Below are 72089 nucleotides of genomic sequence, written 5' to 3'. Positions count from 1 at the left end.
TTTTTTTACTTTCCTTACTCTCACTCCTCAATCTGTTAAGAATTCCATAAAGGTAAAACCATCTATTGTTTTTTTACTGTATTTTAATAACTACTGAACAATACATGAATATATTATGTAAATATCAGTAAATTTTTATTGCCTGATCAATTTACTGAGTTCTTATCCTCCTTAAAATCATTGCAATGAATTATTTACTTCTAAATCACCTCTCTTCTACTAACTTGTTATTTAGACTCATCAGTTACTCACTTTCATAGGCCATGAAGGTTTTGGGATTTAAGGAATATTCTTTGCCCAGAATTTCAATTCTATTCTATTTGTCTATGTACCCCTTTGTATTCCAGTACCATGTTGCTTAATTACTATGAACTTTTTAATACAACTTGAAGACAAGGTGCATTATTCTTTTATTTTTGTTGTGTTTTCTAGATTTTAATATAATTTTTATTTTAATCATAGTGACCTACATATCATTGACAATAATATTTTAGGTACATATTAACATAAAATCAGGGAAATTCACATCACCAAATTGTTCTTCATCCACCTCCGTTCTCGTCCTACCTTCCATATCCTCCTCCCTCACCCCCCGGGGCTGCCAGAATAAGTGGTCCCCTCTGCCTAGCTAACTACTTAGTGGTCCTACACCTGTTTGGTCTTGGTACCTCCCTTATTTCCCGCTCTAGTTGGGAGGCGAGACTAGATAGTTCAAGGTATGTGAATTTGTTTGAAGAAGAGAAAAGTAATAAACTGGGAAAAAAATCAAATACGCTGAAAGTGGGCGGAGTCCTTCTGGAAGCTCTCATCCTAGTTTTGAGATATATACTTTTCCCCCTTTGGATATCCGACTATCCCTTCACCCCTCAATACCAACCAGATTTTCCACCTCATTAAAACTCTTCACCCTCAGTTCTTAACCCATTAGGCATCAAGACTGACCTCCTACCCCAACGAAACAGTACCCAGTCAAACCCACACCTCGTCCCCTGCAAGAAAAGGCAACCAACTTCCCTGCTGACTCATGCTGTGTGGTCTTCCTTACCAACCCTTCCTAACGTGGACTGTTACTTAAAACAGGACTTAGCTATAAAAGTATCCCCAATACAAGAACTCTTCCCAGGACCTCCCTGCCGCAAATCTTTTGCCATTCTCAGAAGGGTAAAGTTGTGTGATGAAATGGCTCCCGGGAACCCACACACCACAAGAAAATCTCAAAAGACAATAGGGAAACCTATACTTCCATCATAAGTATAAGATCTGTATTACACCACCTCTTTACCTGCTTTTCCCGAAAAGTAAGGTAGTCTCTTGCATCACTCTGTTCCTTTAATCACTTTTTTTATTTTATTTTTTAAAATCTTTTTTCTTTATATATAATATATATTTATATATGAGCACATATATTTTTATTTCTATTTTTATCTTTTTTGGGTGTGTGACTTATTTCTGTTTTCTTCTCTTTCCACCCTCAAATGCACTGGCAATATAATATAACACCATTTCTCCCTGCAAAGGCATACTAAAAAATGAGGAAATCTTATGTATAAAAATGAGCTCTTATCTACTAGAGATAAGAACTCATAATTCTTTACAATACAGGGGCATCTCCCACCTAGAAAATATGTCACGTGGACCCAACTTAGACCTCAGATGATTAGACACCAACCGTCCAGCCTTGAACACTGGAACCCAGACATAGAAATGACACAGTTCTTCACAACAGCCACAGGAAACAAATCCCATCTGGGACATCTTTAATACTGCTCTGACATCAATAAGTGTCAGCTCTAATATGATATCTTGACAACAAGGAAACTGATAATAACTTGACCTAAGATCAGGGTATCCTACCTCACCAGCTAATGATAAGACAAAATCAGAAGTCTAGTCACCCTTTGGTCTGTCCAAATGCCAAGATTGTTATTTACAGATGACTGGCTAATAGAACCATGACTGGACTGTATGTATCCTGGGACCAATAAAAAAGCCCTAGTCTAGGGTTTCAATTATGACCTATACAACAACCATGACCTCTAGTTCCAGAGGTCTGTCTGAGACAAGTGCAATAGAATGGGTCTTCTGGAAACATAACGAAAGACTCTATCCCAGGCCCTGTCCTAGAATCAGCGCAAAGACCAAGGTCACCAACCACAGAAAATGGATTAAAATGACAAGGAGGGAACAGAACTTCTAGAACCACAAAGAAAGACTTCATCATAAGTTCCACTCCCTGACCTGTGCAGATACTGAGATCTCTAGATACAGAGATCTGATTTTATCACCCAGGATGGAGCAGAAATCTTCCATAACCACAAAAGCACCAAGGGGAGAGTAAATGAACCTGAAAGGAGTCTATAGTTAATCCCATGACAAAATACTTCAAGGGTGGAGAAACCCTGTTTCTCTTAGACCAAGGGAATTCCTTTTCGAATGACCCCAATATTTACTGTGCCTGTGCAGGAGGGAAGAAAAAAAAGGGAAAAAAAGGCACACATTTTTTTAAATTTATTTATCTAGTTTTTGCCGATTTATTTGTTTTGGTGTGGTTATTGAAGTTGTTGTCTCCATTCATATTTTTTTTCTTTTCTTTTCTTCCTTTATGTTCTCTGCCATGTTTTTTTATCTCAAGACCATGGCCTTTCTGTGTTGCTTATCTTTATTGTTGGAGTGTTCACTGGATGTTTTATTTGACACTTCTTTTTGTACTGTTGTGATGTTCCACCTCCTTCCATATAACAACAATTAAATCAATTAAAAAGAAAAATAGAAATAAAAAAAGAAAGTAGTGATAAGAGAGGACAAAAGAACATGGGAATGCTAGTTTGCTTGACTGTGTTTGATGAGTAGGGCCTGTAGTATAAGTCTGTAGGTCACAGCCGCTGCTTCGGTGGTCTGGCTGGTCACATGTTTCAGGCCCTAAAAGAAGGTATAACCTAGAGATAAAGGGTATGTTAAAGGGTTTTATCAGGAAATTCTAATAGTGCAAGCTGGGTATGGTATCTCGTGTGAGTGAGCCCCGAGATGCCATCTTAGTTTGTCCACCCTTTGCATCCGAGAACGCCTGTGGACAGGAAAGCTGAGAGGTTATTTTAAATATAGTAAGATTAAGGCATTAAAACAAATTGTTATGAAATGCTTCCATTGGAGTCAGTTATTTCCCATGGTATTCTATACCTGTAATCCTGTATAAGATCCCTAAAGGTTTATTATGGGCCTTTGTAGTAGAAGGCTGATTACATACCCATTCTCTCTATGCTGCTATTTCTGCTGTTGCTGGTTTCTTTGTGGTATAATGTGTAGTCAAGAGTTTGTGTTGTACATCTTTCATGTGTTTTGGGCACTTCTCTCCGGTATATGTTGACTGTTACAGAGTTTGGAGTTTCTACCCTGTTAAAATATTATTTGATTGTTGAGTATTAGTTGTGTATAAAGTGTATGTTCTAGGTGCTTCAGAATAGTGCTATCATTCTGTGTTTGTCTTTCATCTTCTGGCTTACTTCGTTTAACATAATATATTCTAGGTCCATCGATGTTGCCACAAAGTCTGTGATTGTATCATTTATGACTGCCATGTAGTATTCCATTGTGTATAGATACCACATCTTAATGATCCATTCATCTGTTATTGGACATCGAAGTTGGTTCCAAGAATTGGCTATTATACTGAGTGCTATGATAAATAGTGGGGTGCACACATACTTTGGAATGAATGTCCTTCCAAATTGGGGGTAGACACCCAGGAGAGCAATTTCTGGGTCAAATGGCAGCTCAATTCTGAGATCTTTGAGCACTCTCCAGACTGTTCTCCATAGGTGTTGGTCTAGGGGGCATTCCCATCAGCAGTGGATGAGAGTGCCTTTCATACCACAACCCCACCAACAAAGATTGTTCCCATTATTTTTGATGTGAGCCTTCCTCACTGGTGTAAGGTGGTAACTCATTGTTGTCTTGATTTGGATTTCCTTAATGATGAGTGAAGGTGAGCATGTTTTTATGTGTGTGTTGGCCATCTTTTGGTCTTCCTCAGAGAAGTGTCTTTTCATTTCATCTCCCCATTTTTCTATAGCTTTATTTGGTTTTGGGGGGCTCAGCTTTCTGAGTGCCTTGCATATTCTGGATATCAGCCCTTTATCATGACATGTTGAGTACAAAATTTTTTCCCATTCAGTTAACTGTCTTTTTGTGGTAAGTAGGGTTTTGTTTTATTTGTTTTTTGTTTTTTGTTTTTTGTTTGTTTTTTTTTTTTGCCATGCAGAAGCTTTTTAATTTGGTGTAGTCCCATTTGTTTATTTTTGATGCTAAAGTTCTTGCCATTGGCATTTTATCATCAAAGACTTTTTTAATATTTAGGTCTTCGAGTGTTCTGCCTATTTTATTCTCAATAAACATTCTAGATTCAGCTCTGATTTCAAGGTCTTTAATTCATTTTGAGTTGACTTTTGTACATGGGGTGAGGTATGGGTCAATTTTCAATTTCTTACAAATGGTTTTCCAGTTGTACCAACATCATTTGTTGAAAAGGCTTTATTTGTCTTATTTCAAGTTCTTGGCTCTTTTGTCAAATATTAGTTGACTGTATATCTGAGGGCTTATGTCTGGAAATTCTGTTCTAACCACTGGTCTGAGGCTCTGTCCTTGTACCAGTACCATGCTGTTTAGATCACTATAGCTTTATAGTATAGCTTCAGGTAAGGTAAAGACATGCCACCCAGCTTCCTGTTTTTTAGTATGTGTTTGGCTATCCTGGGTCTTTTGTGGTTCCAGATAAATTTTATGATTGATTGTTCTAAGTCTTTAAAGAATGATGTTTGAATTTGGATGGGTATTGCATTAAATCTATATAGGAGTTTGGGTAGGATAGTCATTTTGATTATGTTGATTCTACCTACCCATGAGCATGGGATGTTCTTCCATTTCTCTAGATCCTCTTCAATTTCTTTCTGAAGTGTTTTGAAGTTTCCCTGGTATAGGTCTTTCACTTCCCTTGTAAGGTTGATTTCTAGATACTTGGTGTTTTTTGATACTATTTTAAATGGAATTGTATTCTTAATCTCTCTTCTACTTTGTTATTTGTATAGAGAAATGCTACTGTCTTTTGTGTATTGACTTTGTAACCAGACACTTTGCTGTATTGGTTTATTGTTTCTAGGAGTTTTACTGTGGACTCTTTAGGGTTTTCCATGTATATCATCATGTCAACTGCAAAAAGATATTTTGAATTCCTCTTTGTCTATTTGAATTCCTTTGATTCCTTTCTCTTGTCTGATTGCTATTGCTAGGACTTCTAAGACTCTGCTGAATAAGAGTGGAGTGAGTGGACATCCTTGCCTAGTTCCTGACCTTAGTGGGAATGCTTTCAGTTTTTCACCATTAAGGATAATGTTAGCTGTGGGCTTTTCATAGATAGCTGTAACTATCTTGAGAAAGGTTCTTTCCAGACCTATTTTGCTTCGTGTTTTCAACATAAATGTGTGTTGGATTTTGTCAAATGCCTTCTCTGCATCGATTGATATGATCATGTGGTTTTTGTCTTTATATTATTGATGTGGTGTATGATGTTGATTGATTTGCATATGTTGAACCAGTCTTGCATCCCTGAAATGAAACCCACTAGGTCATGGTGTATAATCTTTTTGATGTAGTCCTGGATTCGGTTCGCTAAGATTTTGTTGAGTAATTTTGCGTCTATGTTCATTAGTGAGATTGGTCTGTAGTTTTCTTTCTTGGTGGTATCTTTGCCCTCTTAGGGAATCAGAGTGATATTAGCCTCATAAAAGGAATTGGGGAGGATTCCTGTCTTTTTAATGGTTTGGAAGAGCCTGTGGATCAGTGGAAGTAATTCTTCTTGGAATATTTGATAGAATTCACCGGTAAAACCATCAAGGCCTGGACTTTTGTTCTTGGGGAGTTTCTTAATTACTGTTTCAATTTCCTCCATGGTGATTGGCCTGTTTAGGCTTTCTAAATTCTCCTTTTCTAGTCTTGGAAGCTGGTATTTTTCCAAGACTCTATCATTTTCTTCTGGGATCTCTAATTGTTCATAATATGTCCTCATGATGTGTTGGATTTCTTGGGGTTCTGTTGTAATTTCTGCCCTTTCATTTGTGATCTTGCTTATTTGGGTGTTTTCCCTCTTTTTATTTTTTATTTATTTATTTTTTTTTGGTGAGTCTTGCCAGTGGTTTGTCTATCTAGTTTATTCTTTCAAAAAACCAGCACCTGGTCTCATTGATTTTCTGTATTGTTTTCTTAGTTTCTATGTTGTTTATTTCTGTTCTGGTTTTTATTATTTCATGTCTTCTGGTTGTGTTTGGGTTTCTTTGTTGCTGTTGTTCCAGCTTCTTAAGATGGTCCTTTAAGCTGCTAATTTTGTCTTTTTTCTCTTTCCTGACATAGGATTGTATTGATATGAGTTTCCCCCTGATTATTGCTTTTGCTGTGTCCCACAAGTTTTGACAAGTTGTTTCTTCATTGTCGTTTGTCTCCAGGAATCTTTTTATTTCTTCCTTGAGTACCTCTTTGATCTAGCTGTTTTTGAGCGGCATGTTGTTTAATCTCCAGGTGTTGGATTTTCTCCATTGTTTCTTTTTACAGTCAATTTTGACCTCTGTTGCATAGTGATCTGACAGGGTGCTTCTAATGATCCTTACCTTTGTGATTTTATGCAGGTTAGATTTGTATCCTAAGGCATGGTCTATTCTGGAGAAGGTTCCATGTGGACTTGAGAAGAATATGTATTCTGCTTTCTGGGGGTGGAGAGCCCTATATAAGTCTATTAGCCCTAGTTCTTCTAATTTTTCATTTAGGGCTCTTATTTTTTTGTTAGTTTTCTGTCTGGTGGATCTGTCCAGTGGTGATAGTGGAATATTAAGATCTCCTACTACTATCACATTTCCTTTCATGTGTTTCTCTAGTTTTGCAAGCAATTGCTGTACATATTTTGCTGGCTAAGCATTAGGTGCGTAGATATTAACCAGTTTTAGCACTTCTTGGTCTAGTGTTCCCTTGATCAGTAAGTAGTGACCCTCTTTGTCTCTCATCACTTTCTTGAGTCTGAATGCAATTTGGTCTAATATAAGAATGGCCGTTCCTGCTTTTTTTATTTCCCTTGGCCTGGATAATTGATTTCCATCTTTTTATTCTAAGCCTGTACCTATCTTTTACTTGTAGGTATGTTTCTTGTAGGCAGCAAAAATCAGATTTATGTTTTCTAATCCAGATCTCTATTATGTGTCTTTTAATGGGAGAGTTTAGTCCATTAACATTTAAGGAGATTATTGACAGAGAGGACTGTTGTGAAGTTGTGTTGTTTAGGGTGGTTGTTATAATTGAGGGTTTGGATTGTGTAATTTGTCTCTGAGTAGGTCATTTAGAGTCGGTTTTGTGTGCATAAATAGTGCAAGCTCATTTTTGTTTGAGAATGATTTTAGTCTTCCCTCCCATATGAATGAAAACTTTGCTGGATAGTGGACTCTAGGTTGAAATTTTTTTTCATTCAGTTGTTTAAATATGTCATTCCACTGTCTTCTTGCTTAAAGTATTTCATATGGGAGATCTGGTTTGATTCTAATGTTCCTTCCTTTGTATGTGAGGGTTTTTTTCTCCCTTATTGCTTTAAGTAAGTCGCCTTTCTCTTTGTTTCTTACCATTTGAATTACTATGTGTCTTGGAGTTGGTTTGTTAGGGTCTATTTTGTTGGGGACTCTTTTCACCTCCTGGATTTGCTCAGGTGCAAATGTTTAGCTATTATCTCCCTGACTAATTGTTCCTCCCCTTTCCCTGTTTCCTCCCCTTCTGGTATACCTACAATTCTTAGATTGTTTCTTTTGTCTTTGTTCATTAAATATTGGACTTTTACTTTCAGTTCTTTACCTTCTATTTCTTTGTTGGCTTCTTTGTTGTCTTTTGTTTGCAGTTTATCTTTGAGTTGTTCTATGTGATTCTCAAGCTGTGCGATTCTGCTTTTTTGGCTTTCTACGGTTTTACAAATTTCTATTAATTCTGTTTGTATGGAGTCTTTCATATTTTGTAGGAATTCCTGTTTAAATTGGTTCATTTGTTCATCTATTGATTTATTGTAATCTCTGGCCAGTGTGTCTTTCATTTCTTCTAGCACGGCTTGGAATTCTATTCTCATGCCTGCTTTTAGGTCTTCCTCTCTTGGGTCTGTGCGTTTTGGTGGACTTGGAATCTTGTTCTGATTTCTCTCCATCTTCCCTGTTGTTAAAGTTTTCCTTGGTTCACCCATCTTTCTTTGCATTTATTGGCTTGGCTTGAAGTGCACTGCCTTCAGGTTTCAGCCCACTTTTGCCACCTGTGGTGTGAGGATGGGTCCCTTCTCATGGTGTGGCTCTATTTGAATATGTTGGGTGATGTCACTGAGTTTTGGACCTTCCCTCATCCTCCAGTCAAGTCTAGTCAATCACCACCCCCTTCTCTGGCCTGTCCCAGGAACTCAAGTTTCCCTTGAATGGCTGCCTTCTGCTCTCTCCAGTCAGGGGCCTCCTGCCTGCACTCTGGCCAGTCCCAGGAGCTCCTTTATTGCTTTTTCTATTTGGTTCTGGAAATTAAAAGCACATTTCATGATACTTTTGTTCTATTTTTCTAAGAATTCTGTTGGAATTTTGATAGGAGTTTGTAGAATGCTTCCTATATGATCATTTTAACAGTGTTAATTCTTTAAGTCCATGTGCATAACATTTACATAATTTAAATTTTTAGCTATAAAAATAAATGAGAGACTGGAAAAAACACATGAGTTAGACTGTTTGCCTTGCATGCAGCTGAACCAAGTTCAATCCTCAGCATCCTGTATGATCCCCCAAGCTCACCAGATATAATCCTTAAAAGTAAATCCACAAGTAACCCCTGAACACTGATGATGTGGTCCAAAACCAAAACAAACAAAAATGACTTGATTTAATTTATTTACATGTACCACATTGTTGCAAGTCAGCCCCTGAAAAGGTTGACTGATGGAGGGATGAAGGATGAGGTCTTTTCCCTCCAGCTCAGAGCACGCATCTGCCACCCTGTTCAGCCGACGGTTCTGAGGTGAAACGGCAGGTAAACAGCTCACAGACAGTCAGACTTGTGGAAATATTAGCTTTATTTGGTGGACAAGACTGAAGTCCAAAGTCTCAGCCTCAGTTCCAGCCAAAAAGCTCTTCACCTTCCACAGACCCTTGTTTGTATCCCCCAGAATCAGGTACCACCCAATGGTGGGACCAGATACCACCCAATGGTGGAAGCAGAGTCAGGTACCACCCTAGGGTGGGGGCAGAATGCCAGGTCACACCCTAGGGTTTGGCGCAATCACCGATCAGGGTAGGGTCAGTAACATAATAATCCCATAAAATGTTTACATACACAACACCACATTACAATGAATTTGACACAGTATCACACTAAAACAGCAAATATCTAAAGATTATCCGGGGAAATAAAATGATAAATGATATTAATTAAATACTTTCTTGTGAATAGTGTAATATGCTAGGCACTTTATATATTATGTGCTTCATATTACATTGGCTTAGGAAAATGGAAAATGAAAAAAATATATCATGTAAGTAAAGCTGGAAGTTGAGCTCCCAATCGATCCGGCTATACCACTTCTAGGGATATATCCTAGGAACACAAAAATACAATACAAAAATCCCTTTCTCACACACATTGCAGCATTGTTTGCAATAGCCAGACTCTGGAAACAGCCTAGATGCCCCTCAATAGATGAATGGTTAAAGAAAGTATGGTACATATACACAATGGAATATTATACAGCCATCAGAAGAGATGAAGTCATGAAATTTTCTTATACATGAATGTATATGGAATCTATTATGCTGAGTGAAATAAGTCAGAGGGAGAGAGATAAACACAGAATGGTCTTGCTCATCTATGGGTTTTGAGAAAAATGAAAACATTTGTGTAATGATTCTCAGAGACAAAATAGAGGAGGACTGGAGGGTCCAGCTCCTGACATGAAGCTCGCCACAGGGATAATTTAATGCAGTCACAGAAAAAATTACACTGAGAACTATCATAACAAAATGTGACTGAATGAGGGCAGTAGAAAGCCTGTCTAGAATACAGGCCAGTGTGGGGTGGGGCAGAAGGACACTTGGGATATTGGTCATGGGAATGTTGCACTGGTGAAGGATTTATATATTTTATATATATAATATATATATTTAAAAAATTAAAAAAAAAAGAAAAGTCCTCCCAATTCTTATCACAGGCTGTGTTCTTTACACTGACTGTATAAAAGTGGAGGTACAGTAAAGGCACCCCATATCTACCTCAACCCATGCCCTTTGTCTGGTCTTTATTGTGAATTGGGGGACAAAAACATGAAAAAAGGGAAAAAGGAAAAATAAAAAATAATAAAAGGAAAATTAAGATTTATTTTTAATTTCTTTACTTATAATAGTGTCTTTGTTTAAGCACCATGATTATAAACATGTCTGTAGTTGGGTTTCAGTTAAAAAAAAAAAGACAAGTACTATATGATCTCACTATATATAGAATCTAACAAGAAAAATTCAACACATAAAAAAATAAGAGAATAAAATGGTGGTAGCATGGAATGTAGGTATAAAATAAGATAAATTTTTAACTTTAAATGAGTGATATAGGAGCAAAAATGGTTGATTAATCATACCTAATGAATTTGGACAATATTGTACTACAATTATTCAGTATGATAAATATAGCTAAAAGGAAATCATAATGTAATATATAAATATATTAAAGAAATACACTGTATACCTTACTTTTTTACTATAGTGTGTGCCAAATATAATCCATTTTTTAAAATATAGTTTGTAGTGTTGTGATATTATTGATTGATTGATTGATTTTGTTTATTTTTGAGCCACACCCAGAGGCGCTCAAGGGTTACTCCTGGCTTTGTACTCAATAATTGCTCTTGGACTTTTTGGACTATATGGGATCCAGAGATCAAACCCGGGTCTGTCTTGTGTCAGCTTCATGCAAGTCAAGCTCCCTACAGATGTTTTATCACTCAGGCTCCTTGTGACATAATTTATTGATAGCAAGTCTGCCTGCCATTTGAGAGGTTCAAGCCTGAGACCACAAAAAAATCAAAGTTCAATCTATGTGTTTCTCCTTCAACAAAGAATTCAAGCAATGGACATAATTAAACTGGTATGTCTTTATATTCTAAACTCCATGACCGTGGGGGTTATTTGTGGCTGAGAAAAACTTCCTCACTTGAAAATTTAGGGGAAAAATGGTATGAGAACACTTTGAAGGCAGCCAAATTTGGGGAGTTTGGGAAAATAAGAAAAATCTTTTTCCTCAGGTAAAATTGTAAAAGACAAGTTTTCAGTGTCCTTTTTAATCTATCACACCTATATGTCTTACAGAGCCTCTATAAAGAGCTTAGAGCAGCATCTTTCAACCACTGTGCCACACACAGTGTGCTGTGAGATATTGTCTGGTGTGCAGTGGAAAAATTCCAATTCCATCCGTAACATGGGCTTTGGCATGATTGGCCTATTTGTGAGTCGAAGCACATGTTATGGACTATAAAAACAAAAGACAGAGACTAAGAGCTGTTAACGAAGAGCTACGTGTGTATCTTTCTTCAATTCCTGCCAGAGTACAGCTTTATGTTCAGCCAAGCAGGCCCAGGATTCCCACTAAGTGAACAGAAATATGAACAATTATAAAATACTTTATTATTTCATAATAAAGTAATTATAAAATAATTTCTTTGTGTTTTTTTGATTCCTATTCAAGAGAATTACTTTATATATAGTCAATATAGGCTGAGTTAAATTATTTTTAACTTTTTCTAATGGTGGTGTGCCCCGTGATTTTTTTTTTCCATGAAAAAAGTGTGTCTTTGCACAAAAAGGTTGAAAAACACTGGCTTAGGGAAAGACTGGACCTTAGGGTTTATAAGAGCAGGAACTGTTTTCTCACTATTATATTTCCCATAACTTAAATGATGTTGATGTCTAATAACATTGTGAAGTTTTTTGTTTGTTTGTTTTGGGGTCAAACCCGGTGACGTTCAGGGGTTACTCCTGCTATAAGCTGAGAAATTGCTCCTGGCTTGGGGGACCATTTGGGATCGAACCGAGGTCTGTTCTGGGTCAGCTGTGTGCAAGGTAAATACCTTCCCGCTGAGCTATCGCTCAGGCCCCACATAGTGAACTTATTTTAATACAGGAAAAGGCAACTGCCAGCAGCATTCACTGGAATAGAAGGCAATATAAAATTTATAAACTGCAGGTGAAAATTTATGTGTTCATTATGGTTAAAAGTTAAAGGTTGCCACAATTGCCACTCTAACACTTTCTTTGCTGTGCTCCTTTGACCCATCCTTAATGAAATAATTTATTATGATCAACTGTGTCAACAATACAATAGCCTTTAATGTTAAAGGAGTTACATAAATGTTGTGGCTTTAGATTGCTTTGTGTACTGCTAAGAAATGTTATAAAGTACTACAATCTGGGGACTTGAGGGAAAAAGTAATTGTGCATGGGTTTTGTTTTATTTTTTAAATGATTTTTGCCTGAAAATGAGAGTTCTGTTTATGGGTGATTGTCTTCCTACTGTAACTTCACCTTGTCTTTTCTCTTTGCATCTTTGCCTTCATAAAATTAAAAAAATTAAAATTTAAAAATTTACCTTCCTGGGAGCCGGGAGTCTAGCAGGAGGAGGTTTGGCAGGCCCCTGCCATGCCGGAGGCCTGCTTGACCAGGCCTAGTGGGGTGCGGGACTTGGGTAACCCCAGCACCCCTCTACCGCCTTGCTCCAGATCTCCAGGGCTTCCCCGGGCCACATGCCTGGGCAAGCCGGTGAGTTGGGTCCCTTGGTGGAGCTTGAAGGTACCCTAGGCCTTCGCCCACTATCCATGCAGCTCCTTAGGGAGGGTTTGGGTGGGGCTCTGAACTTCTGGTCTCCCAGCTTCTTGAAGGATCTCTCCTTCCTGGGAGCCGGGAGTCTAGCAGGAGGAGGTTTGGCTGGCACTGGTAATCTTTGTCTACATTTGATCGAACGATAACTTGCCTGCGGCCTAGAGCTGGTCTTATGCCAGGAAACTTCAGGTGTAGGATCTCTTTGTATTTAGGCCAAGGTTATTCCTTTCCATGCCTCTCATATTTTGGTGGGCCTATGCAAACAACAATTGCCACTCTAACACCGTTTTTACTGTGCTCCTTTGACTCTAATCCTTAAAACGCACCCACTTAAAATTTGAGGTTAACTTAAGCTAATATGCATGTACATGGAAATGTAAAAAATACTATGCCTCTAATGTTTAAGGAGTTATGTAAGTTTGATGGCTTTAGATTGCCTTGTGTACTGTTAAGAAATATTATAATGTGCTACAATCTGGGAACTTGAGGGACAAAGTAATTGCACATGGATTCTGTTTTATTTATCTTGACTTTCTTTGGTGAAAGTTCAAAGTTAAGATATCAGGAAGGGGACTTCTTCTGAGAATTATGTTATGGGTGATTGTCCTTCCACTGTAACTTTACCTTATCCTCCTTCTTTGCATCTTTTGTTCTCATAATTCAAAATAAAAAAATTATAAAAAAAATTTAAAAATTTAAAAAAAGTTAAAGGTATGCGTAAATGTATGTGTATATTTTCCCAAATTATCCACAACAGAATTTCTTTCTTTCTCTTCTCTATATTCTGGGGCTTGGGGTATTCTTGTAAATTTCCATTTAAGCATTTCTTCATGCTGTTATTCTAATTAACATCTATACGTAACATCATCTTGCATTTATCCTTCCTCTTCTGATTTACGCATTTAACAGAAGCTTAGAGAATCTTAAAGAAATTCTAGAACTGGTTAACTTACTTGAAAAATAGACAAATCTGACCATGTTGTATTTTTGTTTTATAAAAGTTTTGTGTATAAAATGCGGTAGAACATTTTTAAATTGAAAATTAGATAACAAATTTATAAAGATAAAGATTGATTCCAGAAAAGAAATTGAAATTAAAAAAGTGGTCAATCATATTAAAGGGAAAAATTGGCATGATTCTTATAAGAAAAAGTGAGTCCAGTGGTAGTATTTTGAGATATAAAAATATGATTTTATGGGTGGTGTAGTGTACCTGAGACCCTGGATCTGAATGTAGCTACCTGAGACCCACCCATTTCTGGGAAGGGTCTTGGGAACTGAATATTAGGTGTTACCTTACCTGCAAGACCCCGCCCATTCCTGGGAGGGGTCTTGGAAAAGTTAGATAAGCCTTGGACGAAGGGGATTCGGGCCCCTTTCTGCGCTGCTGGGCGCTTCTGGCTTTTGGGCCTCTGTGTTCTGGTCTTTGACCAGCATGGAGCCCAAAGGGAAGATGGCTAACAGGAGATAAGATGCAGGGCTAGCAAAGTATTGCTGTGCTTGAAAGGTTATGAGTAGGCCACACACATGTGGTGGATAGGGCATGAATAAAGCTGATGCTACCTAATGCCTGCCTGTGAGTGAGTCTTCATTACGCCAATCACCTGGGCCTGGACCCGCCGGCTGGATGGGGTTGTGGAACCACGTGGCCTGGAATGCCATCCACCACCATCCAGCCCCATCGTTAATTATTTGATACAACAGGGTGGTGGGGGCAAAATATGATTTTATTACAATAACTGTACCACCTGTATTATAGAACTGAGAAAGTTATAGAATTGATATTGAAAACATTTATTTCTAATATCAAGTTATACAAAGGTTACATGTTAACCTTATTAGGAATTGGTATGTAGAAAACAGTCTGTACATTTCTCAAAATATCCAAAACATATACTACATGATTCTATTTATTCTCTCCTACTAACCTATCCAAAGAAAAAAAATATTTTATCAAAAGTAAATATTGAAAAAAATGAAGCTGGGGCCGGCGCAGTGGTGCTAGAGGTAAGGTGTCTGCCTTGCAAGCGCTAGCCAAGGAAGAACCACAGTTCAATCCCCTGGCGTCCCACATGGTCCCCCCAAGCCATGGGCAATTTCTGAGCACTTAGCCAGGAGTAACCCCTGAGCATCAAAAGGGTGTGGCCCGAAAAAAACAAAAAAAAATGAAGCTATATGTACCTCTATATTCATTGTTGCATTAGTTATAGTTCAAGATATAAGAAAATCTGTCCAACATCATGAAAAAGATAATATATGTATATATTTATATAGTCAAAATGGACTCAGTTAAAAATGAGAAAATATTCCCACTTGTAACAAAATAAACTGAACTGGAGGAGACTGTAAAATTAAAAGGTAAAATACTGGATGCTGATACTCATTTTTAGGTAATAAAAACAGCAATGGAATAAGACAACCGGAGGACGAACTTTACAGTAGAGAGAAGTCAGTGGATAGGAGGGCAGAGGGGTTTCAAGAGTTGCAAAGGAGAGATACTAATACTTTGATGCTGTAAATGATATGATGAGGAGCAAATTTATGGAGTTACACAATTGCCGAATTTATAGGCAGTTCCCAGAACATAGTGCATGTGCAACCCAAATTAGGTCTCGTCTTTGAAAACTGATAAGTTTTGAGATTTGGCCCACATTTTTTAAGTCTAGAAGAATCTGGGAAGATAGTTATTGAAAGATTTTTTATTCTTTTCTATATTTCCTTTCTTCATTATTTATTTATTTACTTATTTATTTATTTGTTATTTTGGTTTTGGGCCATACCCAGCAATGCTTAGAGTTTACTCTTGGCTCTGAGCTCAGGAACAACTCCTGGAGGGGCTTGAAGCACCACATAGACTGATAGAAATTCAACCCAGATAGGTGTCATATAATATAAGTGCCCAACACTCTACACTATTGCTCTAGTCTTTGACATGCATTTCTTTTTCTTTCTTCATAAAAATTGTAATTGAATCATGGTGTTGTTCATGATTGAGTTTCAAACAATGTCCAACATCCATCCCTTCACTAGTGCACAATCCTCCTATATCTTAATGTAAAGCTTTCAACAGAAAAATAATCCCAAATAATGCCATTATTTTTCATTAATTCTTTTTGTTTTTCATTTTGTTTTGTTTCGTTTGTTTGTTGTTTTTGTCCACACCCAGTGACGCTCAAAGGTTACTTCTGGCTCTGCACTCAGAAAACGCTCCTGCCTTGGGGGACTATATGGAAAGCCTGGGGATCGAACCTTGGTCCCTCCTGTGTCAGCGGCGTGCAAGGCGAATGCCCTACCACTGAGCCACAGCTCCAGCCTCATCTTTCATTAATTTTTTTTTTTTTTTTTTTTTTTGGTTTTTGGGTCAGGGATAACTCCTGGCTCCATGCTCAGAAATTGTTCCTGGCAGGCTCGGGGGACCATATGGGATGCAGGGATTCGAACCAATGACCTTCTGCATGAAAGGCAAACACCTTACCTCCATGGTCTCTCAGGCCCCAATGTGTTTCCCTATTTTTTTGTTTGTTTTTAGGTCACACCTGGCAGCACTCAGAGATTACTACTGGCTCTATTATCAAAAATCGTTCCTGGCAGGCTCGGGAGACCATTTGGGATGCCGGGATTCGAACCATCGTCCTTCTGCGTCTAAGGCAAATGCCTTACTGCTGTGCTATCTCTCCAGCCCCCTCTTTTATTAATTCTTTTTTTCTTTATTTAAACATCTTCATTACATATATGATTGTGATTAGGTTTCAGTCATGTAAAGAACACCCCCTTCACCAATCCAACATTCCCACCACCAATGTCCCAAATCTCCCTCCATCCCACCCCACTCCCACCTGTACTCCAGACAGGCTTTCCAGTTCCCTCATTCATTCACATGATTATGGTAGTTTCTGTGTAGTTATTTCTATTAATTCTTAAGAGGAAAAAATGGCTGGTTTTTCTTGAATCACACAATATAAATAAAAATTAAGTAAAATAAATCCAAATTAATGTATTGTGTTTTTGTATAAAAGGATAAACAGAGCTTTTTTTTTTATTAACACTTTGCTTTTGTGGCAACAAAACGGCGATCTACATTTTTCATTAGACTCGACAGAAGCTATGGTCACATGATATCACTTTGAGACACAAAGCAAAAGGTATTTTTATTTTTGAAAGGTCAAGAATGGATTGCATTTTTAAACAAACTGTGTTTTATATTGGCAGTAGCAGGACCTCCAGTCATTAGCACAATACAATAAACAGATCAAATATCCAGAATAGACTATTAAATACACCGATAATATTCTGAGTTGAATTGGGAAGTGCATAATCATTTAGTACATTATAAAGAGGTCTGATGTTTTTCTTTTGTCAAAGAAAAAAAAATCATTCCAACCACCCAAACAAGCTACCACGAGCAAAATGAAGATAATATACAGACAGTAAGTTGTATGCATTGCACTTATTGCTTGGTACACAAATGTTGCAATTCCTGTTAAGTTATATTAAGAAATGACAAGCAAAATGCCTCTGCCCATCTAAAATTCTATGACTCTATGAAAGTAGAAATTGCAGTCCCCTGACCCACCATTAGGTGTATGCTTTATTTGGTTGGTTTGTGTGTGTATAGGTATATGAGGTGTTACTATGTTTCTGTGTATGAATATGTGTAAGATATACATATATATAATTTTAATATAATTTATTGTCCTATATATTTAAGACAAATATCTTATAAATGGGACTTTAAATAATAAAATTTTCTACTTACAATAAATCTATTACATTTATATTTTTTATATTATATATAGCTCTGTGGCACAAGTTTCATATAGTATTTATTCATAAAGGAAGAAGTATATCTAAATCATTTCTATTTCTTTTGTTGTTAATATTGCATTTAAGGGCTATATCTCCATAGTAAATTTATCATTAGATTCTTTAAAGTGTATGTATCTCTTTTTCTAATGCAAGTTACAACCAGTACAAAGTTGTAATAAAAAATACATAGAATCTATTAGTATTTTGTATTTTTTGCAAAAAAATTATATGAGATGCTATATGAAAAGTCAAATTTTACTGAAAAGTGAAATGTCTCATACTGTTAGGTAAGTGAATGGAAGAACATGAAGCATACCCCTCACTTTACAAATTCTCTTTCACTGATGTAAGAATATGTGTCCAAGCATTTCATATAAAACACTGCAAGATATCTTTCTTGAAAAACCAACAAAATATTCCACACTATGTGAGAACATTAACTATTTAGATGCCTTGCTAGATGCAAGCCCACAACATTTTTGCTGATTGAGATATGTATCTCAACCTCATGATTTACATCCAATAGATGTATTCACCACCCAATGCCACTAACATGACAACTTTTTAGAATAGATCTTTGCATAATATCTTGCAATACAGTATAACAAATATATAAGTGCATTTTGTAGTATCAAGTAGCTTTGGCTTCCTAACCTTTATAGGATGGAATGAGCCAACTCTTTTAGTTGTGCTTTGTTAAATGGTAGTGAAGTTTAGCACATATGAAACCAATGAGTAACTACTTGCTTCTACAGTTTCATCAGTCAGCCTTTAAATCACAAATGCAAGAAGAGGTGACCTGAATGGAAAGGATGACATCACACAAAGTCTACAGATTGCACTTGATGGTAACTTCATGGGATTGATTGAATTTCATTTTTACAGCAAGACTTGCCTGGTTGATATATTCACATTTACACCACTTGTTTAGTGTGCAATCACAATTAATTTAATCACAAACACCAAAATTTAATCCAGCAATTTAGCTTTGTTATGAATAATCATCTTGGTCCTTATAGGCATATGAGTCTTGAACTTCTTCTTGTACAAATTCCTCTTTCTTTTCCCAACCATTAGGCCAACCTCCATTGGCTTGTGTTGTGGCACCATAAGATTTTGCGGTACCATAATTTATATAATTTTGAGTAATGTCCCCTGTTTCTTCATCAAGTTCATCTTCGTGTATAAATCCACATTTTTCTTCACTTGTTTCCTCAGGATCTGCCCAGGGTTGTTTTTCTCCTGAGGCAAATATTCCATAAAATATAACTCCACCATAGTGCACAAGGGCAGCAATCAGGAAGACATATTGCCATTCTTCACGTGACTGTGGTGACAAGAAGGGGCCCAATAAGTGCAAATATCCTCTGATTGAAAAGACTAACACTTCTGAATGTTGCATCATCAAGCTTTTCATAGAACACTGTTTTCAGAAGAAACCTCTTTACGTTAATAATATTACAAAAATACCTAAAACACTGCAGCATTACTTAAAATAAATTTTCTTTGGAGTCACATCTGGCAGTGATCAGGGCTTACACCTAACTGTACTCTGAGATCATTTTTGGTGTAGCTAAGGGAATCACATTGTGCTCTGGAGATTGTACTTGGTTCTGCTAAATGCAGTGCAAGCTCCCTACTTCCTGTGCAATTCTCTGGCATTAGACATTTTACAAACATAAATATCTGCAAAATAAAAACTTTAACCATATTTTAATGTGTAATATTTTAAAATACTAACAAATTCTCCTTTTAATTTTCATTGATTTACTTATTTTTCTTTCACTTATTTTTATCTTTTAATTCTGGTACATTATTCTTTAGGACAAATAGCTGACCATAATATTGTTGCACTGAAAATTAGAGTCTGAATTGAGGTTTACAAATAAAGGACAAACTACTTCTGCCTGCCCATCCTAATAATTTAGGTACAAGGTGTTTCTTTTGTTAACTAAATAAGAATCATCAAAATTATTTAATGTTTGAAAAGCATATTGCTTATTAGATGGGAAGGATACTTCTTGGGGATTCCTATTTTGTTATGAAATTAAATTATTTCTATTATTCAGAGTTATTGTAACTGAACCAGAAAAATAAGAATGCCAAAGAAAGTATAGTAACTCACTTCCCAATCTAAGTATGAATCTTATATTACTAAAAGCTTTATTTTTTCTTACCTTATTCTTTGTCATTGCACCAACAATTATAGGACAGACCATTCCTGATAATGTTCCAACACCATTCGAAATGCCCATTAATATACTAGCATATCTTGGGGCAATGTCCAAGTGATTAACATTGAAACCTGAAATGTATATACAAGTTTTTATTTGGCAATTACAAATCTCTTTTAAAAAGTGCCTATAAAATATAGTGCTCTGTCATACTCACCATATCCTTCATAGTAAGCATATTAATGTTTCCTAAGTAATTTCTGAAAATTTAGATCAAAGATATATAGGGGATAGAATAACCATTTTTATTTACAATATTTACTATGTAATTATCATTCTATAGATAAGTTAATTTAACATATTCTCTTAAAATGAAAGAAAGATTAGACCAAAAGAAAGAAAAAAAGAAAAACAAAGAAAAGAAAGAAAGAAACAAAGAAAGAAAAGAAGAAAGAAAGAAAGAAGAAAGAAAGAAGAGAGAAAAGAAAGAAAAAGAAAGAACGATAAAAAGAAAGGAAGAAAGAAGAAAGAAAGAAAGAAAGAAAGAAGAGAGAAAAGAAAGAAAAAGAAAGAACAATAAAAAGAAAGGAAGAAAAGAAGAAAGAAAAAAGAAAGAAAGAAAGAAAGAAAGAAAGAAAGAAAGAAAGAAAGAAAGAAAGAAAGAAAGAAAGAAAGAAAGAAAGAAAGAAAGAAAGAAAGAAAGAGAAAAGAAAGAAAAAGAAAGAACGATAGAAAGAAAGGAAGAAAGAAGAAAGAAAGAGAAAAAAGGAAGGAAGGAAGGAAGGAAGGAAGGAAGGAAGGAAGGAAGGAAGGAAGGAAGGAAGGAAGGAAGGAAGGAAGGAAGGAAGGAAGGAAGGAAGGAAGGAAGAAAAGGGGTTAGGGCCATTTGCGGCCCTCCATACAACATTTTGTGGCCCTGCCCTAGAGGAATCTTTTTTTGTTTTGTTTTGTTTTAGTTGTTTGGGTCACACTCCCCAATATTCAAGGCTTACTACTGACTTTGCACTCAAGGATCACCCCGACTTTGCCTCCTGCGGCCCCCAGGTAAAATTGAGTTTAAGATCCCTGGTAGGAATACATGGCCACGATTTGGTGTGGTGAAGCAAATGAGGCATGAAGGAAGCAGGCAAGCAAGAAGAGAAGGAAGGGAGAGAAGGAAGGAAGGAAGGAAGGAAGGAAGGAAGGAAGGAAGGAAGGAAGGAAGGAAGGAAGGAAGGGAGGGAGGGAGGGAGGGAGGGAGGGAGGGAGGGAGGGAGGGAGGGAGGGAGGGAGGGAGGGAGGGAGGGAGGGAGGAAGGGAGGAAGGGAGGAAGGGAGGAAGGGAGGGAGGGAGGGAGGGAGGAAGGGAGGAAGGGAGGGAGGGAGGGAGGAAGGAAGGAAGGGAGGAAAGGGAGGGAGGAAGGAAGCAGAAGGGAAGGAAGCAGAAGGGAAGGAAGGAGAGGTGGAAAAAGGAAGGAAGGATAAGTAAATAGGAAACTTGAAGAATAACTAATCCAAAAATGATTTTTTCATTTTATATATTTTTTCAGTATAAACATGATCAAGTCAAATTTTAAGACAAATATTAAAAATATATAATATATTTTATCACCAGCTTCTCAGAATAAGACAAGTACAAATAAATGTATAATATATAGTTATCTTACCAGATATAGCAAATCCACTGAATCCCACTGCAAGTACCAAGAATGAGATCGCTACACCTCTAGTATGAGAATAGCCAACAACAAGCAGCAGTGTTGCTTCCATACCAAATCCTTAAGAAAGAAAATGAGGAAATATTACAAAAATTTTGTATAAAATTTCTAGTCAGCCATTTTAAAAAAACGCTAACAGTTAATGGACTTTGGGGGTTATTCTAGAAATTTTAACATAAAATATAACACAGGATGGGAATTATATAGCTCAGTGGAAGAGCTCATGTGAAACAGAATACCAGAATTTGAAAGCCAGCAGCATTTATTACCCTCTACCCTACTATTGGGTATAGCCTTGGCTGCTCAGGTCATTAATCCTCTAGCCTGCACTGATAGACCAAAATTTTTTATTATTCCCAGCCCTGCTCCACCTTGTTAAGTGACCTCTGCAAAAGTAGCAATATAATAATAATAGTAATTCATGTGCAAATATTGCTTAATCATTGCTTATTTTTTCAAATAAAAATGATCAGGGCCAATACATGCAGGTATTTAAAGTTATAAGTTATTAAAATATAAAGATAAGAACATGATTATAGATGTATAAGGAAGGCATAGCTTTAGCTGAATATTTTTATTGATAAGCATATAGTTTCTTAGTTTAAAATTTCTGAATTAAAAAAATACTTAAAATATATAACTTGGGTCTGGAGAGATAGCACAGGGGCGTTTGCCTTGCAAAAAGCTGACCCAGGACCTAAGGTGGTTGGTTCGAATCCCGGTGTCCCATATGGTCCCCCGTGCCTGCCAGGAGCTATTTCTGAGCAGATAGCCAGGAGTAACCCCTGAGCACCGCCGGGTGTGCCCCCCCCAAAATATATATATATAACTTACCACCGCAATTCATGATCTTTCTTACTGTAGTAGTTGAAAGAATTTGCTTGCTTCTTAGAAAATCTGCAATCTGCCCTCCGATAGGCACAATAATTGTCATTACCAAGTGTGGCACAGCAGAAAGCATGCCAACCTAGTGAGGAACCAAAAAAGAATAAAGATATATGTGGCCAATTTAGTGGTCATTGTTTTCAAATTCTATTTCAAATTCTCTTGATGGTCAAAGACAGAAAATAATACTAGCTCTAAATGATCAAATACCCATTTCTAGAATAAGCAATACAGTTCCACTGAATAAATGAGATAAACAAATTTTTTTATCTTCTAGAAAAGGATACTTCTATTATTTGTCACATGTCAGTAAAATTCGAGTTTATCTATAAATTATATTCGATATTATTGCAAAAATTTTTATTTGTATGTTCATCATATATCCTTTTTAATTTTTATGCTGCACTCAGCAGTGCTCAGAGATTACTTATGGTGGGCTACATTTACATTATAAAGAAATAGATAAAACCTTATCAACAACTTGAGTCAAGAGACAACCAAAATGAAAAAAACAAGATTAGAGAAGAGAAACATATTAAATCATGCATAAGGCTATATATTTAAAAGCATTTTTATTTTAGAAGACTAAATATTGGGTTTTTTTTAAATATGTGTATTTAATTTTTAAATTTATAGATAAGGTCCCCATAGACTTTAGATAAATTATTCAATTTTAATAATTCTATGTCAAATATCAGTATCCTTTCCCAATGTTATATAGATGGTTTCTATAACAATTTTATACTAATATGCCAAAAGCTTAACTTTTCTATTCCATATACATTTTGAACAGTAATTATGTTCAATGCCTTGTTCTCAAGGCTTTATGAAAGTGAGAAGTGTGAATAAAATGCATTATGATTATATATTATCATATATACATCTAATGAAATGCAGGTACTGGATGAATGATTATTTGTTTATATCTTTTCAATAAAAACATAGAAAAAAATATTCCACCCACTTTATTTTTCAGTAGTATAAAGTGCTGTCACCAAGAACCTGATTTGTTGTAAAGTGAACAGAGATAGTAGATGACAATCTCAAGCTTAAAATAACTTCATGTACAACTTATTTATTTTCCTATCACTTCCATGGAAGTTTTCCACATTAGTATTCCCATTAAATCCACAAAGAAATTGTAGTTTAGAAAGATTAAGTGATCCATGTTAAAGTCAATTTTGAGGCTAAAACTCAGTCTTTAGGAATTAGGTTTATATAAACAAGCAAGTATGTAAATATTTTTAGCTCAGAATATGGTATTTAGCAGAGCCTCAATAAATAACTGAATACAGGTATATAAAAACTGTTAAGAAGGCAAATAGTACTACTTTTTCAGAATAGAATTTAACAAAAATAGATTGATTCCTCAATCTTAACTGGATTAAATATAATTAAAGCATTTAACATGTGAACAAAAATTATTCTGAAACTTACCTTAGTAGAATTATATTGAATTACATACTATGCATTTGATATTAAGAGTCAAAGTAAATGTCTAAGAGCAAACTGAGTTTCCTAAATCTACTTAGTTGGCCTAAATTTAAGCCCAGTATTAGGACTTTGGTGAAGTTCTTAAATTGACATGCTTTGCTATCTACTATCTATTTACACATTTAAATTACTTTGAATAAACCAAGAATAAAGCTATTTTCATAATTAAGCCATTCTTCTTTTGACAAGTGTGTGTTCAAAACGCTATGAAAAAATGCAATGATTTAACAATATATGACTTCATGAAATAGAAGCTTTGAAATATTTAAAAATATTTTAGCATCAGCATTTGAGTTAAATGAATCTCTTTTTATTGGGCAATATATATGTATTCTGTATGTGACCTCTAGAGAGAAACATAAATGTTTTATAACTTTATAGGAGATATTCAATAATAATTTGAGTTTTGAGAGAGGTATCAAAATAACAATCAATTATTGCTGACTAATCACTTGCTGTATTATGAGTGATAAATTATATTTAGGATATCATCAATTATAATAATGGCATATTATGCTCATTGGTTGCAAGAATACTAGTTGTTTTGGATTTATAGTTGATTGGCTTTCATAGAAATCCTAGGTCATTAGACTCCAATTTGTTGCTTTTCTTTGGGTTGAAGTCACAATTTCCATTATATCTCTCCTCATCTAATTTATGTTCACTTTAGAAAAGGGTAAAAATCCACTCAACAAAACTCTCTTTTGCCCAAAATGTGAACTTCAAAGGGATGAATTTTCCTTTCATTTGACTGGTTTCTGTAATCTGTGAAATCTTATACATTCATATATGTATTCAAATGTAACTGCTTTTTGGCCCCTTGAGAAAATCAAGTTACATATGAATAAATATATGAATGTATAAGTGCATATAATGACTTTTGTCTTAAATTAACAGGCTCATTTGGAGTGAAGACAAAGTCATTTCATATATGATTTTTGTAGGAAATACATGATATTGGGTGAAGAAAACTATTCTCCATGTAAATATTGTAGTGTACTTAGATTTTTTTCTGACTTTCTGAAATGTGGCATTAAAACTAATTTCACAGATAAAATGATTTTTACAGTTATTTAGTTTAATAATTAACAAAAGATTAGCCAAATATTATGTACTAGCACCAATGTATTGCAGAACTTGGATTGAGTCATTTCCACCCCTGTCCATAGTCAATGCTCTTTTATCCCCACTAATCTTTTTTATTTTAAAGCTTTTCCTCATATGTTTTGTGACATTAAAGACATTTAAAAATTATAACTCATAGTAAAGCATAAACAGGGCTGAAAATATAATTTGGCATATAGGGTGCATGCTATGCATGTATCTGACCTGGTTTCATCTCCATCATCCCATAGAATCCCTCTAGCCAGGAGTAAGCCCTGACCACTATGGGGGTGACTCCAAATTAAACCAACAAAAAACCCAAAGTACAAACAACATTTTTCTTTTAAATATTACGAAAGCTTTTGAAAAGTTCCAAAAAAATTTCTCATGGTACTTGCAGTAACTTTCTGGAAAAACAGAGATATTTCAGAGTATAAAGGTGGACTACAGAAAATTAAATCCTATATCTCTCTTGCCACAGGCTTCCCATGTTCTCAAGAAATGCATAAGAGAAGAGTTCTGCAATTTACTCAAAGGTTGGTAGTACCATTAGGGAATGATTTTTGATGTTTTGTTTTTGTTTTTTTTGTTTTGTTTTTTTTTTTTACTCAGATCATTTTTATCCACTAATATAACCAAAATCTTTAAGAAATCTGTGAAGAATTTAATTATAATATAACATAACTAATATAAATTGTGAGAGAAAATCAACCCATTCAGTTACTAAAAATAGTCATGCTAAATACCATTGCTTTCACTGAAGTTTTTAATTAATTGGAGCTACAGGGCCACAATGGACAGTTTCATTAACATCAGTTGGTTTCTTCACTCTCCCCCGAGAGATGTGATTTTATTAATAGCCTCTCTGTTTCCAATTTGTCCTAGATTTAAAAATTTCACTCACACCTCCAGTAGCCTTTATTGAAAAGTGTAACACCTCTCAGAGTTCCTAAAAGCTTCTCTACAATGTTTGATCAGTTCCAGAGAGAAAGGCCTGTCTAAAACAACCATTCTTCTTGAAATGGAGGAAACAGTCTCCTTAGAAACAGGGATTACAAAAGAGCTCTTAGAATAGCTACTCCTAAACTCAGGTTTCCTTCAGTTAAAGGTAGTCTTTCAAGTAGAAATATAATATGAATAGAGAGCCCAGCTGGACTTATGTAATGGCATAAAGAGAAATGCCAAGTGCTTTGCCTGCACAGACAAATATATTTAGGACTCAGCTAAGAGCTTAGTACTGAGATGGCAGTAAATATAGACTTACTAAATGGTTAAATGAATATGTGCTTTACACACATTTGAATGGTGTAAATCCAATGCTTTAATTCTATTATTAGCTATCAGTTTAGCCTTAGGCAATTTGTAAGCCTCCTTAGTTTTATTTCCCAATCAGATCAATAGAAACGATGATAACAACCTAGCTCATCAACTAAATAAAATTGTTCATAGAGATAAACTTCAAACCCCTAAATAAATAGACTTTAGATTTTATGATCATTTTGTCTTTACAAATCTAAAAATGTTAATATTTTCATAGACACAAATACATGTAGTAATAGTATAATATTTTAAAATGTAAAATAATTTTTACTATATAATCAAACTATATATTTTTCTTGTTTTTGTTTTAGTTTTGTTTGGGTACCATACCCAGTGGCGCTCAGGGGTTGGCTACTCCTGGTTTGCACTAAGCACTCCTGGCAGTGCTCAGGATAACCATATGTGATAAATTCAGGATGGTGTGTATGAGGCTAGTAAATAAAATATTTGTACATACCTTGCTAATTTCAAATCCAAAGACTTCCTCAAAATATGCTGGTTGACTAATAAGCAATAAGTAAAAAGTCCAGCTTCGGCAGAAATTTGCAACAATGATTGCATAGACGGGCATAGATGTAAAAAATTTTCTCCAGGGAGTCTTGAATTTCTGAAATTTCAAAAGGACAGCCATTTTAACTATTTTTAAATATTTCTAACAGCGATGGAAATAATATATACTTTATATTTTCAGAATGAGAATGATGAGGCATGAGTAGGAGGTAGCTAGAGGTTTCCAGTTCTTCCTAGCTTAATGAAACTTATTGGAATAGAAGCAAAGCTAGTTTTTATTTCTGATTAAAGAGTTTCAGTTTTGAAATATACAAGATTCCGTATTTAATTAAAATGGATTCCCAAATTATAATGAAGGTTTGAAAATATGATTGTGGCCGTGACACACCATGTTTCAGTTAAAAGTCACTGTCAAATTCACTGATCTTGTTAGAACTCAACATATTTTATCTGAAGTAGAAAATAAAGTGTCATTAGAAGAGTAAATTAAAAAAAGGAGGGTACAATAACAATAGTCTATATTGTGTCTAAAACCAGTGATGCCATTATCTATAAATCCTCTTGGTGTCAGAGGATCATACTTTAATTCTATTACACTCAAGGACATGTTTTTATAAAATTCACATGGAATCATTTTGTTAAAGCATCAGACAACCAGTATACTATGAACATAAATGATAATACAATCAAGGTGTCCCAAATCAACAACTTAAATCTGATTGATTTTGTATATGATACCTTCAGAATTGTGTTTTTTAGTTTAATATAAGCATTATATATTTCCAGATATAGAACAGGAATTTTTTTAAAGTCTAATACTTTTAGACATTTCATTGTCTCTCATATTCCCACTTTCTCAATTATTTTAAATTCTGAAATACTATTTTGCTAATAAAATGCCTAAAAGAATTTCATTTAATGCCAACTTAGAATCATTTGCTTTCCCAAATTTGTAAAGAGAAAATTAAACAGTTTTACACAAATTTATTATAATTATACTTGTGAATTGATTGTGAATATAAGTAAGCCATTTAAACAGTAGAGGAGTAGAAAATTATATCTAGTCATCATATGTGTAGTTACATACATATGACAAGAAGATATAAGATTAAAATCTGTATAGTTAATAATATAATGTGATGGCTTTAGATAAAATTTTCTAATCTCAGCAGTCTAGGTAGATATAAAAGTGTAATATTTTTTAAATTTACCACATCCTAGGTTAATTTTGCAAAATGACTATATTTAATTCAAAAATATATAAATTACCAACTTCAGCAGTCTGAATCAGGATATCATGCTTGTATAAGTAATGACAGGATATTTGCAGCTATAAGAAATATTTTCTTGCTGGGTAAGATGTTTATTTTTTTTACTAGCATAATATCCTCAAAATACGCCATTCATCAAGTTGAAAATGCTTTATCAAATGCAAGGAATGAAGTGTCCAATTATATTCCTTAAAATTTCTGGGGGCCACAAAAGGTTTTAGGATATTTTTATAATATATGCTTACTGATTTGAGTAATATTTTCAGAAGTGTGCTTAGTTTGGAAAAAATCAATAAGCTCTTTACTTGTGAACAATTAGTTTTATGTAATATTTTATATTTAATTAACTACAAAGGAAAATTTATATATAAAAATATTTGTCAGATACAATACAGGATCCTTATAAGAGCCAGAAGTGGCCAAAGTGATAGTCCAGATAGGTAGGGCATTTGCCTTGTATGAAGCTGACCCAGATTCAATACAGCACCCCATATGATTCTTTTGTTTTGTTTTGTTTTGTTTGTTTGTTTTTTGTTTTTCGGCCACACGTGGTGATGCTCAGGCTTTACTCCTGGCTATGTGCTCAGAAATTGCTCCTGGGTTGGGGGATCATATGGGACGCTGGGAAATCGAACCGTGGTCCATCCTAGGCTAGTGCGGGCAAGGCAGAAGCCTTACCACCGGGCCACTGCTCCGGTTCCAGAATACGATTCTTTCAAGCCCACCAGGAATGATCTATGCATACAGAGCCATGAGTAAGACGTGAATACCAGAGTTTGTCCTGGAAACCAAAAATAAAAAAAGAAAAAGAAAAAAAGAAGCAGATTCTACAAGAGCTACAAAAGTTTTGAGAGTATAGATGAAGAATTGAAACCTATTTTGACTTGGTAGTTGAAATTTGAACACACATGAAATATATTCATACTATGATAGCATATATCTTATTTATTTTGAAACCATTCAACAAAATAAGGCAGTGAAATAAATGAGGCAATTGCTAGCAACTGCTGAACAGTTGCAGTAGGTATATTATACCTGTTACTATTTTTTCTACTTTTATCATATTCTGAATTTTTTTCTAGTAAGAAAATATAAATAAACACAGTACTAGTTTCATTCAGATAGCCTTATTTTTAAATTTACATTAAGGCCATGGGAAACTATATAATATCAATGTAAATTAAATATTATCTTTAAAATGAAAAGTATATATATATGAAAGGGGGAGTTTAATATCAGCTATGCTATTTTTCCAGTTTTCTTTGTTGTAATTCCTAGTAATACACTTTTGCTTATTTGAACTACATTGCATTTCTCACTATTGTTATAACTACATATCTAGATTTATCTTTCAAGTTTTAAAAGATGGAAAAGGCATAATTACCTAATAAAATATAGGCTAATCCAATTATTTATTTAATGTGTTTATTTATTTATTGGTATTTAGGCCACAGCCAGATTTAGTCAGTGGTTACTCCTGACTGACTCTGTGATCAGAAATCGCTCCTGGCAGGCTCGAGGGACTATATAGGATGCCAGGGATCGAACCTGGGTCTGCTGCATGCAAGGCAAATGCCCTCCTTACTGTGCTATCACTCCAACCCCTCCAATTATTTTAATTAGATAATACTGTTAAGTTCAAAACTCAACATAAAAGCTTACAATTAGCACCTGCCCACAGCAAACTGCAAGGGGTGGACACCAGAGCAAACAGTCTACATTCATCCTGCCCTAATCACCACTGTTTCCTCAGTGAGAATGGAAAGAAATGGTTTAAATTTACAGTACACTTAAATAAGAAAAGTGGATAGAAAGGGTAAGTTCTTTTTTGCTTTTTTGGGAGGTGGGATCACCCAGTATTTCTCAGCATATCTCTGCACTGTGTTCAGGAGCCGATACTGGAGAGCTGGGTGGAGAAGGGTCATATAAGGGAACAAAAATTGAATTTTAGTTAGTTGCGAGCAAGGCAAGCCCCCTACCTGCTGTACTCTCTGGACATATGAGTGGTTTAAGTTCTAACAGGAGTCCATGATGGTACAACTATACTTTAGGGAATTTGGGGACTATTTTGAGATTTTGTGTTTTGTTTTGTTTTTGTGTTTTTTGTTTGTTTTGACCAGGTGACTCTCAGGGGTTACTCTTGGCTATGGTTTCAGAAATCCCTCCTGGCTTGGGGGACCTTATGGGACGCCGGGATTGAACTGAGGTCCATTCTGGGTCAGCCGCATGCAAGGCAAACAACCTACCGCTGCACTATCACTCTGGCCTGACTATTTTGTTTTTGAGGCCATCCAAAGTCATACTTAAAATAACTCCTGGCTCTATACTCAGAAATCAATTCTGGCATTGCCCAGAAGCTCATATAGAATTCTGGGGATGAAACCAGAGATGCCTCATACAAAACAAAGTGTACTACCTCCGTACTACTATCTCCAGCCACTGTAAGGATTTCTTAAGAACTAAAGTTTAATTCGTAAACCCAGTAAAAGACACTTTTCCTATCCTTTAAAGGATAAAATAAAGGATAAAATGACTTTAGCAACAGCGGATGATGGACCATTTCAACTAGGATTGGATGTTAATGACAGATATTCTCTAACAAATGCAATAAATATTAATAAATATAATAAGACTATATTCTAATAAGACTATTAGAATGATGGAAGAATCTATTTAAGAAAAAGAAGCATAATTTAAAAGGGACACTGATGCTCAAAGAATGGTTTCTTCCAACTCAGTATAAGAAAAATGAATTACTTTAATGTACTAAAAGCATTACTTCTGCTTATCAATTTTCCTTTAATAATATCAGATGGGTTGGGGTTTTTTTGTTTTTTTTTGGCTTTTGGGCCACACCCAGTGACTCTCAAAGTTTACTCCTGCTATGCACTAAGAAATACTCCTGGCTTGAGGGACCATATAGGATGCCAAGGATCGAACCAAGTCCGTCCTGGATCAGCCACATGCAAGGCAAATGCCCTACCTCTGCGCTATCATTCCGGCCCGAATCAGATGGTTTTTCTCAATACATTTCATATGCTATGTTACATAAGCTACTATATTTTATTGATATACCACTAATTCTCTACTATATGATATTTTATCCACAAAATAATTTGTTTAGACAAATTTTTATAAATTATAATTTGAGGTCTATATTAAGAATTTTCATGTCAGATATTTATGAGTAGCATTCCAATACATATTTTAACAAAATAATATCCAACAAAAAGACATAGGTATAAAAGTTACTTTTAGACTATTCAAAATACAAACTGAGTCGTTTAAAGGTAGTGTTGAGTATTTTACCATTTCTTATTATCTAAAATTTACAAATATTGATTCAGTTAGTATGAATTATGGAACATATACAAACATTAAGAAACTTGCTTACATATATAGTCATAGCTATAACCTATAGAAAACTTGAAAATGTTCAAGAAATGGGTATGTAAAAAGAAAAATATGAGGAAGTAACAATCATATTCCTCAATAAGTTTGAGAATATGAATAAAGAGTTCATGATTAATACTACATTTCTTTTTTTGAATGGTATATTACTACAAGTAAAATAGTATGATAGGTTGAAGAAGGTGACATGGAGCATAAAAATAAGGATATACACCATAATAAAGTTCTTACTTCCATTGCACCTAAAAGATTTGCACTCTCTCCAATGCTTTCTTCTATGTACCTACGTTCTTCATCTGTAATAGTAGGATGCTTTGCAGGACTCTCGTATGACACCAATAGCCAAAACATATACCAGACCATTCCAAAGCTTCCTGTAAGCAAAAGTTTAAAAGGAGATAGTTAAAAGAAACCAGAGTAAGTACTTCCATTGAATAGATCACTTCTGACAACTGTAATGCCATGGCAAACTCATTTTATAAAAAATAAATTATATGGAATTTATTCTATAGAATTTCTATAGAAAACAAAACAAGTATGATCCATCTTTTCTTGTCTTTTGTCACAAACTTGAAGATTCTTGAAGACTTGTCAGATATTAAATCGTCATTGAGTAAAGCTGATGCATCAGAAATTCACAATAAATAATTATGAAATTATATGATTGTGAATATACCCATACAGTCAGCACACAGTTACTAAACACTTTAACCTTCAGGACACTACTTAGAGCAGGGGTCTCTAACTCATGGCCGTGGGCCATTTGTGTCCCTCTATACAACATTTTGTGGCCCTGCCCTAGAGAAATCTTTTTTTATTTTGTTTTGTTTTAGTTGTTTGGGTCACACCCCCCAATGTTCAAGGCTTACTACTGATTTTGGACTCAAGGATCACCCCGACTTTGCCTCCTGCGGCCCCCCGGTAAATTGAATTTGAGACCCCTGACTTAGAGAAATACAATAAAAAAGACAAAATATATGCTCTGACAGACTTTTGCTGGGATGTAATATTATTGTCACCTCTAAACTGATGGGAATTACCTTGGTTTTAATATAAAATAAATAATAATTTTCTGCTTATTTCAACACATCTATATTTAGTAAGAAAACTGTCACATTCTAACATACTTGACAACCATTAATTAAGTTTAGACTTTTTTTTTTTTTTTTTTTTTGGTTTTGGTTTTTGGGTCACACCTGGCAGAGCTCAGGGGTTACTCTGGGCTCTATGCTCAGAAATCGCTCCTAGCAGGCTTGAGGGTCCATATGGATGCCGGGATTCGAACCACCATCCTTCTGAATGCAAGGCAAACGCCTTACCTCAATACTATCTCTCCAGCCCCAAGTTTAGACTTCTTGACTAATATAATTGAATCAAATAATTTATATCACTCTTAAATAGAGTCTATGAATATAACGCCATATACTTTTCAGTAATACTATTAACTACTGATTTTCCCATTCAGATGAAAGTTACAAATTTTTGTACTGAGTCCCCTCTATTCCCTTCCTTATTTAGATCTCTTATTATTAAAACAGACCCTCACTATGCAGATAAATATGCATCATTAAACAATATAGAATACTTTTAAAGAGATTGTTCTGGTTTCCTTCAGCAGCCATTTTATTTTTGCCTCCTAATATCCTTTCCCTAAAGTAACTAAGAGAAATTGAGTTTTGTAATAGTTTGTCAATTTCAGTCTAGTTAATATGTCTTCATATCATAAACCTCAGTTGTACTGTGCTCCTTCTAATAACTAAATGGCTAGAAAACAACATTTGGGCTCAGATAATGTGTTAAAAATCAGAACAGGGGCCAGCATTTTTTGCCTTGCACAGGGCGACATGGGACCGACCCAGTTCTATTTCTGGCATCCCATATGGTCCCCTGGGCCTTCCAGGAGCTATTTCTGAGCACAGAGCCAGAAGTAACCCCTCAGTTCCATCAGAAATCAATTAAAAAATATCAGAACAGTATGGTGATTAATGAATAAGACTTTCCCAGGTCACTTATGTCACCTTGTGTCACTCATTAAATATGATTCAATCAGTAACTGAAGATATTTCTAAGCAACTATTACAAAATGATTCAATAGTTCCTTTAGAAGTGGCCTGAGCCCACAAAAGGGGACCTGAGCGACAGCACAGCGATAGGGCATGTGCCTTGCACGTGGCTGATCGAGGAACACCTAGTTCGATCTGGGCGTCCCATATGGTCCTCCTAGCCAAGAGCGATTTCTGAGCGCATAGTCAGGGAGTAACTCCTGAGCATCACTGGATATGGCCCCAAAACAAGAAAACAAAAATTAAACAAACAAAAAACTAAAAAAAAAAAGAAGAGGTACTTGTAAACTTTTAAGGAGATAATTTGTAAACTTTTAAAGAGAAAAATCAAGCAAAATCTGTTAAATGTATTCATGTCATAAATTCAGTTGCTACAGGTGAATCATCTATTTTATACTAATATTACATAATCAAATATGTGCCTTACAAATTCATATTTATACAAATCAAGTACTAATTTTATATTCATATTATCTCATTTAATCCATAATAATGTATACTAGCTAAGAAATATAATATGAATTATATCTAACATGCATAAGTAATTTGAAGAAATTAGTATTCATACTCAAAAGTGACATGGTACCTTCAATAAAAAATTTATTAATAAAATAAAATTTAATGGATATCTATTTCAGCAAGTATTATATATGCTCTAATATATAATATATAATTTTTCTTAAATGTAATTAATAATTTGATTAAAATATTCAAAAATTCTCTCAGAAAAATATATACAACAATGTATATATGGCTTATACTTTGTGTCATTTATTGATCCAAAGAATATCCAGATCTTTGAACCAGGATAAATACACTTATTCTTAATCAATATTAAGCATTCTGAAAGCATAGCAATTTGTTCCTCTGAGAATATTTTATAATTGGACTAGTTGAGGACAAATTTGGAAGCAACCACATACTGTCTGTCATATACCACAGGGCTTCATTTTGAATCAGTTATCACATCAGGTGGGTTTCTTTTCTGTTTTTCTCATTCTTCAATATTTTAAAAATCTTTTTAATATGTAATTTTAATTTATTTTTGGTTTACAATATATTAATAATACTAATGTAATAGATTATTATGAACATAAATCCCAAACCACATTAATCATACATCTCCTTCTCTAAGACTCAATTCTCTTCTCCTCCTCACTCCCCTAACTCAATTGTGTGGATCAATCTCCCATTATGTTACCTTTGAATCTTTATTGCTATCTTGCTATGTATCTTTAAGTGCCACATTTGAAATGAATCATTTTGTATATATGGTCATTCTGACTAACCTCACTCACTCAGTATAATATTCTCTAGTTGCATCCAGTTGCATCAACACTGGCTATTTACAGATTTTTTTTGATTTGTTTAATTCTCATAGGAATTAAATAGTATTTCATTTTTTTAGTTTATAGGTCTCTAGTTATGAATGACAATAAACAATTTTATATGTCTGTTGGGGTGAAGTCTATTCATCTCATTACTTATTATTTATTATTTGTGAATAGGTTCATTGCATTTTTGTTTGTAATTTTAGTGAGTGCTTATGGATTTGGATAGCACCCTTTGTCAAAAGTGTTGTATGCAAATATTTTCTGCCATTTCAGTAGGTTTTGTTTTATTAGAACCTGAGCTTCTTTTCCTGTCTTTAAGCTTTATAGTATGATATGATCTCCTGGATTTTTTTTTGTAGTGTATGCAGTATGGTGATCTCATTGAACATGTTTTGTGTTCAGTTCTCTAGAGCTATTCTGTCCCTGTTTTCTTCAAGTATTTTATGGATATGTTTTAATCTCAAGATATTTGTTTAAGTAAAGAATGTGAGATAAGGTTCTAAATCATTTTGTTTTTACATTTGGCTATCCAGTTTTCTTTAACATTTGTTTAAAAGGTCTTTTTTGGTCCAATTTGCACACTTAACTCATTGTTATTATCTGGCCATAATTTTAGTGGCTTATTGTAAGACTCAGTTCTGTTTCATTGGTCTTCAGGTTTATAATTTTTTCCAGTACCATATACAGTTTTAATTATTATAGTTTTCAGTATAGTTTAAAGTTAGGGGATGTATATCTCTCATTTTCTTATTAAATATATTTTTGAAGACTAAAAAATGGTATGACAGATGGGGTGGTTGCTTTGCACACAGTCACCACGGTTCAATTCTTTTTTTTTTTTGGTTTTTCGGCCCACACCCGTTTGATGCTCATGGGTTACTCCTGGCTACACATTCAGAAATTGCCCCTGGCTTGGGGGACCATATGGACCTCGGTCCTTCCTTGGCTAGCTAGCGCTTGCAAGGCAGACAGACACCTTACCTCTAGCGCCACGTCGCCGGCCCCCACGGTTCAATTCTTGTTATACAATTTGATACCCTGGAACTGTTCAAAGAGATACCTGAGCAGAGTCAGGACTAAGTCCTAATTAACTCCATGTGTTGTAAAATAATTAAATAAAAATTTAAAAAATTTTCTAAGAATAGTCAGCATTTTTCAATTGATAAAAAATTAATTTTTGTTTGAGAAATTTTCATCATTTTTATTTCCATTTGTGGGATGATTTTCCTTTATTTTTGGTTTTTGGGTCACACCCGGCAGTGCTCAGGGATTACTCCTGGCTTTACACTCAGAAATTGCCCCTGGCAGGCACAGGGGACCATATGGGATGCTGGAATTCGAACCACTGTCCTAGCTATCTCTCCGGCCCCAGGAGATTAGTTTCCTTTAATTCTAAAGAAACAATAACTAAATCATGCTGCAGATAACTGATTTGTAAGTTCTAATGAAACTACATTGTATTGTTACCATGACTGCCTTCCATGTTTCTAAACCAATTCAACCTTGAAGAGGCAGGAATATCAGAAATATGGCAAAAAGAAGTGATAGCAAAAAAATAGATATTTGGATAATATATAGCCTGTTTTTCTTAATCAGTTTGATTGATAATCTAATTTAATTTTTTCTTTGTAACCAAGGATAATTTGTATAATGTGTCACAAAGTTTCTCTGTGCAATATGATTTGGGGGGATGGGGAACATTTATATAGGGAATATCAGAAATAGAACATTTTCCTTGATTTTAGAATATAAGGATCTTAAACGTAAATATTAAGTTGTTAAACACAGAGTATATTCAGTGAACTACTGCTCTGTTGCAATTTAACTCAATTATATTAAATAGAAGCATACCATAGACATAGAATACTGAAGACCAGCCAGTGTACTGCACAAGAATGCCTGCTAAAGGCATTGCAATCACAGCTCCAGCATAAGAACCTAAAGGAGGAAGAATGGGAGAAAAGTAACATCAATAGAACTTTTTGACTTGTATATTTGGGGCATAGGTATGGCAACCCCTAAGCATGTATATATCTACTTATTCACCCAGGAACACTGGACTAAACTACACTATCATATATCCAACATACAACAATAATTTAAAAATAATAAAATATTATCATAAAGACCAAATTAAAACTTATGAATATTCTTTTTGTTTTTGGGCCACACCCAGCTGTGTCCAGGGATGACTCCAGGTTCTGCATTCAGAAATCCCTCCTGACAGGTGTGGGGGATCAAAGGGGATGGCGGGAATTGAACCTGGGTGGGTCCCAGGTCAGCCACATTCAAGGCAAACCTCTATCACTTCGCTATCATTCCGGCTCAAAGTATTTTTTAAATCTAGATTAAATAGATAAAAAAAAGAAGAAATAGAGAATTTAAGTCACCAATAACAATTAAAGGATAAGGGCCATAGTGACCTTACATGTGCTCAACTAGAGTTGGATCCCTGACATCCCATTTACTTATTTGAGTACTATCAGGAGTGATTTTGAATAGATTTAGGAATAACTCTTGATCACAGTTGGTTATGGCCCATAAATAAACAAAAAATGGGGAAATGATAATTTCATACACACGTTCACATACCTCAAACTGTTTTATAGTGAAAGTTAACTATGTTCACCTGTGTCTTAGCTCTTCCCCACCATCTGTATGCAGCACTCACCACAGAAGGAAGTAGTTGCCAATCTACTCCTCTCTAGAGGAGGGGCCCATTTGCTCCAGATTCCATGACAAGCAGGGTAGGTTACACCCTGTAATTAGAAAAACTAAATGTTACCATTCCAAACCGAACTTCGTTAAAAAACAAGCACATTTCCTTCTAGGATGCTGTTTTCTACAGAAACTGCATATGGTATAAGAGAAAATTGCTACACTTGGACCCTTGCAGATTTCCTGAAACTACATTTTAAATGATTTTAGCTCAGAAAAGGTAAGACCTGCCTCTTTTTAGTGACCTATTCAATTTCCTCCCAACCTTCAATGCTTTCTTCTGCCTCAATAATCTTATGAGCAATGCATTAAAAAAAAAAACAAATAAACAAAAAACACCCTTGGCTCATTTGCAATTGTCATCAGTTTGAAAAACTTGGGCGAAATTTTTTTTATTTTTGGGGGGAGAGGGGAGAGGATGGGAGAGGGGAAAGGAGTGGGGAAAGGAGAGGGTAAAGGAGAGAGGGGAGAGGAGAGGAGAGAGGGAAGTGGATGGGAGAGGTGAGAGGATGGGAGAGAGAGGGGAGAGGATGGGAGAGGGGAGAGGGGAGAGGGGGGGAGAGGGGAGAGAAGTGGAGAGAGAATGGGAGAGGGGAGAGGGGAGAGAGGAAAGAAGGGAGAGGAAATGGGAAAGGGGAGAGGATGGGAGAGGGGAAAGAGAAGAGAGGAAGGAAGGAAGAGGAAATGGGAGAGGGGAGAGGATGGGAGAGGGGAAAGGGGAGAGGAGAGGGGCAAAAGGAGGAGAGAGGAGAGGGGAGAGAGAGAGGAGAGAATGGAAGAGGGTGCGGATTTTTTTTTTATGGTAAAATCTTTGATCAATTTCCTGAACATGGTATCAGGTACCTAAGACTTTAAAAATAATTATCTTTTTCTCTTTGTGTTATTGTCTTATTGTTTTTCTTTATTTTTGGAGATAATGGGAATTGTTTTAAGTGCCCTCATATGCTACCCAATGTACAGACTCCCATCATACTCAAGAATGGACAACTGGGATCTGCAATATGCAAATCATATATGTACTTTACCTCCACTACTATCTCTGGCTCTGCTATAAAGCTTTGGTTATTTTGTTTTGTGTGTGTGTGTGTGTGTGTGTGTGTTTTCCTGGAAGTAGGAAGTACTGGGAAGGCATTGCTCAGGGATTACTCCTGTACTATCTTTCTGGTTCCTGATGTCAAAGTTTACTATGGAATTCTTGAATAAGTGTAAACTGATGGATTAAACATCTACTATTAGAATTATACAAATAATATATTCAATAAAATGTTTCAGTGAACATTCAAATCATGATGCAAAGTCTATGGGAGCTTGATAAAAAAAAAACTCTGAGGGAAAAAAAGGTGAATAGAGAATAGTACCATGTAACTGTTTAAACTCAACCTGACTGAATTGTAGTACCACATAAGGTCATCTGAGTAATGCTAGGGTTCAGAACTGCTAGGGATAGCCTAACCCCCCATTAAATCTCAGGAGTCTGAGCTTATAACTAATGGTCAAAGGGCATGCTTTGCATGCACAAGGCTAAAAATTTGTTCTTAACACTTCATGAGTCATGTTTAACACTGGAGATAATTAGATTAACCAAGGTAACAAAGCAATCTCTAAATTCCCTCAGCATTGTTTTAGAGTCACCTTCCCCCCCCCCAAAAAAAAATCTCTGAGTTGTTAATTAACTATTATTGCAGAAAAGGACAAACCCAAACACTTTTAAAAAGTGCCTATTTTCTGTTTTATATTTTAGAGGTTCAAATACTTACTAAATGTCTTTAATATCATTCAATTTCTGAGAAACTGATAGGTAAGCACTCACACATATCATTTACAGGCATGTTCTAAAATATCTAATTGTCTAACTTTTCCACTTCTGACTAAGCAGACACAACCTAGTAAAATATATTTACTTGTAAAACAAGAAAGATTTTTATGAGCATGACAACCATGAAACAAAGTCAGTCAGCAGTTCATACCTCAACGAGTCCCTGCAATATCCTAACAAATATTACACATCCATAATGTACTCTGGCTGCTGATGGGATGAGCATATTCAGGGTAGAAGTAAGAAGTATGGCAGCTCCAAATACTCTGAAAAATAAAAGAAGATAATAGAGCTAAATTTTTCTGTTCAAGTCATTTATGCCTTGTAATTACTAGGCTAATTTTAAATAATAAATTAATTTCTCTTCTTTGCAAATAGATATTTGGACTATCTTGAAATACTACTTTATTTGATGTACAAAAGATAAAAGAAGGATCCAACAATGTGGTTAAACTTACATTTGTTTGCTTCATTATTCTAATTATAAACCGCAATATTTAATGAAAAACTGTAAAGATTTTGGTCAGTATAAAATGTATGTTGCTTAAGTACAAGATTTTGTTCACAAAATACATAGTGATATTTATAATAACTTAGCACAGCATACAATATATAGTAGATATTGGGGGTTTGGGAAAGGTATTAAGTTCCTGAATAGAGCTGTGACTCATGTTATAGGTATTACACAATTTACTAGAATTTGTATATGTATACAGTTTTTATGAATGGATTTATTTCTTAAATGTCTCATTAATATTATGATTTTATCTCTGAACATGTTTCTATAATATAAAGAACTTATATATTTCCTCATGTAGTTTTTGTTTGCTCTAAATTTTTTTTTTTTTTGGTTCTTTGGGCCACACCCGTTTGATGCTCAGGGGTTATTCCTGGCTAAGTGCTCAGAAATTGCCCTTGGCTTGGGGGACCATATGGGATACCGGGGGATAGAACTGCTGTCCTTCCTTGGCTAGCGCTTGCAAGGCAGACACCTTACCTCTAGCGCCACCTCACCGGCCCCACGTTCGCTCTAATTTTGTGGGTGAGAGTATGAGTTTTATTTTAGGCATACTGCTAGTAGCATACCCATATAGAACAATTCAATTTTCCCTAGAAATATGGTTTTTAACACTTTCATTGACTTGCAAGAAAAAAATACAGTATATCATTAAAATAATCTATCTATAAGCAATAAATAAATAAATACCAAGCAATAAAAATAACCCCTTGACTGAGTCACTTTCAAAGTATTTGATTAAAAGAAGTTTGGGCAAACTATCTTACAATTAGTTCTATGTGCTCTATACATATTTTTCAACTAGATTAAATATACATAAAAATATGGCCCTTAAATTCAGTGAACCTCCAAGAAGCTCTATAATTGTTAAATAGGTATATATAAATGTAGTTATTAAATATAGATTTTCTAAAAAGGGTCTTATCCTTATTAACTTGTTACTAAAATGTTCAAAATGACTTTATTAATGAATGAAGATAAGTACTTTTTCTGTGAAACATTATCAATGTCAAATATTTTGAGTTTTGGTGCACTCTATTATCTGCCAGTCCTCAGTGATTTCTTTCTACTCAGGTAAAAAATAAATTTGGTCTAATGTGTTGTCTGAGCACATCACCCACATTTCCCTTCTTGAAATGTGAACTTTCCTACTTTCATGTTGGGTGTGCACCAGGGCTCTCTTGGCCTTTGTAGAAACCTACACTCTCTCTTGAGCGCTCTTTACTCTTTATTCTCTCTTTCTTATCCTCTCTCTCATCCTCAATCATGATTAATTTTGCAACTATAAAAAAACAACTGCATTATTGAACAACCTTGTAAAACACAGTGTTTAAATAAATTATTTTTAAACTGTGTTTTTAATTTTTCTTGATTGAGATTTTGTAGTTTATAATACAACATGAACAGAAAAGAACCATACAAATTGTTTTTCCCCACACATGCCTATCTAATTCTCCTTAGGTAATAAGTTCTATTGTCAGTATTCACTTAATAGGTTATCTTTCTATATTATCTTGTCTGAACTTCAATTTTATAACCTTATATTATACATGGAGGTGAAACCATGCAAAACCCTTTTTACTCCTGAAATATATCTTTGTATAATTATCTCAAGAATTCCTCAGGGCCGGAGAGATAGTATGGAGGTAGGGTGTTTGCCTTGCATGCAGAAGGACGGTGGTTTGAATCTCGGCATCCCATATGGTTTCCCGAGCCTGCCAGGAGCAATTTCTGAGTGTGGAGCCAGGAGTAACTCCTGAGTGCAGCCAGGTGTGACCCCCCCCCCAAAAAAAAAAAGAATTCCTGCTTTGTCGGAAATGACAATAATTCATTTTTCATAAGTTAATAGTATTTCATTACAACGATTTGCCCTAATTTTCTTACCCAGGGGATTAAGGAAGTACACTTAGTTTTCATCTTTTAAAAGATGTTTTAAAAGAGTACACTTGCTCACCACAAAGAGTGGTGACTGCATTTATAAAAATATCTGCACTGAGGACTATCATAACAATGTCAATGTGTGGGCCCGGAGAGATAGCACAGCGGTGTTTGCCTTGCAAGCAGCCGATCCAGAACCCAAGGTGGTTGGTTCGAATCCCGGTGTCCCATATGGTCCCCTGTGCCTGCCAGGAGCTATTTCTGAGCAGACAGCCAGGAGTAACCCCTGAGCACCGCCGGGTGTGACCCAAAAAAAAAAAAAACAAAAAAAAAAAAAACCCAATGTCAATGTGTGAGGGAAATAGAAAACCTGTCTCGAATACAGGCAGGGGCGGGAGATAGGGGCACTGATGATGAGAATGTTTTACTGGTGAAGGGGTGTGGGTTTTTTATGACTGAAACCCAACTACAATCATGTTTGTAAACACGGTGTTTAAATAAATATATTAAAAAATAAAAGAGTACACTTTACATTTTAGGCATATTTTACCAAAAGATATCTCAAAATATGAATTCCTCCCATCATTATAAATTTAAAATGATAGTGGGCATTATTTACTTTTATAGAAGACCACTTAGTAGTTTTTCCAGGGTATATTTTGTAGTGATAAATTCTTAATCTGTTGTTTGCCTGTAAAACTTACTATTCCCAACAATGTGGTAACTAAACAAAAAAGAGGTTTCTTTACAGGGTCTTTTCATTAAACTCTTTGGTCACGTGACATGATACTAAATGAAACTAGATATATCAAATGAAATGGTAGATCTCAAATGAAAGGGTAGATATTTCATTGATAAATCTACTGAAAATTATATGGGAGTTCCTTCATATGTGGATATCTTGCAGCCTTTAATATTTTTCTTTATCTTTGATTTTTTCCCTTTAAAATATAATTTTCCTTGGAGAGTCAGTTTGAATTATTTTTGTTTGAGAAGTTAGTGAGTTTTCTGGTCCTGAGTTTATGTCTCCTTTCTCAAATTGATCTTAGTTATTACTTTTTCAAAACCCAATTTTTCTCTTTTATCTTCTCTCCTGAAAACCCTGAAATACAGAAATATGGATGTTGTCTCTCTTGATGCTCATTCATATATCTCTTTTTTTTTCATTAATTTACTTACTCTAAGTTTCTTTTTTATACTTGCATAGACTCAAAATAGTGTTCATAGAACTCTGGGGCTATTCCAAAAATACTTGTTCAATTATGTTTTATTTTTATGTGTTCAGACCCTTCAACACTCTGTGGAAGCCTGGCAGTGAAAAGGTTACCATAGGAATGCCAGTGGTACTCAGGGAGAAATGTGTACTAGAGTTTGAATACAGCTGCCTGTGCATACCAGTGATCAGTATGTGATTTTGACTCCTAAACTAATCTCAGACCTTCTTATGCTTTCTGGATGCTTTCTTTTTCTTGATTCTTGAGTTAAAAGATTTGATTATCAATTTTTTCCATTCCTGGTTCACCCACTATTTTGGTTTTTGTTCAGTTTCTGTACTCTTTTGCTCAGTTGTTTGTATATTTCTTGTACTTCATTTGTACTCTTTCATAGAAAATTCATTTTTCCCAATGATTCTTTCATTGCAATGAAAGAATAATGCACCAATTCTTAATTTCAGAAATAAACTTTACGTTTCTTACATTCATCTTTTAATTGTAATGAATGTCAGAGCATTGTTGCTTTAGAGTCTTTCTCAGGAGTTAAACATGATACTACTATATCTAGCTTTTTATCCTTATTAAAAGTGAATTAATTCTTTCATTGTTTGTGTCTGCCCGATACAGCATGCATTTTAGAGGTGAACATACAAAAGCAAGTCAACCTGGGCATAAATCAGGAGTTCAAGATAGATTTGCTGCGAATTTTCATTCATGAATGTGCTCTAAGCAGATCAGCTGTCAAACACAGGAGGAATGACAGTTACTAGGTTCCTGGTAGTAGGTTGTGTTGTCAAAACCCAGTCAGCTTTATTAGCTATTGTAGATCATGGTCACATGCAACAAACAGTAGTTGTTCAATAAAGTGTTCTCCAAAGCTACTAGGAGATTTGTATCTGTTAGAACCTGGCAGCAATTATGCCAAATTCAACAGACCTTGATAGCAACATGTGGCACAATGTTGTATTTGGTAAGGTCTGTGGTCTGAGGTTGTACAATCTGTACAAGTATCAGATAATAAAAACCCTTAGTGTCCTGATACAAATTAGTGCTACATTTGAGCAGGCCTATAGAATGAACAGTAGCACACAATAGATCTGTGATAGAATGTGATAGATCTGTGCCAATTTCAGACTTATTTGGCTACCTGAACCATAATTTAAGTATCATGGGATACCTTTAAACCAATTTCAAACGGTCTGTGTAGCAGTGACTGAGAGTTCTGACTCAGCTAACCTTGGAATAGCTGTGTTGTTTTGCTGTTTTGTTGTTTTTGTCCTGCCTTGAGAAACTTGCTTCCCATAATACATGTGGAACATCTGATCTGAACATTTATAATGAGAGATAAGTAGTGGACAGGGGCGCCAGATTACCAGAAATGGGCAGAACCCACATTGCTCTGTTGTTTCCTTACAGGTTGAAGTTGCTTAAAAGGTAAATGGAGCCTTAATCACAAATTCTATCTTCTGAAAAAGTCTGTTCATGCAGAAGATAAGGCTTCCTGATGCTACAGCTACTTTGGGAAATATGACCTGTATGCTAGCAGATAGCTTTTCTATGGACAGATATAAGCCTTGGCTAAATATCACACAGTAGATACTTTGATCTGTTGTTGTTTTGGGCTGGGTAGAGGTCACCTCAGGAATATTGTCTTTCATCAATACTGCCAGTGTGTAGATATAGTGCCCACTTCTGGCTCCATCCTGTTTCTAACTTAGCTACTCTTGCTTCCTTTCCTTTCAAATAGTTAAAAACTAGACAATGTGAGCACCAAAGTGACCTCCAGTGTGCACCACGACCAGAATGTATGCAAGCAACACAAGAATGTAGAATGCCAAGTGAGCTCAGTGCTAGCTCACAGTGAGTCCCACAATCTGATGTCCAACCAACCTCAAATCAGCACTACAGCTACATGTATGAGAAGATAGGTTTATGTACAAGGTTCCAGTCATCTGAAAACAACAGCATCATCTATGAAGGCAAAGGGATACTAAAACTATAGAATTGCATAGTTCAGAGCAAAATTTTAGATTAAGACACTCCAATTTTGTGGTTTCCAATAAACAGAGAAACCTATTCTTTTCTCATATTTTATCTTTCAAAACTGTTACAATGTTGGTGTTGTTGAATACTTTGATATCTTGATCTCTAGTTGCACAAATTTATATTTCCATAAACAATGCATGACTTCATTTTTGCTCACAAGCTATGGCTGCTTTTGATGTAAACTACTGTCACAGGTATATGGCATCATCTCACTCTGACCTTCATTTGCATTTCTCCAGTGATCAGCAATATGCACTTTCATTCACATTATCATTGATCTATATGTCCTCTTTCTATCGATGTGTATTAAAATCTGATCAACATATTTTTTAGGCTTTTGTTGTCTGGAAATGTGTGTCTTAAAAAAATAGTATGGATGACACTTCTCCATTCTGATGGTTTATGAAATCACCGATATGTAGTCTTTTTTTTTTCCCCCTTCAGACTTTGGTCCACAACTGGTAATGATTAGGGGTTACTCCTGGCTATGCACTCAGAAATCGCAAATGGCTGGGGGACTCTGGGGATGGAACCAAGATCCAACCTGGATCAGTCGCATGAAAAGCAAATGCCCTACCACTGTGCTATCGCTCCGGCACCTAATAAAGTCTTAAATTTATGTCTATAAATATAACTTTTAAAAATAATTTTATTTAAAATAGTTTGAAAATACTGATATCTCTAGGTAAGCTCAAGAAGTTGATTTTTGCCTATTCTGTAGCTCAAGATTTATGAGCATTCATGTTGATTGTCTTTTGTAGGAGATCTGAATATCATATGATGGTCAGCAGCCTACCTTACTATTATATATTAGATGCTAATAGCATACACCTCCAATTTAGAGAACCCTAAAATGTCTTTAGCCATTGTCAAATGTCCCTTGGAAATTTAAAAATAATATCACCTACCTTTAGAGTTGTATCAACTATTTATTGAATTCCCACTATATTCAGTGCTAAATTATTCAACATTTAGACATTAGACAAATAACACAGATGTCACTAATATTATAGCCACCTAACAACAACACTTTAAAAAACATTTCTTTAAAATTTTATAAGTATTTTAAGTCAATAGCCAAGTGATTATTAGCATTTATATGAAAATTATTTACACATATTTTTTCTGAACTAGATGCAACCAAAACTAAAATAGCAATTTCACTCAACATTTATTTACACATCCACACTCCTAACCTTTGAGAGACTATATTTTGAGTACGATACTGTGTTGAGAAAGAAAGAAAAATTAAAATGCAGAGTGTTTATTGTACTTCATCTCCCTACACTTATTCACAACAATTTTCTGAGTTACACTTTCTTCTCAATTTACAAATAAAAAATAGAGTCAAAGAGAATCTCCAGGGAGCAAAGGCAAGTACCAAAACAGATTTGAATCCAGAAATTACTGGTATGAAAAATCTGGACTTTCTTAATAGCATGGCACTATCACTAGGCATCAAGCAAAAAGGAAAGATGACCTATAGTATAGTAAAAGTGAGATAAACCAAGGCAAGTAGCCAAGAAACAAATGTATGCCAATGGCTGTAACAAGAGTAGCAAAGCAGGAGAAAATATAGAGCAGGATGATTTTTATTGGCTTTAAAGCTAAGTTTGAAGGAAGACTATAAGGAGGAGTTATCAATTTCTGAACGAGAAAAGGAATCAGCAAAGATTCAGAAATGAAGATTAAACTATACACTATAAACTAGGGCAGCATCCAAAACAATTGGATGTGCCAATCAGATGAATGGGAAAAATAAAAAATATTTTGGGGACCTAAGAGAGAGTAAGTAAAGATGGAAAACCATTTGTGTTTTATACAGCAAACATGGTTTTGAAACTTGACAGCACATATAGACCTTGACCTCTGCCAAGAGTTATCCCTGAGCACAGAGTTGGGAAAAAGCCCTGAGGATATTGTGTGGAATAAGCCCTGAGCACTGTGGGGTTTGGTAGATAAACAAGAGAGATTGAGAGAAACAGAGAGGATGCAAGGAAGTTGGCTCAAAGGTTGGAACACAAGCTTTTCATGCTGGAAATCCTAATTTGATCCTAGGTGCTTGATGTTCCCAAAAACACTGAGCACTGAACTGAAAGTAGTTCCCAAGCCCACAAAGCATTAAAAATGCCAGATGAGATGATAAACAGGAATGATTCTTGGAAAGTTCAAGGAATTATAGATAGGACTACGAAAGTAAGATCAATCATCTTGGATATAATGGGATTATTATATAAGAGACAATGGATCAGAGATAATTAATGATATACCTAAAGTGAAATAGTAAGTTAACTAGAACAAAACAACAAATTCGTTTTTAGATCTCTAGTTTAGACTTTTGTTTCCTTCTATGAAACAAGGAAGACAAAAATATTCAGGGTTTCTATGGTTCAATCCATGGCCTGGACTTGCAGAAGAATAAAAACCAATATCATTAATTATGGAAGAGAAGGAAAAGCAATGCCTATTTGCATAAATAAGATAGAAACTTTCTTTTTCTTTTAGATTTTAGCTTTTCCACTTAAAAGCTATTTATTGGAAGTTGTTTAGGCTTTGTAGGTTTCTGATTCCACTATCTAAAAAGGACAATTATGTAATATTTAAGACCAGGAATTCTATAGTCAAATGTCTAGTTTCAGGGTTTGTCAGTCACGTATTACTTAACTGACTTTGAATTATTTATCTAGGCTTCCTCAAGTACAAATCAGGGATGCTAACAGAACCTGAGTACAAAATATCCAGAAAAAAAAATCTAGTACAACCTAAACTAATATATTAAAAATGTATGAGAATGATATCAATATAACAAATAGTCTCTTTTTTTTTGGATTCTGGGACAACCCAGAAATGATTTTCATTACTATATTACTTTTATTACTTTATTATTTCTTGCTCTGTTCTCAGAATAATAGTGGCGGTGATTGGATACCATACAGAGTGTAGAGGATCGAATCAGGATTGGCCATGTGCAAAGAAAGCACCCTTCCCATTGTACTAGATAGTTCTAGATCCTTTCAAATTTTTAAGATGATGGTTGTGAAACTTAAACATCATATACACTAAATGAATAACATACCTAACAGTCTTAATTTGGAGGATTGGAGATAAAAATACATTCATAAATGTGACTCAATCAGAGCCAATTTTGTTTCTTGAACCCATCAGGAGTGATTCTTTTGTTTTGTTTTGTTTTGTTTTTCGACCACACCCGTTTGATGCTCAGGGTTTACTCCTGGCTAAGCTCTCAGAAATTGCCCCTGGCTTGGGGGGACCATATGGGACACCGGGGGATCGAAAAGTGGTCCTTCCTTGGCAAGCGCTTGCAAGGCAGACACCTTACCTCTAGCGCCACCTCTCTGGCCCCAGGAGTGATTCTTGAGTGCAGAACCAGGAGCAACCCCTGAAGGTAGCTGGGTGTGGCTCCAAATCGAACAAACTACCTTTGTTCTACTTTTATAAATAAACTAAATTAAAATAATTAGTTTAAGTAACTTGCTACTGTTCCATAGTTACTAAGTGGAAAACTGTGGTTTATACTTGTTCAATTGATTGCAAATTCTAAATACTAAGCCACTTTGTTTTATTGTATATTAATAACAGCAGAACTATCAGCACTACTAACTGTATTATTAGCAGGTAAATTACACAATTTTTGAAAAGGAAAATATTTCTAAAAGTTGAATAATAAATGAATCGGGGAGGTTTCATCATTTTGTGTGCAGACATATGTCAGTATCAGAAAATAAATGGAGAAAATAATAAAATTGAAAACAGTAAAAACAATTATAAAACAGGTTAGTCTGAATCGCAGGCATTATTGTACATTGTTATCACTCAAAAGGACTTGTTATAATATAAGCTGTTGGGTTCCAGGCTTCTGCATCAGTTTTAGGGTAGGAAGGTCCAGGGTGTGCATTTCAAGTCAATGCTGATATTATGCACTTTTCATTATTTAATAATTGCTTCAGTAATGACTACATGTTGCCTCTAAATATTACATAGGGGACAGTGCTAGGTAGCAAACCTAGAATGCTATGAGTTCTATGGATCAAATTTGGGACCTTATATATATAAAGTCTATCAATGAAGTCATTTCCCTAGTCCCAGCAGTCCAAGATTGATCAAATCTATAAATGGCTGCAGTGAATAGTGGCTTGCCTTTTATTGTACAGGAAAACAGCAAGGCATGCATTGCACAGATCATAATGGAGTGATTTAATCAAACCCCCAGTGATGTGCCCTGACCTAGTTTCAGCTGTCCTGATTGCCTAAACTGGAATCTATTTTTAAACTATTTTTCTTGGATCTTCCAAATAATGCTTTGGTAGCATAAGGCTATTTCTGGCAATAGCCAGCCCAGGTGATCAGACCACTTGGTCACAGTTCTGGCCTGCAGTTCTGGGGGCATGGCAAAGGCATGTTACTCAGGGCTGAAGGTCAAACTTCACATATAAGTAATGTTCCCCTGACCCTTGGGTGGTTCTTCCTGGATAATCAATACCCAAAATGAGTAAGATGTAACTGATGTGACTAGCCCAACTGAATGACTGCCATATTTTTTCCCTTGGAGACATATAAATAGCTTGACATATTACTAGTTAAGAATATAAGTTTCATTGTTACTACCATAAATTAAAATTCTGACTTTAAGTTCCATTATGTACAAATTTTGGAAAACTGCTTTTATTTAAATTATCTGAGGCTTATATTTCTACATCTGGAACATGGCCAAAAAGCCATTTTATACTACACAGGATTACCATAAAGATTAAATGAGTTGGTTAAAAAAGGGACAGTATCTAATTTATCTTAACTATTTTAAGTGCCATATATGTACTCCTTAATGTTTAGTAGAGTTTTGAGAGACTCGTTATTCTTTATTCTACTATAAAGTTTTCAAAATCTGGTTAAGTGTAAGAATGATTTCAGAGTTTTTCCATATCATTCCGAATTTCTAGCAGCTTAAAGTTCATGAAGCCATAGAGTGAGAATTCAGTCTTCCCTTCTGTATATATAGAGAATTGATTTAATTGCATTAGTCCCTAAATCAGTGTCTTGAGTCTATCTAAAATATCTAACAAGAAAATTGACTAGGGACCGGAGAGATAGCACAGCAGCGTTTGCCTTGCAAGCAGCTGATCCAGGACCTAAGGTGGTTGGTTTGAATCCCGGTGTCCTATATGGTCCCCCGTGCCTGCCAAGAACTGTTTCTGAACAGATAGCCAGGAGTAACTCCTGAGCACAGCCGGGTGTGGCCCAAAAAACAAAACAAAAAAAAAAAACCAAAAGAAAAAAAAAAAAGAAAGAAAGAAAATTGACTATTTTTATCATGGCATCCATCCACATTGACTCCTAGTATTTAGCATACCCTTTCCCTACACACAGATACTTTCTCTGTCTCTCTATCTTTCTCTCTTTCTCATACAAAATCACACAAATCTTTTATTCAGCTAAACTTTATTTTCAAATATTCTTAAAGCACTACAGAGCACTTGATATAGTCACAAAATTTTGTGGCCTCCCTCCCCCATCCATTCTTTATATCTGTTATCTAAAAAATGTGGTTTCAGGTTGCTATTTCACTTCTCTGAATCCCATGATACTAATAGAATGTTTTGTATACTGCATGCTTTTAAAGGAATGCCCAGCTACTTTCCAATAGAGCCTTAAAACAGAGTACAATATTTATTCTTTTCCTGAGGTATGTAGATGATAATAGATCTTTCCTCTTTGTACTTTCAAAAATCTCATTATCCTTTTCACTCAATGAATCATTTAGTTGTTCTTGAGCCTTCACTGGGGACACTGACAATCCTAGGAGGCTGAGTTATTCTCCTATAATAATTGTAGAATGGCAACTATGGATCAGAATTTAGAGTATTTCTGCTTCTTTGTCTTCAGTTGATGTTTTGCAGAGCTCAAAAGCAAAGCACAACCTATCTTATAATTAGGTCATCCAACAACACTGTAGAATTTTCTAACAACTGCTTCCACTAATCTCTCCTTACATTACATCATCCTAAAACCATGGTCTCTAAAGCATGAGTTCAGAAATTACAGTACATTATTTTGATTTAGAAGAGATAAGATTATAATAATTAACTGGTGTCTAATGTAGCCATGTATATTGTATTATGCATGGCAAAAGTCATTGGGTGTGGTCAGATATAGCAAAATCAAATATATTAATAAGTCATAAACACTGACTATTTTTTGATATCTCAGCAGACGAAGGAAATAAATACAAAGAAACATTAATATCATTGTGGATTGATCATAGCTACATGTATTTATATAGCTGATCCCAACACTGACACATAATGGAGCTTTACAGCAGTACTGTCTGAAAACAGTCTTCACCGTAACAAGAATTTACATTTCATCATTTGATGAGAACAACAAAAATTTTAACGAGTATGCAAAATAGGAAATCTTTTGAATTTCCCCCTGGAGGGCATCCTCTGCATTTCTCATCTTTATGAACCCGATAAACTAACAGTACTGTAAATCACAGTTCTAAAGCTTATTATTTTTTTAAAGTACCTCTCATAGAAGTAAGAAACTGGTGGATAGGAGGAAAATAAGATTGAGGAGGTCATTAGTGAAAGGAAGAGGACTGGTGAAAGGATTAGAGTTTGAAGCAGTGAACCCAATCATGAATGACTAATTTATAAAGAATATTTTTTAAATTAACAAAAATGCTTTTTCCTCACTTTCTTTTACAATCTCACTCTCCTTTCATTTTTCTAAATAAAACTATTTTAATAAATACTTTCTTTTACCATAATCATGTTTGTTCATTTCTATCCCAACAATATATAATATGGTGCTTTTATTCTTAAAAGAGGTCGAAAGGCAGATCAACAAAACATTAAAGCTATTACATAAGAGAAACATGGTCAATATAGAAACACATAATTTGAGATTCTGAGTTTTCACACACCCTTCTCCCTTTTTCCAGAAACTGGTCTTTGAAAAATACAATTTCTCATATTTTTTCAGTTCACTTCATATTAAAGTCAGTATGAAAATGTTTGCCTTTTAGATTCACTAATCAGGAACAAAATCAACGAGTATACAAAGTTTAGTGATCATGTGTGTGTGTGATGTGTAATTCTCTTCAATTCTAATTTTATCTGCCTCCAAAAATGAATATCTTAGACTTTCATAAACACAATTTTCACTTAATGTACTCTTTTCTTCCCATTCACCCCCAATATATGCAAACTATTCAGGGAGATGATATTTTTGAGTAATCTACTTCATTCTGATGGAAACACTCTTGGTATGTGTTTTATTTAAAGGAAAGAAAATATGTTTTCAACTCCATCATATAAATTTAGTTATTATGTCAGTGTGTAGGTCTAAAGAAAACATTTGTGTGCTATTTCTCTGGTTTATAATCCTTCAGTCACAAAATTCTATGTATTTTTTTCAGGTGCACTATCAGTGTTTTTCCATAAACTAAATGATAAAAATTTTAACATGCAAAATTATAGAACTATCTGAGAATGCTTTAATTGCTAAGTATAAAATATAAATATGATTATTAAAAATAGTAACTAATTCACATATGTAAAATTAGTCTGACTTCTGATTTATATTCTGTTTTCTCTTATGTTTCATTATAATTTTGAAACAAGTTTGATTACCAGTCTCCCAAAGAAAAGTAAATAATGTGTAGAAAATAAAGATAGACACATTATGTGAAAATATAAATACATCCCCTCAATAGACATAAATCATCTCTGAATTGTGAATCTAGGTTCTTAATAAAAACAGGAATTTTCTATATCAATATATTTATGATCAGGTTGAATATCTATTTACATATTTACATTTTTATCAAACAACATATAAAATATACTATCAATGTAGATCCTTTCACAAACGATACATATTCTTTCACCAATGAACAAAAAAATAAAGTTTTTGCTGATTTAATTATAAAATAATATAGTTCTTAGTTTGATAGATATTGCTATGCCAAAGTTTCAAAAAGTTAGTTAAATGACAAGAATGTTACCATAACAAATCTCATCTAGATTTCATTTTAGTAAAAGATAGGTCACTAGAAATTATACAGAGATATTTTTAAAAGTAAACAATGTACAAGTCAAATATTAAAATAATAAAAATTTTTGTTATAAAAATGGATTGCAAGAGGAAAAGTGCTTTCAATTTCTTAAAGTATATAGCTATAGACACTGTGAAATAAAATTAGGACCATTTTCTTATTAAGATTGCTTTTCAAATTGACAAAACACTCAAGCTACTTAAAAATGGTTTTCCTCATGATTTCTTCAGTAGCAAATGACATTTTAAAATAATTTCAATTTCCTATCTTCAAGTCAAAATCGAAACACGATTTTGCCTTTTCTTTAGTTGTCACACACATTTTTTATTCTTACATAGTGAAAGTATAATCTTCCATTATATAGAATCTCTTTATATGGGTGTGTGTAAGAGAGATAGGAAGTATCTTATTACTAAACATATACTGCCAAAATTTAGATTCATATAGAGTCTCTAACGTCGATTTCTTTGGAAAAGCAATATACTAAATTAAAATCTATATCATACCACAGTCTGGTGATTAATATTTAATGTTGCCCATAGTGTGTGAGAGTATAATTGCCATTTAAAAATTTTTTTATGACCAATTGTCACCCACAGCACAGCAGAACACCCCAGAAGGATTTTCCTGCACAGTGTGACAGGAAAACTGGTAACCTGTCACTTGTGCAGGTGATTTCCATTTTCCCTCAATCAGTCAATCAATTTCCATTTGGGCAGTGACTTGTCACTTAGAATGGAACTAGTGTTCTTCACCCCAGGTGTGGCACTAATCCTCTCCTAGAGGGACTGTAGGGATAGACTGATTCAGGCTGTTTAATCTATTTAATTTAATGAAATCAGGGCTCAGGCGCCTCCCTTTGTTACATCTGATGCCCCCACTCCCATATTAAAAAAAGAATATACAAGCACAGGCCAGCCCGCAGTGTCCCTTGGTACATCATTAAGTTGTAAAAATGACTTCATCATTCATGACACAGAAATTAGACATTCCCAATAGTGGCATATGGCAGCAGAAGAATCATTCTACCAGCTGCCCACCGGACTCTCTTTCTTCAAAATACTATTCCTTCTCTCCAGAGCAAGTCTCTGCTCCAGGGTAGGAGGAGGTGGCAGCCTCCAAGGAAGTAGAACTAGTTGAGAGGAGAGGAGAAAGGAAGGAAAGCAATGTAGATGCTAAAGTCTGCAAATCACATGCAAGCCCTTTCGAACCCTCCCCTTCTGATTCATCTATTCATCTAGTGGAAAGGGTAGTTTCTTTTGTAAGAAAAAGGAATGCCTATTTTGCATTGCCCCAGACACCTAACCTATACAGATCACAAAGGGAAGGTGCCTAGATGTTTGATAGGCAGATAGTTGATTGAGATAGACATAGTCACCGCTGGTCCCAGCAGAATAGATGACCATAAATTATTTCTACAACAGTAAGAAGGTGGTCCCTTGCAGTTGTTTTTATGTTCATGGTCTGCATTATTTTTTCTCACAAAAGGAATTTGCAAGTGTTTTTTACTTGAAGGTTAGGGTACTTCTGCCTGCAATGGTGCAGTAGACCTTGTAATAAATAGGTAAATTGAGAGGGAATTAATATGATAAATAAAATGCATAGTCTATGTTTAGTGAGGATATTTAAAATTTTATTTCCAATGCTTATTTCAATAAATTAAGTGTATCCTCATTGCTTCACTTCTGTGAAGGAAAATATGGCATCAAAATGTGAAGATGTGTTATAAATATCTTGGTTCCTTTTTTCTGAAAGTCAGAATCACAAGAGGATTTTTCATACTCAGTCAAATCATATTCCCCTAAGTATACCCAATTTTATTTTTATAAATTTATATTCATAAAAGTACATTAATCAATTTATGAATGTTAATAATGTTACTCATATAGAAATACATATATATTAGTTGCATATACATAGATATGCATCAATTAGAATCCCAAGGAAGAAGCCTTTCTTGCTGCAGACCAAAGATCTAAACTACCAGTAATCAAATATTAGAGCCAATAATTTTTTAAGATCCCAAGTTTTCCAAAGGGAACAATTCAGAAAAACAGTTTTAAATACCCTTTCTCTTATAAAATATTGCATTATTTACTAGTCATTATTATGTGAATCTTGCATTTTTTTTTCAGAGAAAAGGACAGAATAGTTTATGTTGTGCCATAGAGTTTGTTAGCCAAATCACACAGAAATATTTCTATATCTCCTGCAACAAAAATCTAAGAATCTCTTTGGTCTGTTAATGGCTTTTTTTTTTCTAATTCTCGATTTTTGTTGAATTGGGAATATGATAAATAGTAGTAATTTATTCAAACTGCAGATGGCTTGGCCTGCTGAAGAAAGTGGACTGCTCCATGAGGCACCTTATATTAGGCAGAAACGTTCAATTTTAACGTAGAGGTAATCTGTGGCCAAATATTATTGGACACTAGTTTTTGTCCCTTTCTACTTGGCACCTTGGTCCAAGTACTATCTCTCAGATCCTTTATTTCTAGTCTGTAAATTAGCAGAGAGAACTGGATTAGCTGAGGCCTATCCAGATCTAATGTGAGTTTATTCCATTATAGGAGTACACTACATGAAATATTCAAATAAAACACTATTTTGTTTTTAGTAAAAGTCGAGTGAAAACCCAAGAAATACCTGAATATATGATATGCTGCACTAAGATACAAATGCTCTTTGAAAATAAAGGATGTGAAAAGGAAGTAAAGGAAGTAGCTGCCTGTACTTTAAATAGGGATGTCTAACTTCAAATCTGAAAGGATTTAACTAAGTAGGTTTATAATGCCTGGTTATAATTCAAATGTGTCATGTGCTAAATTACTAAAGCTCTCAATACTATTTGCTAAAAATATTTTAAGGGAACTCTCATAAAGACTTTTCAATGAAATTTCCAGTATTTTCAGTGAAAGTCATTTTAATTGTCATTGTGAATGTGCATGGGAAAATTTTTCTGAAGTTAAAAATCTAGCACAATAAAAGGTATTTGTATCACAAGGAAAACTATCATTTTGAACTTCTAATAATAAAAATAATTTATTTTATTTTTAAAAGTTTTTTTTTTTTTTTTTGGAAGGACCCCACCCAGCAGTGCTCAGGGAAATGCTGAGGACCATACTGAATGCTAGCAAGGGAACAAACAGGGCTCATTTCCATACAATGGAAATTCCCTAAATATCTCCATGAACCCTAAAGAGGATTTTAAGTACTAGTAATGTTTATTGATTATAAAAGTGTATCCCCTTTACTCTTTATTTATTAATAAAAATGTAACTGTCAATATTATAAAAGCTTAAAAAAAGTGTTGGATCAAAAAAAAAAAAACCAGCAATGTAAGAACAGAGCAACTGCTGTCTTTGCAAGGCCAAACATTTAAAACATTATGTTGTGTAAACTTCCTCATGTGATTCTGATTTCCTTTGATTATGTTCTTTTAAAAAGTTCTGTTGTTTCTTCCATGAACCACTTAGGTAGGTTCCTTACTTATCAAAATGCAAAGAAAATTCCTCCTTTGAAATTTTGCATTTGTAATTACTTGTGTTTTTCTAAGAATTAAGCTCTATTGTTAAAAGATGAAATCATAACCACAACACCTTCTTATCACTGTAATGAATATATTCTTATCTAAAAATATCAGACATTTTCGGAGTAGTTTTCCTTTGATTCCTTACCAACTCCAAGGACAAGCACAGAGGTGACCAAAGTTCTCTGTGCTCTAGCCCTTTAAGGTAAGCCCAAGGAAAAAATGATGTAAATTCCTCTGAGATTCTGTTTCCTCTCCCAAAGACTTCCCTAGCTCTCCCAGGAGCTGGAAAACAAAAATACATAAAACTTCACCAAAAATAAATAAATAAAAATCAAGAAACTATATCATGACCTAGGTTGGGTTGTTTTTCTGTTTATTTATTTAATTTTTATTTATTTATTTTTTGCTAACTTTATAAAATAAAGTCAAAACTTGTTTTGCTGTTTGTATTTCATTGAGAAAACTGTAACCAGGTGCCCTTGTCTCTTGAGGAGTCATCTCCACACACCTTTGTTTCTTTCTAATACAGCCTATTACAGTGAGGAAAAACATTCTCCAAAGTGAGCTTCTCTAAATGTAGAGAGATATGACCTGTCCCAGAAATTCCACACAGAAAGACTTATTTCACTATTAAAATAATCTATGATAAAAAAAATTACTGAATGATTTTAGGTGGAAACCTGCCCTTGCTGTATTTGTTTTTACTCTTTTTTTGGAAAAGATTATGATATGTAATAACATTTTTGAATGAATTCCTTTTAATTAAGCGTTTCAAACTTAAGCCCCCATATAGCATGTATTGGTCTAATTAGGCTTTTGTGTCATATTTAATTTGCAAGGTATCTATATCTGTAAATGATTAACATTGATTATGGCTGCACTTCATTTTAATGTTTTTCTTATTTAACATATAAATTGCCTTCTAATCAGAAGATAAAATATATTTTAAAACCCTGTTTTCATGGGAAGCTTTAACTGTATCTGTAAAGTTTTGTTATATTTTAGTGAAGGAAATCATCATTGGAGTTTATAATTTTCTAAATTTTCCTGGTGAATTTCAATAAATCTTAATTTTCTATTTAACAGACCATGAGATAGATGAAGTGAAAATATTGTTTCTCTTTCTTGAATGGACTATTTAAAGTAAAGTGAACTTGCAGCCCTTCTCTCTTTTGTGTCTGAAAATTATTATTGCAAGAATGTCTTTCATTTTTCTTAAAACCCATAGATGAGTGAGACCATTCTGTGTTTCTCTCTCTCTCTCTCTCTCTCTCTCTCTCTCTCTCTCTCTATCTCTCTGACTTATTTCACTCAGCATAATAGATTCCGTGTACATCCATGTATAGGTAAGTTTCATGACTTCATCTCTCCTGACAGCTGCATAATATGGAAGTTACAGCTCACCTCATGAAGCTCACCACAAAGAGTGATGAGTTTAGTTAGAGAAATAACTACATTGTGAACTATCCTAACAATGAGAATGTATGAGGGAAATAGAAAACCTGTCTAGAGTACAGGCGGGGGTTGGGTGGGGAGGAGGGAGATTTGGGACATTGGTGATGGGAATGTTGCACTGGTGATGGTGGTGTTCTTTACTTGACTGAAACCCAAACACAATCATGTAGGTAATCAAGCTGTTTAAATGATATAAAATAAAAAAAAGAAATTAAAGTAAAGTGAACTTGTAACCATCTAAAAATTTTAAACTCCTGAAATTTTCTTTAAAAAACAATGTACCAAATAAATGAGATTGCAAGTCATCATCAACTTTTCCTTACTAAGCATGACACAGATGATGGCAATGAGCTTGCATTTATTTTTTTTTTAACCAAGAAACACTGATTTTTTACTTTCTACTGTCAGAAAAAGAGAATTTGGGCACTCCTAACATTTTGACCTAGCAGGAAAATATTAGCATTTTAACATTTGGTAAACTAAATATTTTAACTGTAATTTTTAAAATAAAAGTTAAAGAACAGATTTTTTTTATTTAATATCATACTGAGTTTTCTTTATTGTCGACATAAATTATCAGATACCTTGACCCAGAAGTACAAATTTTTCATATGTTATGCTGTTAATATCTTTCTGTGAAATATGTTTGTTCTAGAAAAATCATATATTTTTTCAGTAGATTCAAAACTTTAAATTAAGGATATAAAATTCAGAAATGTAATATGTCTGTAGTTCATTTAATATAGGAGAATATTTTTGTAAAATATTTCTTCTCTTATTTTTTATTTATCTCATTGATTAAATTGAATCGGTACAGTTAATGATTTCTTTTATCTTATATTGATTTTTAAATATATATTATATTCTCCCTTGTTGAGTCTGAATGTCAACTTTCTTGGTGTTATGGTAAAGACATATACATAAAGCATTGTCTATACCTAATACACTCTCCTCATGACATATTAAAGGATTGTAAAAAAAAAAGAAAAAGAAAAAGAAAACCTTTACCCAAAGATAGTTAAACCTATAATAAACACAAAAAATATTCTTAACCAGACCTTAAAAACAACTGAAATCCTTGGTAGAAAGACAGCAGTAGGTGACAAATAGCTACTAAATGGTAACCAAGAGTGTTCTCTGATGTCTGGGGAGGAGCCTGTTTGTTTACAAGGCAGGCATAAACGGGGGAAAGAAAGCACAGTTCTGGAGAGAGAAAAAAAGGATTTTTGGGGTAGGGCAGAGAGACAGAATTTCAAAGTCCAAAGGGAGGACTTTATTTGTCATTAACTGGAGTCTAGAAGATCTAAAAGGCAGATATACCTACTTGTTCTTTCTTCAGTTGAACAACTTAGATTAAAAGGACATTTTGCTTACAAAAATACACAAAGGGAAAAAAGGAAGCTACCGCTCTTTCTTCTAGAAGTCAGGTCATGCTCTCTGTTCATTCCCCCCCCCCCATCCTGTCCCTGTCCCTCACCCCCCACCAGTTCTTAAACTCCTTGACCAGGAATGACTCTGTGGGTGGTGACAGGAGCAAGCGATCGTCTGGCACTAGGACCTGGACTATGGCCAGCGCCGCAGTGGAGCTGGAAGCTGCGGGGCACAGCTGAGCATCCCTCCCTACACTCCCCCCCCCCCTCACCCCCGACTCCACCGAGCTCATTAACAGGTGGAGTCACACCCCAGGCGCCTGAAATCCCGCCAGCCTCCATCGACACAAAGCTGGGCGACCCAGCGCACCATCTGGGCGGGCAGGGGCTGGTCTTTCCCCGAGCCTTTGCAGGAGGAGGTCAGCACCTCGGGGAGGAGCAGCACTCGCGGCACGCGTCGGCTAAAGCGCAATGCCAGACTGCTGAGTTTTTGGGGAAGGGTTTGGAAGGGACCCTGCAAGGACAGTGACCGTTCTGGCCGCAGCTCCCACTGGGCCATCATGCATGTCGACTGTGCCTCTCAAATCTAGATTCATCCTGGCAGAGAGGATGCTTCGACGGATGAGGTTCCCGAGTAACACAAATCCTGCGCGCTCGTCTCTTAGAGAGGAAGCACTGGAACCAGATGGGCAGAGGAACGGGGTAGGGGGCGAGAAAACTAGCAGACACCCCGCTCTGACTCGGGATTAACCCATACCGGACGGACGAGCATTCCAGAGCTCCCTCCCCACTTCTGCTCTTCTTTCTGGGGGTGCAGGTCCCAGAGCTCGATTTTGCTCGCGCCAATACATTACCTGTTGGCTGCCAGGCGGGATGCGATGTAGCCGCCTGGAATCTGGGTGATGATGTAACCCCAAAAGAAGGAACCATGAATCATCCCCACCGTTTCCGGGTCCCAGTTGAATTTGGCTTTCTATGAGGATACAAGGAAAAGAAAACAGAACGGAGGGGAGAGAGGATCAGTATCTGGGCTCAAGTTATTGGACCCTGGAAAAAACAAAAACCCACACACATACACAAAAACAAACAAACAAAATAAACCCCACATTCTCAAACCCTGGAACTCAAGACAGGGAGTCTACCTTGTTATTCGTTTGTACACCAAATTGAATTTCTACCTTTTTTTTTTAAGTCTAGAAATACCTTTTTTAGTTAACAATAAAGAAATAAATACAAGTTCTCTCATTTGAAATTCAGCGTTATTCGTGGATGGGACTCCCTGGCTTGACTTTGGGGGAAATTGGATCGCCTGGGCCATTGAGGAATCGATAGGGTCCCGGTTTGCCAAACTAAAGCTTTCCATGAAAAGATTCCTTGGCCGGTTGGGAGAAAGGTATCTGGCCGGATTTCGTTTAGGGAAGCTGTCCAGAGAGCCTTTGCCGTGCTGGAGTCACAGAACTAATATATAAAGGGGAATTCTAAGGATCCAAGGTTGGCGCTTGGGATGGATCCTGCAGAAAACTGTAAGGAGCTGGGCACAAGGATGGCGCCTACAAATGGGAATTCACGCAAGCTGGGCATTCTGAGAGTTCCCTTGAGGGGAATTTGGGGTGTCCTCGGAGAGCAAGAGATTATCTCAGGAGATCCTTAGAGTAGGAGAGGGCTGTGGGTTTGCATGCTGAGATCTAACTCCGCCCCCGACAGCCTCAGGGCCACAGAGGGTGGACCTTAACCGCACACACCAACTGGGAATTTGGGGTTCTTTTTTTTTTTTCTCTTTATCTAAAATGTGGAAATCAGACCTATTTTGCAGATACTGCTGGAACCCCAGGATCCAGCAGTGTCTTGCTGCTTTCTGCTAACATTTGCTTCTTGAAATCTTTCACCCCACCCCAGCATAGGTGGAGCAGGAAATCTCCACCCAAGGTTTCTATGACCTTGACGCGGACACTCACATCGCTCCCTCCGTTTCTGTGAGCTGAGGGATTCCTATACTCATCAGTGCTTCAGCTTCTACTTGCAGCGGGTTCTATGGGCCACCTGTCCTCTATAACCCCTGGGCAGAGATTGCTGACCTTTTGCGCATATTCTACTGTTCTTTGGGATTGTTTTTAGATTGATTTCTTACGTTGTGTAGTAGGAATTGGGAGAAATAAGGAGAAATTTTAAATCCTAATATTGATGCTTTTTTTTTTTTTATTGGAAGAGACCTGGAATTAGACTAGGGTCATCTCCCGTGCAAGGCCAGCGCTATTCTTGCCTGAATTACACTGCACAAAAACCGAGGTAGTTAGCAGCTTTCTTCTCTTGTTCAGGCGTGAAAGTCAGGCCTCGAGACCTATGACTGTGGCGACCACGAACCTGAGTGAACAGGGAAGATGGCAGGACTAACATGGTGCATAAAAAACAGATGATCACTGGTGGTGGTCCCACCCTTTGATGAGAGAAATAGGGCACTGCTGGCACACAACTGCTTGTGGTTTTGGAGGTTTGGAAAGACCCACCCAGCCCGGGCCCCCAATTGCCCACCTCCTTGATGACTTTGCCCCCTCGGTGGATGGTGCTATTGTTGACCATGTCCACGATGGCCACACCCAGGTTGCAGCGAATGCCGAAGGAGATGCAGAAGCCCAGGCCGCTCATGATGGCGATGATATAGCGGCGCGGCAGGCCGAAGCACGTGCAGTCGCACAGCGGCGCCTTCTTCTCGGCCACATCCAGGGGCTTTCCATCCTCGGTCAGCTCGATGGTCTCCCCGGTGTCCTGTTTCTTTTCCAGCACCCTGCACCGCAAAGCGGAGGACCCGGGTTGAAGGCGAGAATGCCCACCCCCACCTACCGCAGTGATTACCCTTTTCTCAAACCAGGGGCTTTGATCAACTGCGCCACTCTACCCTACCCCAGATCCCCTCAGGGGTTAGGGTTGTGGGGCCACACCCACCTCCAGGATCTTCCAGGCTGCAGTTCTGGCACCTGAATGCCTTAGAGAGTCTTTGCCGTCTAATATGCATTCACAAGGATTCACCCCCTTAGCCTGTCATTCATACCCACACACAGGTCACTAAGGCCTAACTGGTTGCAGGTTCTGTGGTGTGTGCGGGGAGACTTAACCCGAGCTGTGACTTGCAGTGAACGTGCAGCCAGCCCTGCAGCAGCAGTGTTTTTCTCCCGGGACGGTCTATTGGAACCCCTCCGCCCCGCTCCCCAGTCTCCCCAATCTCTCAGTCCGCTGAGGATGGTCCCGCCACAGTCCTATACCTGAGCCCCCACCCTCCTTCTGTTTCCTCCAAGCTGAATCTTTCTGGGTCCTGCTCTGACCCAAGATCCAGCTGCACAGTTATCCTTAGGGAATAAGGCCCTCTAGGAGGAGAGAGTACGTGAAATCTAAGGGGTGCCATGTGTTCTCTGAATCTCTTTGCTCCCCTCTCGGATGCCAGTTCAGTTTTTACGCTTTACACTTCTATTTCCTCTTGTTACTAGAGTTTGAAACAAAGGCCTCCGCAACATATGGCCGACACCTAAGCTTCCTACTGCCAGAACATGAATAATTAATTATTCACAACCTTGCGTCATTACTATCTTGGTTACAAACACCGGAAAAAAAGCGACTCTCGGTTATCCAAATGGGCGTCCATATCAACCCTGGCAAAATATTCCACACCAAGTAGATTTCACATTCCGGTAGTATTATCTTGTAGTTCTTTTCTTTTTAATTGGCAGCGTATTTCATAAGAATTCCCTTTCCCCGCCTCGCGTCCTTGGGGGAAAAGGGAACGGGGGCGGAGGGAGTTGGGGAGAGAGGGAAATCGAAGTGATGGAATGATTTGACTCAAAGCTGATAGTGTTGTTCTAGTCCACAATATAATCATGAAATTACCATAAAATAAAAAAGAATATGAACTGTAACATCAGCATAGCTCCTTGAGACTGATACTTTAGATATTTAAACAAAGAACCTCTCGGATTACAATCTGAAGATGTTTTCCAATCCTCTTCATAATCTGATTTTATGTTCCCTTTCAAGCGATATATCCACCCTCAATTATATGTATAAACACCAGTAGAGCAAGTGAAAATTTAGATTAATGGCAAGAACGCACAGCTTGAGATGAATGTCAAGCAATTTGACACTGCAGAGAAAAAAAAAGCAAATTTACAAATTCTACAAATTATCACCTGGCGAGTAATCATAAAGCTATTTGCGAGTGTATTGAAGTTTATTCCAGTAAAGTCTATTCTCAATTTTTATTTATTTTTTTAAATTTTATTCTAAGAGGAAAAAAAAACAACTAATGCGACTTTTTTTTTTTTTTTCTGTCCTGCATTGCCTTAGAAGCTAGACTATGCAAAGTTAAACTTTGCACCTGAATTCCCCACCTGCTGGCAGTTGAGTTGATAAAGAACAGGTCTTTTTAGGCAGATGCAAAACTGCAGGGCCCTTGCGGTATCTACTGCAGCATAGGTGCAGGGCTTTGCTAAGACGAAACCCACTAAACCAAATAGATTTGAAATATTGGACGATATATTTTCTTTATATTACCTATGCATTTCCAAGATATCGATATCCCAAAGAAAAATTATCGCTCATTTAGAATCATTTGTCCTGTTTCTACCCTCTTCTCAATTTTTTCATATTATAAAGAATATCTTCACACATGTATTATTCTTGAATGGGTTGAAAGTTGTAAAATTTACAATACAATTATTACAGTAAATACAAGAAAGATACCTTTTAATCTTCCCTGGTATTTTCAAAATATTTTGGTGCTTATTTTTATGTGGCTTTTTTCCCCAAGATATGCACTGAGATATGTCCTAGTCAAGGTATTACAGAGGTCAAAAATAAAAAAAAAACACATACATTGTTTTTGCATTCATATAAAGCTAGAGAGAGGAACTGCTTTTGTCATTAATTATTGATTATTTTTTAATTCTTCCTTCACTACAAAATATTACATTTTTTACTAAAACATTTTTATTGGCAATAGCTTTCTGAATTTTTTGATTGATTGTAGGGTTATTTTTTTTTTCATTCATTTGTCTGCAATAAAGCAATTAAATCCTGATGCTAACATAAGCATCCTAAAAGGGCGCTTTGAACAGAACCGGGTCATTTCTGAATTGAGAAGGAAATATATCCTTAGTAGGCAAGAATGAGAATCTGCATGCTCCAAAACAAAGCACACACACACACACACACACACACACACACACACACACACACACCAAATAGGTTCATTTAGTACAACATTCCTGAATTAATAAGCAGGTTTCTAGAGCAGCCCTGCCTTAGCAATGAACAACAAAAAAGACTTTCTGATCATATTGCAATTTCCCTAAGCAACCAGGAGTTACAGGAATAGCCTTGCAAGATTTTTTTCATGCTGAACCCCAAGCAAACATGGGTTGCTTTTTCTTACCTGTAGATCTGACCGAGAGATTTTCCAGCAAAATTCTTTAGCCCCTCTTTTCCTGGGGTCAAAATCCTTTGTTTTACTGACTCCATTCTTGCAAAAATTGATGAGGTCTCTTGCCAGATTTTAATAGTGGTTGCTATGAAAGAAAAGGATTGCGCATATTGTCTTAATCGTTGCAGGTATTTATGGTTTTCTTCTTAGTAGAACGGTGGTATTGGTGTTCCTCCAGCAAGAGTGCAAGTGAGAGAGGGAAGGGAGAGTGAGAAAGAGAATACAACAGAATAGCTGCATGCAACCCACGGGTTTCCTAATAGGAGAGTTGGTAGACACAATCAGAAAGTCTCATTGGAAGGGGAGGATCCGGTGGCAAAGGGCGCAAGCAGAGCCATGGTATTTGAGCGGGTGCAAATTAGTCCTTGTCCTGGAAGTCTGTGCTCTGGAAAAACAATGCAAATTCCCGGTTTTGATGGTCCTAGTGTTGTCAAATCTTCTCTTTTCCACGGAGGGGTGGACACACCACAGAATCCTTTTGTAAAAGCAAAACCAAAAGAACAGTACTTTTAAAAATGGTGCCTTCGCTGAAGGGAGAGGAGCACTTCTAAAACTCATGGGATCATCTTAGGTCTCAGGTGAGCAACGTTGCTATTAGTTTTTCCTCCTTGCTCATCACCTCCTCCCATCACGCCGGCGCAACTCTGCTCTGCGGTTGAGTCGAATTAAGATGGAGAAAGCTTGCTGCTCTTTGAGTACGTGAGTAAATAACACACACACACACACACACACACACACACACACACACACACACAGCGACAGGGAAGATCTTTTTTTACAGCATGCTGACAGCGCCCAAGTGGGCGCATCTCCTTAGAATAGTTCAGCACCACGGACAGAGTATGCTTCAGGAAAACAGGAGGCTTCTTTTTGGTGGTGAGGTTGCCAACTTTGTAGGGGAGGTAGCTGGGCAAGCCGCCCGACCCAGTACCATTTTGGAGAACTTCAGGAACAGGTTCAATGGAAACCAAGAAAGAGGAAGTCATTATTTCCGGTATTTTGTGGGATAATGAGTCATTTAGTTTTGCAAAAAAGAATGACTTTATTAAAATTTGATAAGTTGTTTGTAGTTTTCTACTTTTTGCCCATTATGCTGCCAGATATGTTAATGTTACAGGGAAAGAAGATGTCAATATATTTTACGTGCGTCTATAGTATTCCAGTGGAATTAGGAGCTTAATATAAAATATATGTAAAAAATAATTGTTAATTATATTGTAAGTTTTGCTTAGACCCCAGATAAGAGAAAGGAAGGAAAAAGGGGAGGAAGGAAGCAGAGGAGAAACGAAAGAAGGAAGCACAAAAACAAAGAAGAGTGCAAGAAAGGAAAAGAGGAAGTGTGGAAGGAAGGAAAGGATAAAATATGAAGGAAGAAAGAAAAGAAGGAAAGGAGGAAGGCAGAGAGGAGTTAAAGGGGAAAAAGCAGCATCCTTTGATAAATAAAAGATTCGGAACTTGAAGCTTAATATAAATTTTTGTAATATGTATCTCTACAGTTAAGCAATTCAATCTTTTGAAACATCTTTATAATATTGAACTTTGTGGCTATTCTGTTTCTTAACATATTGTCATTGATATCTTTTAACCTTAGTTTACAACACTTATATTACTTTACATTGCTATTCTTCATTGTATTATGGTTTCATAAAGCTAGAGACCTATATAACTTGTTTCACATTTAAAGGTATAGTATTAATGAATCTATTTAATTAAGACAAACAATGTTGTAGCTTAATGTTTTGTTGCATTTTACAGTAGTCACAAACTCTTTAGGTGTAATTCTGGCAAATGCTCTTGCACCATATTCTCAAGGTCAAAATCCTTATATTTTATTTATACCAACAGGGGGAGTATAGTTTTCTTGAGGACACTGTGATTATATTTCTGTAATTTTATGATATGAATTAAATATTAATTTTATACAAATTACTAAGCAAGATCTTACTTAAAACTCTGGAATATATTAAAATAATAACTAATACACAAAGGCAAATAAACATGAGAAGAGCTCAATAAACTACATTCTTCTACACATATGTGGCCTAAAATATTTATCTTTTAATAATTATAAAATATTTTAAATCTAAATTAAGTATAACCATGATTATATAATTCTGAAAGCATGCAAAAATATAAATCAAATATTTGTGAACCTAGGGTGGTAACAAAAAAGATTGACCTGATTATTTTTTATAGATCTAAACAATTCATAAACCTGGTTTATGTACATAGTGTATATATATATGTATATATATATAATATGCCAAATTGTACAAATTCAACACAAAGGTATGATACTAGAGAAAATTAGTTAGATTCATCTTTATTAAATTAAATCCTTTCTAGTTCTCTCTTTTATTATCAATAGCAGGGTGAGTGCTTGAATAAAACTAGCTGGTTATATTGACTTACTTATGCTAAAAATAATTATTTAGAGCCCAGAATTGTACTAGATTCAAATAGTGTCTTATGAAAAATCTCAAAAATTACATGGAAAATAGAAACACAAATATAGTTACAAATAATTGCCAATATAATTGGACAAGCTACATAACTAAACTCGAGATTAAAAATAGCATAAAATTACAGGAGGTGGTTTTACCTTATATTTCTTAAAGCTCATATTATGATAAACCTATCTTTAGGGTGATTCTGACAGCCCAATGAATTGAATGCAGAAGGTTGGTAGTACCTAAAGAATATCCCAATGAAAGAGACATATTGAGCAAAGTTTTAAACCAAAGAAAATACTATATGAAATAACGTTAAAGGACTATTGCTAGGCCACCTTGTATGTGAGAATGCCATTTGTGCTCTTTAAAATTAATAGAGGGGGGCCAGAATGTAGCACAGTGTTAGGGCATTGGCCTTACATGTGACAAGTCGTGGACAAACCCCGTTCGATCTCTGGCATCTCATATGGTCCTCTGAGCCAAGAGCAATTTCTGAGCGCAGAGCCAGGAGTAACACCTGAGATCCACTGGGTGTGTACACCCCAATTAAAATAAAATAATAAAGGGATGAGAGATAGGAATGAGCAGGCACATGACTTGTATGCTGCCCATCTAGATTTTATTCCTTACACCACATCTGATACCCCAAGCTCCACCAGGAATGATCCCTGAACATAGAGTCAGGATAAGCCTTAATTAAGTGTAGCTGGGTGTGGTCCAAAATTACAAAATATAAGAACAATAATTTCTAAATAAAATTAATAAAAAATCTCAATATTATATAAGTGAACATATTATTTACTAATTTGAGATATTCTTATTTTTGTATTCTGATTTTCTTCTAATCTAGCAACTGTCCTCCTATGTTAAATTGTCTCACTAGAAAACAAATACAACTCAATTCTTAGAAAATTACCATCACCTAATCTCTCCTTTTTTTTTTTTTTATTCTTTTTTGGCTTTTTGGCTGAGCTGGTGATGCTCAGGGGTTGCACTCAGAAATCGCTTTTGACTTGGGGGACCATATGGGATGACAGGGATCGATCGCATTGAAGTCTGTCCTAGATTAGCACGTGCAAGGCAAATGCCTTACCGTCTGCACCACCACTTCTGCCCATCCTAATCTCTCCTTAAAGTAAAAACTTTATTGAGTAAAATTAGTTTGTGTAGCGTAGGTTATTATGAGTTTATCTTATCCTTCATGATCTCATTGAGTTATTATCATTTTTCTCAGACTATGTTTTATTCCCAATGTATTGAGGGGAAAATGATATTCAAGAGATATATTGAAGACATGAAAACCATGAAGAAGCAGCATGCATTAGAGTAATTTATCAAAAATTGTATCTTGTGAAAATACAGATTATCATTCAGTGTCTATAGTAGATAAATAATTCTAAAAATGTTTTCAAGACAGTCCTAATATGTATTACAATTGAATATCAACAATGTAGATTATTAAATGCTATCTTACATGATCTGAGTGTAGGTTGATTGTTTTTACTCTATTATTTTGATACAATCATTTAGCCTTGATAAATTTTTATTTCCTTATTTGAACAAATAAAGAAAATAGTAAGTCATCTGTATCAACCTGCTAGCCTGTGAATTTCTATAAATTTTTCTAGATTATTTTGGAGGGCACATCCAGCAGCACTCAGGAGTTATTCTTGACTCTGCCCTCAAAAATTATTCCTGGCAGGCTTAGGAGACCATATGGGATGCTGGGAATCAAACCTGGGTCAGCCACATGCAAGGCAAATGCCCTTCCTGCTGTGCTATTGTTCTGCCCCCTCTTTTAAAACTTCTACAAATGTTTCATTGTTGTACAACAATTTTTCTTGATTATTTTTTTCTTGATTATTATTGTATTTACACTTAAAGTGAAGAAATGCAATAATACAGAGAATTGAGCTATTTTCTGAAATTGCTCTATTCTTATATATTTAAAGAAGAGTAAATTTATTGTATTCTACTTTGAATATATAATTATTGTTAGATGAATAAAGTACGTTATTAATATTATTCTTTTGGGGGAGGTTAGGTGAGAAGAAAAAGAGTATCATGGAGGGTGAGAGGGAAACTTAGGACCTTTGTGTACTGGTGAACATTGTATGATTGTAACTCAATATAGGCAACTTTATTTGTGGAGGAAAAAACTGTATTCTAAACAACCTTGTAACCACGGTTTTTAAATAAAAATATAAAAAATATACAGGTTAGTGAAAAATATATACATTAAAATTAAGAAAAAGGTATTACCCAGAAAAAAAATATATTAGATTTGTTTTGTGTTTGTATATCCTTGCTTGAAGAAACTTTTTGAAGTTATCAATGAATATCTTGTGATTGTTGCCCCCTGGTGGAAGAAATTCTTATTATTTGAGAAGCAACTAAAGTCCTTAATTATGTAACTCAAGCTGTTTCGCCTTCCTTCCTTCCTTCCTTCCTTCCTTCCTTCCTTCCTTCCTTCCTTCCTTCCTTCCTTCCTTCCTTCCTTCCTTCCTTCCTTCCTTCCTTCCTTCCTTTCCCTTTTAAATTAAATACGTAACTAAAAATGTTTTAGTAGTACATTTACAACTTTTTATGTATTAAATGTTTCTACTTATATACTTATACTACTTATCTATACTTATTCTATATATTAAATTAAAAATCTCACATAATCAAAGTTTTACAAGTAAAGTTTATTAAGACAAACATGGTTTATTCCACAAAGGTGTCAGTTGTCTATTCAGTGAATATTTGTTCAACCCACAAATAAAAATGCCATGTAGGCTTAGAACTAGACAATGAAATTATTTTTCAAATGATTCCCTTTAAACCAGTAATACTTTGTAAAGATGGAGTAATAGTACAGTGGGTATGGTACTTTCAATTTCTGGTATTTCATCTGGTTTCCTAAGCCCTGTTAAGTGTAATTAATTCCTCAATACAGAACCTTGAGCTCTGTATAACCTTTGAGCACACTAAATATAGCCCTAAAACAAATAAACAAATAAAAAATTGTAATAATTTAGATATAGCATTAAATATTATATATCAATTATTTATGTAAATTATTTTTGTAACAGGGAGATCTGTCAATTTTATGCTACTATAATTTATATATAATATATAAAATATAATTTTGGTATAATAATGATCATTTATCCTATTTTGATTTTAAATTTTTATTCAATTTTTTTATGTGACTACCCTATGATAATAAATCTTATTATAATAGATATAGAAAGGACATATTCTTTAAAAAAACTGCTTTACAATGGTTTTTTTAAAGTATCAGTTTAATTGCTTTAAATTCCTAAATCAATATTCACTAATAATTACATTCTTCTTTCAGGTTGAATCTATACAAATAAGCTCAAGTATTCATCTGTGACACATTTTTTCGAGGATTTTAAGTGGACAGGTTTTGGTTCAGCTTTATTTGACTTTACTTTGCAGTGTGAGCCTCAGAGAAATTTCTTAGAAATTATGATTATACAAGCTGAAGAGATGAAATAATTTAGTTTGTCTTTCCTACATCTGTGTACATAACCTAGTACTCTACTATATTGAGTGACTAAGTATAAAATAATTTTTTTTAATTCTCAGGGTGCTTCTCCTTCCCAAACTCCATTCAACCTCATGCCTGCAATTCAGAGATTCCATTCTTTTTTTTTTCCCACTAACCTCTCCAGTATCTAGAATAGAGATTGGCCTGAACTTACTTCAGTCTATCCTCTATACCCAAAATTGGACAGACACTGGTGTGTTTGCTGAAAAAAATTACTGCATATATCTCTTTTATTGGGGGAAGGTGGGATGTTAGACTCTTATTCTGAAGCAGTATACAATGCTAAATCTCAGTTAATTCAGTAGAGTAACTAGTTGACAAATCCCTGAAGCTATTCAAATAGTAATATATAACAATGCATGGTAAGAAAAAAACAAACTTAACAGCAGTTGTATTGTTATTAGTGACTAGTATAAACAACTCAACAGATCAGTTATTAAATAACTGGGATTCTAAACCATCACATGGGAGAAACTAAGAATTCTGCTCACATAGAGACAGAAACTCAAACAAATACCCAAGTCAAACAAATACCCATGAGCCATTTGTGATTACTTAACTCATAAACAGATTTCCCATCCTTCTCCATGAAGGCTTTCACTTCTCTCAACTCAAAATTATTGAACCTGGCCAATGAGGACCTAAAGTTAACACTAACTGCATTGGCAAGAAAAAATAAACAAGAATTTGCCAGCGATATTAAGCAATCACTAAATGAGAAATTCAAGCAACTCAAAGAAAGATTATTTGATAAGATGAGGGATTCTATTCAAACTGATTCAAAGGTGCATAATAGCTATTTATAATACTAAACAATAAATAGCATAATATCACAGGAAGAGAACTGTAGAGGTTTTGCTCGTTTGTTTGTTTGTGACACTCAGGGATTACTCCTGGCTATGCACTCAGAAATCGTTCCTGGCTTCGGGGACCATACGGGACGATGGGGGATCGATCCACAGTCCTTCGTAGGCTAGTGCGCGCAAGGCAGGCGCCTTACACCAAGGGTCTCAAACTCAA

The 72089-nt window shown here is 35.4% G+C and overlaps 1 protein-coding gene and 1 non-coding gene across 2 annotated transcripts; one reads left to right on the top strand and one right to left on the bottom strand.

The window, feature by feature from the left end:
• Positions 1-10221: 10221 nt before the first annotated feature.
• LOC126019416 (small nucleolar RNA SNORA51) lies at positions 10222-10353 on the top strand. The gene has a single exon (XR_007499132.1). It is a non-coding gene; the product is annotated as a small nucleolar RNA SNORA51 (small nucleolar RNA).
• A 6664-nt stretch (positions 10354-17017) lies between these two features.
• SLC17A6 (solute carrier family 17 member 6) lies at positions 17018-65753 on the bottom strand. Its single transcript, XM_049781018.1, has 12 exons — positions 65010-65753; positions 62120-62372; positions 60445-60563; positions 39653-39767; positions 37639-37726; positions 36819-36905; positions 31802-31944; positions 26836-26985; positions 22410-22542; positions 21525-21635; positions 19883-20010; positions 17018-19032 (listed from the first exon to the last, which is right to left on the bottom strand). Exons 1-12 carry the CDS (start codon positions 65093-65095, stop codon positions 18697-18699), a joined length of 1749 nt encoding a protein of 582 aa, XP_049636975.1. The 5' UTR covers positions 65096-65753; the 3' UTR covers positions 17018-18696.
• Positions 65754-72089: the final 6336 nt, after the last annotated feature.

This window comes from Suncus etruscus, chromosome 9 (assembly GCF_024139225.1).
Source record: "Suncus etruscus isolate mSunEtr1 chromosome 9, mSunEtr1.pri.cur, whole genome shotgun sequence".
NCBI classification, from domain to species: Eukaryota; Metazoa; Chordata; class Mammalia; order Eulipotyphla; family Soricidae; genus Suncus; species Suncus etruscus.
The sequence above is the reverse complement of the archived record's forward strand: the minus strand, read 5'-3'. Positions and strand labels throughout refer to the sequence as shown.

Coding starts and splice junctions, on each gene's coding strand:
- SLC17A6 (XM_049781018.1), bottom strand. CDS start 65,095: ATGGAGTCAGTAAAACAAAGGATTTTGACCCCAGGAAAAGAGGGGCTA. Junction 21,636..22,409: donor AAAGATCATGAATTGCGGTG/GTAAGTTATATA, acceptor TTCTTTCTTAAG/GATTTGGTATGGAAGCAACA. Junction 20,011..21,524: donor CAGTGGATTTGCTATATCTG/GTAAGATAACTA, acceptor TATACATTTCAG/GTTTCAATGTTAATCACTTG.